This window comes from Aegilops tauschii, chromosome 4 (assembly GCF_002575655.3).
Source record: "Aegilops tauschii subsp. strangulata cultivar AL8/78 chromosome 4, Aet v6.0, whole genome shotgun sequence".
Lineage (NCBI taxonomy): Eukaryota > Viridiplantae > Streptophyta > Magnoliopsida > Poales > Poaceae > Aegilops > Aegilops tauschii.
In genome coordinates, this window is record NC_053038.3 from 311,287,613 (window position 1) to 311,359,701 (window position 72,089).

Here is a 72,089-nt window from a genome sequence, read left to right on the forward strand (position 1 = left end):
TGTCATGTCATGACACATATATGGCGTGGTAAAAACATTGCCAATTTGGGCCAAGCTTTATTACAAACCTCTTACAAACCGGAGCCTGTCGCAAGAACCCTCGTGGTTTCGATAGGGAAACGTGTCCCCTTGTGGGCCAAACGATAATCACTCCCTCTTCTAGCCTCGTATTTTCTTCTACACGCGACACGGAACAACTGGAGATTCGGGCTGAACTTTGAAATTATTCAGGGTTTGTTTGACCTTTTTTATTCATTAATTGAGTTTTCTAGGCATTTAATGTCCAGCATTCAAATCCTAACTACAAATACATGCTACAGTGCACCAAAATGGATAGAAAAAACGTACATGTTTCCTTGGGGTGCATGTTTAGGTCCCATGGAACGAAAGGGAACGAATTCAACCGTCTCGCCATCCTGGCCTGGCCACAAACATTGCGAATCTCGGTTTTTAAATGTCAGTAAATCCAAAACTCACCAGGAAATCATGAAACTTGGTATGGTGTCACTACATGGTATATATAATTGTCCAATTTGGGCGAAGCTATATTACAAGCCTTTTACAAACCGGAGCATGTCGCAACCCTCGTGGTTCCATCAGGGAAACATGCCCCTCTTGTGGGCGAAACGATAATCGATGCCTCTTCTCACCTTGAACTTTGTTTTCTACAGGCAACATAGAATAACAGGAGTGACGAGCTGAAATTTGAAATTGTTCAGGGTTCGTTTGGCCTTTGTATATATATTACTAATTACTAAGTTTTCTATGCATTTAATGCAGTCCATAATTCAAATTTGAACTACAACCACATGCTGCAGTCAATCAAAATGGGTGGGAAATCGTACATGTGTCATTGGGTGCATGTTTAGGTCTCGTTTAAGGAATGAGAATGAATTACAAACTTGTCATCGTCCTGAAACAATGAGAATCTCGGTTTTTAAATCCCAGTAAATAAAAAAGTCACCCAAAAAACATGAAACTTGGCATGGTTTCATGACATGGCACATATATGCCGTGGTAAGATAAATCGTCCAGTTTGAGAAGAGGCGCACACATTAGTAGCCAACGAAGTCCTTTCTGAAAAAAAAACTGACACATTAATATCGCAAACGGTTGTATTATATTTACCGTGTGGAAATTTAACCATACTCGATGGCGTGCGTCCAGCTGTTTGATTAGACGGGACGAGCGCGAGAAGTCCGCCGTGCAGCTTTGACGGGACGCGTGCGAGCAGTCCGCCGCGCAGGCTCAACGGGACGCGTGCATCCTGTCCACCTCGCAGGCTCGACGGGACACGTGCGAGTAGCAAGGCCGCCCTTGCTCACCGGGAAGCGAGCTCTTTGACCTCCATGCACCAGCCGTCGCCCGCCTCGCTCACAACTTCTCCATTAATGGGTTAATTAAAGCACCTGGACGAAGGGTGTTTGCTTGTGATCCCATGGCAGCATTTGCTTTGTTCGTGTTTTCAACTAGTATTCCGCCCTAATTTAAATTGCCACATAGGGCAACGGATAATACGACCACAAATAAATGGCAACGGATAATACAGCGACAAATTTACAATGGCGCACATTGATGTCTACTACGCAACCTTCTTCTTGTAGACGTTGTTGGGGCTCCAAGTGCACAGGTTTGTAGGACAGTAGCAAATTTCCCTCAAGTGGATGACCTAAGGTTTATCAATCCGTGGGAGGCGTAGGATGAAGATGGTCTCTCTCAAACAACCCTGCAACCAAATAACAAAGAGTCTCTTGTGTCCCCAACACACCCAATACAATGGTAAATTGTATAGGTGCACTAGTTCGGCGAAGAGATGGTGATACAAGTGCAATATGGATGGTAGATATAGGTTTTTGTAATCTGAAAATATAAAAACAGCAAGGTAACTAATGATAAAAGTGAGCGTAAACTGTATTGCAATGCTTTGAAACAAGGCCTAGGGTTCATACTTCCACTAGTGCAAGTTCTCTCAACAATAATAACATAATTGGATCATATAACTATCCCTCAACATGCAACAAAGAGTCACTCCAAAGTCACTAATAGCGGAGAACAAACGAAGAGATTATGGTAGGGTACGAAACCACCTCAAAGTTATTCTTTCCAATCAATCCGTTGGGCTATTCCTATAAATGTCACAAACAGCCCTAGAGTTCGTACTAGAATAACACCTTAAGACACAAATCAACCAAAACCCTAATGTCACCTAGATACTCCAATGTCACCTCAAGTATCCGTGGGTATGATAATACGATATGCATCACACAATCTCAGATTCATCTATTCAACCAACACATAGAACCTCAAAGAGTGCCCCAAAGTTTCTACCGGAGAATCAAGACGAAAACGTGTGCCAACCCCTATGCATAAGTTCATGGGCGGAACCCGCAAGTTGATCACCAAAACATACATCAAGTGAATCACGTGATATCCCATTGTCACCACAGATACGCATGGCAAGACATACATCAAGTGTTCTCAAATCATTAAAGACTCAATCCGATAAGATAACTTCAAAGGGGAAACTCAATCCATTACAAGAGAGTAGAGGGGGAGAAGCAACATAAGATCCAACTATAATAGCAAAGCTCGCGATACATCAAGATCGTGCCAAATCAAGAACACGAGAGAGAGAGAGAGATCAAACACATAGCTACTGGTACATACCCTCAGCCCCGAGGGTGAACTACTCCCTCCTCGTCATGGAGAGCGCCGAGATGATGAAGATGGCCACCGGTGAGGGATCCCCCCTCCGGCAGGGTGCCGGAACAGGGTCCCGGTTGGTTTTTGGAGCCTACAGAGGCTTGCGGCGGCGGAACTCCCGATCTATTCTGTTCCTCGATCGTTTTATGGTATATGGATATATATATGCGGAAGAAATACGTCAGGGGAGCCACGAGGGGCCCACGAGGGTGGAGGATGCACCCAGGGGGGGTGGGCGCGCCCCCCTGCCTCGTGCCTCCCTCGTTGCTTTCCGGACGTGCACTCCAAGTCCCCCGGGTTGCTTTCTTTCCAAAAATAACTTCTCCAGAAGGTTTCATTCCGTTTGACTCCGTTTGATATTCCTTTTCTTCGAAACACTGAAACAAGGGAAAAAACAGGAACTGGCACTAGGCTCTAGGTTAGTCCCAAAAATAATATAAAAGTGCATAGTAAAGCCCATAAGACATCCAAGATGGATAATATAATAGCATGAATACTTCATAAATTATAGATACGTTGGAGACATATCAGCATCCCCAAGCTTAATTCCTGCTCGTCCTCGAGTAGGTAAATGATAAAAGAAAGAATTTATGAAGTGTGAATGCTAGCAGGTGCATACGTTTGATCAATGATAATTTCAATCACCTTTTCTAGCATCATTATATGTCATAACAGTAGCTCAACTCATAGAACTTTGCATGATCAAGTAACAAGCTATTCACATGTTAAAGTATAGATCATAAACTTTCTTGAAAACTAACAAACCGTGTTATTAGTCATCAAACAATTACAATTCATCTTATTTTCAGGGAGAGTCTATGTCAGAGCTTTGATTCCGCAAACTTCACATACTCAACTATCATTTAGTCTTCCATGATTGCTACCACTCAAAGCATATTTTTAGAACAAATAGTATTCATCGAACACAGAGAAAGATAGGGGCTTAATGTTTCGCCTCCCAACTTTTTTCCTCAAGGGTAATGTCAACAGTAATAATTCATGATCAAATATATTTGAATGGCCATATATGCTTAGATCTTTCCATCATATGATGCTTGCCAACTAAAGAGTAGGTTGGAATGAGAAGGAATACTACTGACTCTTGCATAAAAGTAAAAGATAGGCCCTTCGCAGAGGGAAGCAGGGATTTGCAGAGGTGCCAGAGCTCGAAGCTTTAAAACAGAGATGAAAATAATTTTGAGAGGTATGCTTTCATTGTCAACATAACGACCAAGAGTTCCCAATATCTTCCATACTACATACATTATAGGCGGTTCCCAAACAGAAAGGTAAAGGTTTTTACTCCCCCTCCACCAACAATCATCAATCCATGGCTTGCCCGAAACAACGGGTGCCTCCAACTAACATCAAACCTGGGGGAGTTTTGTTTGCAATTATTTTTTATTTGATTTTGATCTTTTGATCATGGGACTGGGCATCCCAGTTACCAGCCATTTTCTCGTGAATGATGAGCGGAGTCCACTCATCGTGAGAATAACCCACCTAGCATGGAAGATACTGCTAACCCGTAGTCGCTACATGAGCGATTCGGGCATACAAAATAGATTATTATTTGAAGGTTTAGAGTTTGGCACATGAAAATTTACTTGGAACGGCAGGTAAATACCGCATATAGGTAGATATGGTGGACACTCATGGAAGAAACTTGGTTCAAGGATTTTGGATGCACAAGCAGTATTCTCGCTTAGTACAGCTATTTTGGCTAGCAAAGGATTCTAAATAGCAAGCACCACATGTTAGAGGATCCAAAACAATATAACTTATACAAATATACCCAAGCATAACTCATTATGTTGTCTTCCTTGTCCAACTTCAACTAATTTGCTCGGGTTTGAAAATAATTAATGGGGCTCACAATCATAGAAGATGTCCAAGATAGTATATTTATATGTGAAATATCTCTTCCTTTAATATTCTTTCATGAATTGTTCAAGTGACCAATACAATGTTTGCTAACCTTCAATAAATTACCACCTCTACTTCTTATATGTGAAGGCATTACTCCCAATGGGAAAGGCATATGAAACATATATAATTTCAGATTTATGACATTCAAATCATTCAACCATTTACTCATAAGATATAAGTGAAGCACACGAGTAAATGACAAACTACTCTAAAAAGATATAAGTGAAGATCAATGAGTAGTTAAATAATTACGTAGCTATGTGAAGACTCTCTCTCATTTAAGAATTTCAGATCTTGGGATATTATTCAAATAGCAAGCAAAGCTAAAGAAAATAAAATGACGCTCCAAGCAAAACACATACCATGTGGTGAATAAAAATATAGCTCCAAGTAAAGTTATCGATGAACGAAGACGAAAGAGGGGATGCCATCCGGGGCATCCCCAAGCTTAGGCTCTTGGTTATCCTTGAATATTACCTTGGGGTGCCTTGGGAATCCCCAAGCTTAGGCTCTTGCCACTCCTTATTCCATAGTCCATCTAATCTTACCCAAAACTTGAAAACTTCACAACACAAAACTTAACAGAAAATCTCGTGAGCTCCGTTAGCGAAAGAAAACAAAACACCACTTCAAGGTACTGTAATGAACTCATTATTTATTTATATTGGTTTTAAACCTACTTTATTCCAACTTCTCTATGGTTTATAAACTATTTTACTAGCCATAGAGTCATCAAAATAAGCAAACAACACATGAAAAACAGAATCTGTCAAAAACAGAACAGTCTGTAGTAATCTGTAACTAACGCAAACTTCTGAAACTCCAAAAATTCTAAAATAAATTGGTGGACCTGGGGAATTTGTCTAGTAATCATATGCAAAAAGAATCAACTAAATATCACTCTCCAGTAAAAAGTTTTAGCTAATCTCGTGCGCGCTAAAGTTTCTGGTTTTTACAGCATGATCATAAAGACTTCACCTAAATCTTCCCAAAGGTTCTACTTGGCACAAACACTAATTAAAACATAAAACCACATATAAACAGAAGCTAGATGGATTATTTATTCCTAAACAGAACCAAAAAGCAAGAAATTAAAATAAAATTGAGTTGCCTCCCAACAAGAGCTAACGTTTAACGCCCCTAGCTAGGCATGATGATTTCAATGATGCTCACATAAAAGATAAGAATTGAAACATAAAGAGAGCATCATGAATAATATGACTAGGACATTTAAGTCTAACCCACTTCCTATGCATAGGGATTTTGTGAGCAAACAACTTATGGGAACAACAATCAACTAGCATAGGAAGGTAAAACGAGCAAATCTTCAAGATTTTCAACACATAGAGAGGAAACTTGATATTATTGCAATTCCTACAAGCATACATTCCTCCCTCATAATAATTTGCAGTAGCATCATGAATTAATTCAACAATATAACCAGCACCTAAAGCATTCTTTTCATGATCTACTTGCATAGAAATTTTACTACTCTCCACATAAGCAAAATTCTTCTCATTCGGAATAGTGGGAGTTTCATAAGAGACTTGAATACTATAAATTGTTTCCACATTAAAAGAGTAATGTTCAGAAAAGGGTAATCATAATCATGACAAGTTTTATAAATATAATCATCACTACTTTTTATAGCATAAGTTTCATACAATAATCATCATAAGTAGCAACTTTGTTCTCATCATAATCGATTGAAACCTCTTCCAAAATAGTGGATACATCACTAAATAAAGTCATGACCTCTCCAAATCCACTTTCATAAATATTATAAGATTCAACATCCTCCAAAATAGTGGGATCATTACTTCCTAAAGTTGACACTCTTCCAAACCCACTTTCATCAATATAATCATCATAAGTAGGAGGCATGCTATCATCATTATAAATTTGCATATCAAAACTTGGGAGACTAAAAATATCATCTTCATTAAACGTAGCCTCCCCAAGCTTGGGACAAACATTAATTGCAGCAAATATATTCTCAAAAACATCATCTTCTTCAAACATAGCATCCCTAAGCTTGGGCCTTTTCATATCATAAGCATAATCACTCTCATCATTAATAGTATGGATAGCACCAATAGTATAGCAAACATTATTATCATATTCTTCCAAGCAAGTGCCAAAAAGATTTTCAAGATCATAAGAAGTATCATTATCTTCCCAATCATAATCATCACAACAAGCAATAGGCATAACGAGATCATCATCAAGTGCATCATCTTCCACAATTATTTTTTATTCATTTTAATGAGGCACAACAATAATAGGAGCAACATTATTTGGGAGAGATAACTTTTTACCTCTCTTCCTTTTTCTTTTCTTCTTCTTCACCACATCATGTGTGGGTTCAATCCTCCTTTTTGAGCTCCTTATTAATGAGATTGGTTGAATAGAAGGCTCCTCCTCGTTACCTGATCATCATAAGAAACAATAGGAGAATATTGGGAAGTCTCTTCCCTTTCGTTAATATTCTATTCATCTTCTATTTGTTTTATTTTCTTTGTGTAATTGGCAATATAAGGATTTTCAATGCAATTCACTGCACAATACATATAAATCTTCTCTAGATCAAAACCAAGAAGTTTATAATGGGCAAATTCTGGAAGATGCTTAGTTATACGTTTCATTTCTTCGTACCCATAAGCAAACTAAGTTCATTATAATGTGCAAGGGAAATCAAGTCATCACAATTTTTGGACACGATTAGATCATGAAACAATTTGCATCGGATAGCTAAATGACCCTGTTCATTGCAAAGTCCACAAGTACGGCCAAGAAAATTTAAATCTTCAGCATAAACATCTAGCCTTTCTTGCAACAATTTAGTTTCTAAGTGCTTATGCCTCTTGCAATATCTATCTTCCCTATTTGGTGTGTACTTGCAAACCCAATGCACTCCACAAAAATTAACATGTTTATAGGAGACATTTTCATCATAACTAGTGCAATCATCATTAGTACCATGGATATTCAAGGATTTCATACTAACAACATTGCAATCATGCTCATCATTCAAAGATTTAGTGCCAAACATTTTAATGCATTCTTCTTCTAACACTTTGGCAAAATTTTCCTTTCCATCATACTCACGAAAGATATTAAAAAGATGAAGCGTATGAGACAAACTCAATTCCATTTTTTTTGTAGTTTTCTTTTATAAACTAAACTAGTGATAAAACAAGAAACAAAAAGATACGATTGCAAGATCTAAAGATATACCTTCAAGCACTCACCTCCCGGGCAACGGCGCCAGAAAAGAGCTTAGTTGACGGGATGTGAGCGCCGCTTACCTAGCCTCCCCGGCAACGGCGCCAGAAACTGCTTGAGGTCTACTACGCAACCTTCTTCTTGTAGACGTTGTTGGGGCTCCAAGTGCAGAGGTTTCTAGGACAGTAGAAAATTCCCCTCAAGTGGATGACCTAAGGTTTATCAATCCGTGGGAGGCGTAGGATGAAGATGGTCTCTCTCAAACAACCCTGCAACCAAATAACAAAGAGTCTCTTGTGTCCCCAACACACCCAATACAATGGTAAATTGTATAGGTGCACTAGTTCGGCGAAGAGATGGTGATACAAGTGCAATATGGATGGTAGATATAGGTTTTTGTAATCTGAAAATATAAAAATAGCAAGGTAACTAATGATAAAAGTGAGCGTAAACGGTATTGCAATGCTTTGAAACAAGGCCTAGGGTTCATACTTTCACTAGTGCAAGTTCTCTCAACAATAATAACATAATTGGATCATATAACTATCCCTCAACATGCAACAAAGAGTCACTCCAAAGTCACTAATAGCGGAGAACAAACGAAGAGATTATGGTAGGGTACGAAACCACCTCAAAGTTATTCTTTCCAATCAATCCGTTGGGCTATTCCTATAAGTGTCACAAACAGCCCTAGAGTTCGTACTAGAATAACACCTTAAGACACAAATCAACCAAAACCCTAATGTCACCTAGATAATCCAATGTCACCTCAAGTATCCGTGGGTATGATTATACGATATGCATCACACAATCTCAGATTCATCTATTCAACCAACACATAGAACCTCAAAGAGTGCCCCAAACTTTCTACCGGAGAATCAAGACGAAAATGTGTGCCAACCCCTATGCATAAGTTCATGGGCGCAACCCGCAAGTTGATCACCAAAACATACATCAAGTGAATCACGTGATATCCCATTGTCACCACAGATACGCACGGCAAGACATACATCAAGTGTTCTCAAATCATTAAAGACTCAATCCGATAAGATAACTTCAAAGGGGAAACTCAATCCATTACAAGAGAGTAGAGGGGGAGAAGCAACATAAGATCCAACTATAATAGCAAAGCTCGCGATACATCAAGATCGTGCCAAATCAAGAACACGAGAGAGAGAGATCAAACACATAGCTACTGGTACATACCCTCAGCCCCGAGGGTGAACTACTCCCTCCTCGTCATGGAGAGCGCCGAGATGATGAAGATGGCCACCGGTGAGGGATCCCCCCTCCGGCAGGGTGCTGGAATAGGGTCCCGATTCGTTTTTGGTGGCTACAGAGGCTTGCGGCAGCGGAACTCCTGATCTATTCTGTTCCCCGATCATTTTAGGGTATATGGATATATATATAGGCGGAAGAAATACGTCAGGGGAGCCACGAGGGGCCCACGAGGGGGGAGGACGCGCCCAGGGGGGTGGGCGCGCCCCCTGCCTCGTGCCTCCCTCGTTGCTTTCCTGACGTGCGGGTTGCTTTCTTTCCAAAAATAACTTCTCCAGAAGGTTTCATTCCGTTCTGACTCTGTTTGATATTCCTTTTCTTCGAAACACTGAAACAGGGGAAAAAACAGGAACTGGCACTGGGCTATGGGTCAATAGGTTAGTCCCAAAAATAATATAAAAGTGCATAGTAAAGCCCATAAAACATCCAAGATGGATAATATAATAGCATGAATACTTCATAAATTATAGATACGTTGGAGACGTATCACACATAATAATTGTCTTACATATTCCGGATAATTTAAAATGCCACATGCGGCAAAGCCCGGAAGACACGGGGGCAAGAGAAGAAGGAAATTGCAGACAATGATCTGGGTCGCTACTGTCTCCACTCGTCGATGGATCGCCGGGCGGCGGAATCCTCCAGCTCCTTCTTCAATTCCTCACGACTTTGCTTGAAAGCAGCCACAGATTCCTCCACCTCCTGCTCGCGATCGATCCGGAGTTTCCTCAAGCCACCCATCAGTTCCTCGACGACCGCTTTCAGCGTTATCTCCGAGGCACTGCTCTGCTCATGCAGCATCTTCCATCCGGCGGCCTCCTCCTCCTTCTCGGCGACCAACTTGAGGAGCTTCGCATTGTCATCCATGAGTTGCTCGACAAGGCCGGTCGCCTTGTCAACCGAGGCATCACTGATCTTGAGCAGCTTCATCAAGCCGTCGACCAGCTCCTGCTGCATAGTGACGCCAGCGAGAATGTCGTCGTCGCCAGCGAAGGACTTCAGGAACGCTAGCTCGTCGCGATGGCCGACGCCGCGAATGCGCTTGTGAGAGCCCTCGCGTGCCCGTGAGAGCTCGTTCGAGGGCTCCGCCGGACATCTCTGCTGCGGCTTCGCGGCGGGACCTCTCTAGTGCTTCCGCGGCCTTGGTCTTTGCTGCCTAGTTATATGTCCACCCTAAACTCCTCCTACCGGTCATGGCGGAACGACTTGACAGAGAAAACCAGTTTTGTGGGTGATAAGGAGAGGAACTGTGAAGTAATTTTCGAGTGGGTAATTTTTATAGCCCGGTGCTAAGTGTGAACACATATTAGTTTGAGAGGTGTGAATAGATTTGCAATTACTTATTGCGTTGTAATCAGCAATGTGACGAGAAACAAGGTCAAAATTTATTGATGGCAGAAGGTTGACCACGTGGTTGCTTGCTGTTGAGGCGGCCACGGCACGCTCCGCTCTAGCGTCCCTGCGCGCGCTCTGCTCGCCGTTGAGGCAAAGTTACAATGACAACTGTTAATAATTCTTAATAATTGTCTTACATGTTCAGGATAATTTAAAATGCCAAATGCAACAAGGCCCAGAACACTCACAACCTACATATGCATACAATTATAATAAAATATAAGCTAAAAGGCTGAGCTGGCGGCCTTCCGACGATGGTCTTCTCGGACTCCATGATCAGCATAGCACCCTTGCGGTCGTTCACTCCGAGTGTCCCGACCCGCCTCCGCCTACGGAGCTGCTGGCGCTGATGGGAGGCTCTTGGGGCTGCTGGGCCTCTTCCAGAAGAGCTTGACAGCGTGCAATCGCGTGCATGACAACTCCGCGGAACCGCTCCATTTCCATGTCTCTGGCCTGGTAGCAAATTCTGTTAATCACCTGCATCCTCAAGATATCACGTTGGCTATGTTCTACTTCGTCGGGGACGTCACCTCCACCAAGGATGCGCTCGAGCCTGGCCACCACATCATCGGGATCGAGGTTGACACGGCCGCCGCGGGCAATGATGAAGCCGTAGGCTGCCTTTGTCTTGACTGAATCACAGAGGTCCTGTGCCCATTCCTTGCGGGGCATCAGGCTCTCGATGAGCACTGGTGACGGCGATTCTTTGGGTGGGTCGTCGATCATGTCGCCGAGCAGCTCTGGATCTTTTGCACGATGGATGGCAAACTGCTCATCACACCTCCTCTACAATATGTCAATTGTGCTCCCAAGGACTGTGACGCCGATATCGCTGCCGATGGGCCATGGTGCCTACACCGGCCGATGAAGCTCTTGCTCCCCGACCTGCTCCGGCTCGTTCTCCTTGCCGAAGATGTAACGCAGGTAGGCGTCAACGTTGAAGCTTTGGTCGTTGCCTGGCATGCTTGGAATAACTAATGGTAGATGGGTGAGGACTAGATCTTCGCACAGTGTCGCGGCGGTGCGTTGCCGCCTGGGTTATATGCAGCAAGCCGTTAGCTGGTGGCGGAAAACCGGTGAGGGAATAGGCGTGGATTTTACAGTTCACCCATGTGGAGCGTGGGAAGCATTCGCTGGAGTGCGGGAAGACAAAGTGGAGCACACACACAACCCAAATATCGTAGCCGGTGCCACGTGTTATTTATCACACAAGTGTTAACATAAGGAAATACATGTGTAACTTACTAATCATCGCACACGAATACTCGCAGACGCATCGTGTGTGATACTCCTAGCCACCGCAAGCAACTAGTTTGCATTTTTCAAAGTTTTTTGTACACACAGAATCGCACACGAACTAACTGTATTAACCGTATGTGTTGTAAATTCTCATCGCAAACAGTTCATCCGAGTCGGCTGTTTGCCACGTATGACACACATCTTGTTAAGTTGAACCGTTTCTGTTGCGTTCGCTAATCGAAAACAGTTCGTCCGAGTGAACCGTATGCCCTATATCACACACACCTTGATGTGGCTAACCGTTTATGTTGCACTCCCTAATAGCAAACGGTTCATCGGAGCGAACTGTATGCCGTATACCGCACACACATTGATATGGCTGCCCGTTTCTGTTGTTCTGCCTCATCGCAAACAGTTCGAACGGGTTAACCGTGTGGCCTGAATCGCACACGCAACTAAAATCTGAACCGTGTTTGATGCATCCTCTATCGCAAACATTTTTCACCTTTTTTGACGGTTTTCATACACCACCGTTTGCGATTACTGCATCGCACATAGTTTCTCGAAGGGTCTCTGATCGTAGTGTCGCGTTAGCAGCATCCTGCAGTAGTGCATAATCTCATAGTCAAAGGAATATGTATAAGTCATGAAGAAAGCAATAGCAATAAAATTGAACGATCAATATGCTAAGCTAACGGATGGGTCATGTCCATCACATCATTCTCCTAATGACGTGATCCCGTTTATCAAATGACAACACATATCTATGGTTAGGAAACTTAACCATCTTTGATTAACGAGCTAGTCTAGTAGAGGCTTACTAGGGACACGGTGTTTTGTCCATGTACCCGCACATGTATCAAGTTTCCGGTTAATACAATTCTAGCATGGATAATACATATTTAGCATGATATAAGGAAATATAAAATAACAACTTTATTATTGCCTCTAGGGCATATTTCCTTCAGCCCTCCTATGCGTGCAACTAGTATTTGAAGCTGGAGAAGAGCTTCGTCCTCATGCATTGTTGATTGAAGTTGAGTGCGTAAACCAAGTGACAACTATCCACTTATTTCCGCGAACAGGTTGGACATGGGCGGACATTTAGGGGATGCAGTTGGATGACGAACTCTTGTATCCGTATCCGTGAATGAGTCAGGACCAATCCGTGGATAAATAGTTTGTGTGCTCTAGCGGATGGTGTTGGAGATGCCCTAAAGGCACAAATCAAGCATTGGAGTAACAAACGACTTGCACATATAACGAGTTAGGGTAACTTCAACACGGATCATCAAACCGAACCTCACCAAATGTTTGAGGGATGGACTCCATCCAACCGCACTCACTAGATGTTTATCTCATTTTAAATGGATCTTTTAGAAAATGAAAAAAAATTCATGCTAAATCGGATGATATTTTTTAAATTTTGATATATTACAACTAAAACAAATGGGATTTAACAAAGTTTTAACTAACTGAATCAAATTTTAACTAAACCTAAACTAAATTAAGAGCGGTATCAGACGGGACCTTGTGAGCATGGCCTCCATGGCCACGACACCTCCATTGTCATCGCCGCTGTCGACCAATCCGTCGCCGTCCTTCTAGTGGCGGAAGGCCTGTTAGGGGTTGTGGCAGCCTTGATCTGCTGTCGCAGCGCGCTTACGACACAACCAGTCCGCTGCCTCCGCATAGCGGCGACGATCGGCCATGGAGTCCGGATTGCACCACCCGCCATTGCTTTTGAGTCGGGCCAACCGCTCAGATCTGGGCAACTCCACTTTGTCGAGTTGGTCACTAATCTAGCGACGATAGTGTGTAGAGATCTCCGGATTGGTCCTCGACATATTAATGCCCAGGGCTGCGTGAGCACGGGGTCCGCTAGAACCCAGGGCGGCGCCACGTTCGACCATGCCAATGGTGATAAGCATTGCGTGTTCCGCCGCTCTACCTTGGAGGCTTCTCGGGAGGGCGTGGCCACTATGGAGGACGAGCATCGGTCGTCGAGGTAGTAGGCGAGGCAGTCGCGAGCATTGGCGATTTGTTGGGGAGGACGAGTCCTCCTTCACGCTGGGTGCCACTGGTTCGTGGACTACTGACGGGGCTGTGACAGCGGCGCCACCTCCTTGTGGCGCCGGAGGCAACTATCAGCAGGGACAACGGCTCTTCCTTGATGCGGCGTCCGATTTAAACGTCACGGTTGCGCTGGGACGAGGGCGGCGCAGGACCGCGGTTGTAGCAAGACCGCTCGCGCAACAACTCCATATGTCGTGCGACCTCTAGCATCCTAGATTTTTGTTGGATATGTGGGGTGCCAGACAGTGTGGACGTTTGGGACCGATTTAGGGCGCCTCTGTTTATGTGCTTCGACGGCTTTCATGTTTAGATTTGATTTGGCCAGAGATTTTTTAGGAATGTCGTTGGATGATAGAAATAAAATATAACTCTACCTAAATATTTCGAGATGGTAAAAAAACTCTTATATTTCTTTACGAGTAATGTGGACAACAGTGAAAAAATTAGCTCGTGGTACTGCACCGTCCTTTTTTTTTGAAAGCGTTCGGACTTTTTTTTTTGAAAGACATCAAATGCGTTTGGACTGACATCTGGCAGAAGCGAACGGTTCACGCCTACCGTCCAGAACTTTCGGCTGGCGGACCCCACGTGTCATCGAGTCCTGACATTCACGCCCAGTAGTAGTACAACAATAATTCAACCCGCCTTGGATTCTTTTTACTAGGCAGTGATTGGGCACACCCTTCTATAAACGGGACCCAAGGGACGCAGTTTCTCATCGCCCCGTCCAGAACCTTTCTCCTTCTGTCCCGCAAACCCCCGAGAGATCACACCATGTTCGGCTTCGGTCACCACGGCCACCATGGCCAGAACCCCCCGGCCCACGCTCCGGCCGCCGCCGGCGGCAACCAGCCCACCTTCAAGATCTTCTGCAAGGCTGACGAGGGCTACTGCCTCTCCGTCCGCGACGGCAACGTCGTCCTCGCCCCCTCCAACCCCCGCGACGAGCACCAGCACTGGTTCAAGGACATGCGCTTCAGCAGCCAGATCAAGGACGAGGAGGGCAACCCCGCCTTTGCCATCGTCAACAAGGCCACTGGCCTCGCCGTCAAGCACTCGCTCGGCCAGTCCCACCCGGTTCGTCATCTTCTCTTTCCCCTCTCTGGTTCTCATTTTTCTTTCTCTCTTGAGAAAACATTCCCCTGTCATGGTTCAACTGTTCGTCCGTTCAGTTTCCGAATCTAGATTCGTTTTATTTAGCGCTTATCAGTAATGGAAGCGGAATGATTTGTTTGGGTGTGCAGGTGAAGCTCGTGCCATTCAACCCGGAGTACCTCGACGAGTCCGTGATGTGGACGGAGAGCAGCGACGTCGGCAAGGGCTTCCGCTGCATTCGCATGGTGAACAACATCCGCCTCAACTTCGACGCCCTCAACGGCGACAAGGACCACGGCGGCGTGCACGACGGCACCACCGTCGTCCTCTGGGAGTGGGCCAAGGGCGACAACCAGAGCTGGAAGATCCTCCCCTGGGGCGAAGAGGCCTACGCCGGAGGCAGCGCCAACGCCCCCCGCGGCGGCTCCTCAGAGCCCACCGTGCGCATCTTCTGCAAGGCAGACGACGGCTTCAGCGCCACCGTCCGCAACGGCGCTGTGGTCCTCGCGCCCACCAACCCCCGCGACGAGTACCAGCACTGGTTCAAGGACATGAGGCACAGCAACCGCATCAAGGACGAGGAAGGCTACCCGGCCTTCGCCCTCGTCAACAAGGTGACAGGCGAGGCCATCAAGCACTCCCAAGGCGAGGGCCACCCTGTAAGCAACCATCCAAGCCACTCACATCTTTTTCGTCACTTGCATAGAAATTGTTGGTGTCATTGGGGTAAGATCTGAGAGATTGAGACTAAATGGTTAACAAGAAATGTTTGGTTCGCTGTTGCTGTTGGATCCAACAGGTGAAGCTGGTGCCATACAACGCCAACTACCAGGACGAGTCAGTGTTGTGGACTGAGAGCCGCGACGTGGGCGCCGGCTTCCGGTGCATCCGCATGGTGAATAACATCTACCTCAACTTTGACGCTCTCCACGGCGACAAGGAGCACGGCGGCGTGCGCGACGGCACCTCCCTCGTGCTGTGGAAGTGGTGCGAGGGCGACAACCAGCGCTGGAAGATCCTTCCCTGGTGTAAGTGCCCCCTCACTCGCTCCCATTTGCTTGCTAGTGGAGAACTTAACTGCTCCATCTTCGCCTAACACTGACAACATCTCCATGAACTGGTGGAGTAGTCGGTAGAAGCGGATGGAGTTAGCCTATCTGCCATCTTTTGAATTATTTGCGTTCCCTTTTGGCAAAAATATTAATGTGTTTTTATCGTTGCTTGTGTTTGCAGAAACGTGTCATGCTGCTGAAGCTGAGTTGATCGCCACCGTGACCCGGAGTTGGTAGAGATCGGCCTGTGATCTGTTGCCGTGTCGTTAGAATAAAAGTCGTGTGCGGTTGGTGATGTGTCCGTGAGTGTGTGTTTAGTTTCTGTCCTGTCGTTGTGTCCTGCTATGGCGAGCTATCCGATGTAATAAGCATTTGGCACTTGTGCTTGTTTTTCAAACCATGGATCGTGATGAGAACCTCTGTACTGTGGTGCAATCCTTTCATCTATGCGAATGGTCTTTATTGTCTACTCGTATATCTTAATCGGTGCGGTTTTCTGGAACCTGCCTACACCAGATTAAGCAAAAACAATTAAAAATACTAAAGAAATCTGCAAATATGAAACTTTACCGTAACAAGCAATGTCTACTGTATGTCGAGGTGTGTTTTCGTATCTATACTAAACCTATCCTACAGCGACCCGATCCTAAACCTATCCTACGGCGGCGACGCCCGATGTCCATCGTAGAAGGACTGACCCACATGGAACACAAGGCCTTGTCGCCTTTCATGCCTTGCTCATTCTTGCAGGAGTCCGCGCCGTGAGGTCCATGATGGAAATGGTGTCGCTCGCCCTGTTGTCGTCCCACCTTGCTGCCGGATAGTTCGTCGGCAACGCATAGGAGGCGCAACTGGTGTTGTTCTCCTTCGCGATCCCCTGGAGCTGGGCCTCGATGACGGCCGCTTCCTGGCGAGCGACGGCTTCAGCGCGGACGACATCGTAGATGGCACGCTGCTCCGCGACGAAATTGGGGTTCGCATCGGCCATAGTCGCCACGGCCTCCTCGCTCGCCGCAGATCTGGCCCTCCGTCAGCCGGTGCTGCTCCAGGAGGAACAGGTTATACCGTTGTTCCTCCTGCGCCCGCTGGACGCCGAAAGGCGCTGACGCAAGCTGCATCTCCGTCATGGCGGCATTGTAGTGCTCTTGCGCATGCTCCATGGTGAAGCCGGCGTGCACAGGAGGTGCTGGAGCCGGGGCGGTGTCGTCGGAGCCCGTCTTCATCGTGGTGTCGTCCTCGTCATCGGACACCTCGGGCGAGCTGGCCGGCAAACCGGTCTCGACCCGCCTGGCACGGGGGCAGCAAGGGCGGCCACCACGTGCTTCATCTCAGTGGAAAGGTTCTCCCACAAAGCTTCGCCAAGCTTCGCCGCTTGCAGTCATGGCAGATGCAATGCAAGGGAGTAGGATGTGGAGCGGCTTGTCTTGGCATAGAGTTGGTCGGGTGTGGCCGCCTTTAAATAGCGAATTTCAGTGAGACCAACCGTTCAGGTGCGTCAATGCGCAGTGGCGGAGTGGGTTTCACGGCCGTTAAGCCTATTTAATGGCGGCTTACGGACGAACGGGCCATTCAACGGGCGTGGTAGATATCCGTCCCGTCCCATCCAGTAATGCGTCTTCGGCATTGAACAGGCGCAAACGTGTCGCGGGTTGTGCCCTCGTCCGGCGTGCCGTTTCAATGACGGTGGCAATGAGAGGTCGCGTCCATCCTGAGCCGTTTTTAATGTGGTGTGGTGCGCGCGACAGCGGAATGAATGTGGACAGCTGGCGCCGGACGGGAACACGCATGGCGAGGAAGGAGGGGGTTTGGGTGGACCAGACGGTCAGAAGCGGGTGTGGCAGCGGTCCGAACTCTCGCAAAACTCCCCATGGTTGTCTTCGGTTTGCAGAAAAAAAAACATCTGCAGATCGCTCTACGGATCAATACAGGTCCGCGGTAGCTTCTACGATGAAGATGCAATTGTGCTAGCCTGACCGAGTGATGCACACAATCTTTGACCGATATTGATTTACTATTTAAAAGTTCATGTAAAAACAATAAAGTTCATAAGAAAATGCCATACATGGCTGCCCCAACGGTAAATATAAAAAAACACAGAAATTATTTTTTCATGCATCTTAAATCCTAGTAGGTTGCTAACAATTCGATTGAACAAATTTCGAGAGAGATCATCTCCCGTCGAAAACCGTGGGCGCCTTATCCTCCTCTTTTTGTAGCAATGACTACATATGGGATGCCCTGAAAATAAGTTGTAATTTTTTGGAACAAAATTATTACAAGTGTTTCAAATGGCCCAATGCGTGTAAATTCTCAGAAACTTCAACTTTGGATGCACCCTCACTAATCACTTTTCAAACATATTCATACTACTTGTGGGTGGAGGTAGACTAAAAGCTATATGGACGTATCACCATAATAATTTGGCAAGCGAGCAGAAGGAATAAAAGGCCGGATGAACTCCTCATCCCAACAAAAGCAACACCTAGTGCATTCTTGCCAATTCTTTTTTTCCAGACTAGGTAATTGTCCGTGCGTTGTAATGGGGATAAGAAAAAAAGTATGGATGCACTAATTAAAGGGTCGTCATATTTTTACATAAGCATCACAGTTCTACGATTTCCACCCACCCACCTTGTGCCGAGCACCCTCGTATATACTCATCCTCCTTACCACCCACCATCCCATTCCACACGACAAGTAGACAAGGCATCCCTTTTTCCTCTCTCCCCACCCTTTACTGGACATTATTTTTAATTATCCGACATGCAAAAATCAATAAATCATTCATCTCAAACATGTATTTGTAGGATCTTCGTGCACATCAAACAACACTGTCCACTATTGTTTTACGTTAAATCACTCTTCTTCGAGTAGGCTAAGCAGTCTCAGTGGAGTAACTTCGCCCCTTGTCCCTCCAAAGCAGGTCCATGCAGCTAAGCAACCCTTGACACGCGAAAAAGAAAACACAGAGGAAAACATGCAACCAAACAAGGTCTCGCAGGACAAAATAACCTGGTGACTTGTGTGAGTGCCTACAAAAAAATCATGTGCAGGAAGGAGAGGGGGATGGTGGATAGAAGAACCATCATTATATCAACCTACCATTCAAAGCTCAAAGAAGTTTTTAGGAAGAATACAAAATATAAGTAAATCTCAATAGGTAAAGTTAATGGCAAGGTACATCGTTTTTCTTTCAAAAGGAATATCCACGGCCCATCATTTGTGATGCACACATCCATCTTTTATTGAATAAAATTCAAATGTTCAAGGGATTTAGAATAATAGAAAAGGAAAAAACTACAACCTCTAGCAAAAAAGGATTACATGACACGTTCACATAATTTACTAAAGAAGCTGTGTAATGTTATAACACACACACCGAAGGTAATAAAGAAAACAAAATACCCCCTACTTTCCACCAATTGTAACAATCTTTGAAGTCATTATTAACAAACTAAAAGGCTTTGGCCTATGCATTCAATTGTTCTACATGAATAAAGGGTTGTCATTGCGTACAATTTGATGTGTGCAAATAATATACATTTTATAATCATGACACAATCTAAATCCTAATAGCACTGGTAGCTTCAACTTGAGAATTGATGGGAGTTATAATATGGCTTTGAAGGCAAATACCAGCTCCTTGCTATAGTTCTTCCTTGCAACCTGCACCAAAACCGACATGGCAAACACAACTTTGAAGCCCACAACCATGACACCACTTTTGCAAGTTGCTCAAAACACGAACTCGTTTGCATAGAACATCCATTTCTCTAGTGGACATTTCCTGTACTCAATATTCCACCAACTTCTGTAGATTTGGAACCAAAAAAACCAAGCTATCTTGCTTCTACTAAACCAAGAACGGAGAAACACCTAATCAACATGTTGACTACTTTCCTTGGACTGCTAATATCTTGTTATCTTGTTAGCGTATCAAGATTTTAGATAATATGAACAGAAATATCACTAACAACATAATTTCGGGAGGAACATATATTGTGTTACTATTGATGTGCGTATCCGATGGTGGTGAAAAAACTTGTAGTGAAAGTGTAAAAACACAATAGCAAGCAAGTATTCCCTACCCCTACTAATTAGAAGAGGAATAACAAATCATTAAATATAAATTTTAATGATTAAATAAACAAGAAACTCTATGGGTCATGCCTATGTAAAGTGAATAGTTTTTTTGGAAAGGATCCCACAACCCCTGTCATTATACCTTGACTCTAAAGCTTAAGCCTTGTTTTCAGCATGTCAACTCGACATACCATGCCTTTTCCAAATGCGTCTACAGTCGATATGATGCATCGATTGTTATTTTGCCATGTCTTGAACTAAACAGATATGTTTGCTTACATAAGCATGTTACTGCATAACCACAAAACCCAATGCAAGGCAATAAGCAACAATAACATGAGTAAAAGAACTACGTTCTAGAAAACTTGACATACTGGGAAAGTCACTTCTCAGCCTGAGCTGAAATGAGCTCGGGTGAACAGTCAAATTGAATTTATTTAAAAAAATCTAATTTTCTTATGACGAACATTGAAAAATGTTCTAAGAGCTTGCAAAATTTCATCATGGAATCACATTTGAGGTTGTCGCGACAGTAAAAATTCAGTATTCTAAAATGCTTTCAAACGTAGCATTTTTAGAGTATCGGTTTTATTTTTTGCCACGCCTTCCAGGAATGTGATTCCATGATGAAATTTTGCAAGCCCGTAGAACAATTGTCAAAAATAATTCAGAATTTTTTAATGTGTTTTGATTTTTTTTATTTTACCGTTCACCTGGGCTCATTTGAGCTTGGCTGAGAAACTCCGCGTCCGACATACTGTTCATCTTATAGCACACCCCACCACATAGCATTTTCCATTTGAAGCATTTTGCATTTCTTGTAAATTTTGAAGGCTGAGTTGCACTTAGCTGCACACATGAAGGCGACAATGGTGCCAGGGATGCTATGACCACAAATTCCAGGAATACCAGCAGTAATGTGGTGATGAATTCAAACTCCCATTGATCCATCATTCCATATCAAAAGTCTTAACTTATGTAGTACATAACCATTATGGCATACCTTCCACTAGGAAAAAGTATGAATGTACAAAAAAGTAGATAAAATATTTAGAATTTTCACAACCGCATCTCTTAGTTTTGATCCACACATTGTTGGCTACGCATGTTTTGTGAAAAAAGTATGGATATTGGGATGGAATTCTATATGCATGCTGACATGTGTCTCTTTATACATAAAGTCAATGGCGGAATTCAGAATCTGAAGGAAAGACAATGCTAGATTTTAGGCAGTCATGACAAGATGCAAATTAAGCTCAAAGCAAGTCGTATTCAAACACAAATTAGTTCCTTTCAAGCCTTTTCTCAAAGCAAGAAGGCATGTTTGAGGAACTCCATTTTTATTTTATTTGGGGAAAGAAACTGTTTCCTTGATAATCATCAGAAATCACACATATAACAATTCCATCAACCATTGCAGATCTACTCAATCTCAGAACCGTGCTGATTCTTGCAAGACAAACTAGTTTTTGAAATGCATGAATATATTTGCAATTTCATAATAATTTTTTGACTGAACAAACCTTTTTGAAGCATTGATTTTCGAAATTTGAGAACAATTTCTGAAGTGGTGAACTTTTTTCAAATTTTGGTGAACATATTAAATAAATTCATGCCAACATTTTCAAATTCGCCAACATTTGTTTCAAATTCATGAACATTTTTTGCATATGTTAACTTTTTTTCGAAATTGTGAACATTGTTTGATTTCCCGTTTTTTTAAATCAAAATCATGACTATTTTCTTGAATTCCGAACATTTTATGAGGTTCTGAATATTCTTTTAGTTTTTGAAATTTTTTCAAAAACATCATCTTTTTTTATTTCCCTAATGTGTTTTACAATTAGGAACTTTTTGAATTCCTTAATAAATTTGAACATAAAAATACGAAAAACAAAAACCGGAATGAAGGGAGGAGCTGCGGGTGCGCGCGCTGTGTGTCCAGCCTGTTATGCGGAAAAGAAAACCCTATTTGCCGCTCTTTGCAATAAGTTGTTGCGGTTTCGCATAAACGAGCGAGCGACCTTTCGGGGTGGGCCGACCCGTTTAGAGTTGCAGCGATACCGGTTTTGGGAACATTTTATGATGTTTCTAGCCTATTTTTTCTCGTTTAGGGAACGTTTTATCTTTTTCATTTAATATTTTTCTCTTCTTTTTCGTTTTTTTCATTTTTTCCTTTTCTTGCCTTTTTTCTTTTCTTCCACCTTTTCATTTTTCTTTTTCAAAATTATTTTCAGTTTTTCAACAAATGTTCCGGAATTTAGGAAATGTTTGAATTTTCCTAATTTTGTTCACATTTTAGAAAAATGGTTCTGTTTTCAAATTTTGTTCAGAAATTTAAAAAAAGTTCGGTATTTCAAAAATTATTTGCCTGTTTTCAGAAAATGATTGCATTTTAAAATTTTGTTCACAAACTAAAAACTCAAGGATTTCAAAAGCTTGTTCCCATTATTCAAAATTTGTACGCACATTCATAAAATGTTCATGCTTTTTAATTTGTTCACAAACTCAGAATATGTTTGCATTTTAAAAATATTTGGAAATAAAAATGTTCCCGTTTTTCAAAATTTTCACAAATTAAACAAAATGTTATGTTTTCGAAATTGGTTCACGAATTAAAAAATTGTTCATGTTTGCAATTTTTTTACCAAATCAGAAAATCTCCGGGGGGAATTTTGATGCTTTTTATTTTTGTAAAAATTGTTCATAATTTCGAAGAAAACGTTCATGTTTTCTCTTTTGTTTATTGATTTTCAAAAAATGTTTACAAAAGTTTATGTTGGAAATTTCGCGAACTGGTTTTGAAGTTTTGTCGCCGCTGTTAGGTTCTTTAAGATTCGTGTTGTAGTTCTTTCAGATGGGGACTTGGTCTCGGTGGCTAGCGCAGCGTTTGCATCTTCACGAGATGGTGGGTTCGATCCCTAACTTGAACTGTTTTGCGAAATTTTACCGCGCCAAGCGAATGCACCTCTAATGGGCCGGCCCAGGGTAAGCTGCGCCCTGTGCGAAGCCGCGATGCCCGATGGAGCCCAAAGTGTGCTCTATGGGCCGGCCCCTTTAGCGAATATTTTTTTCGCCCGCTGTTCTCACCTGGTTTTTATGGTTATCTGTAGTGTTGACCACGTTTATAGTTGACTTTTAGCAGACTATTATGTATATGAAAAAAAGTTGTGGATATGAAAAGGTTTATTTTCTAAAATAAAACCTCAAATTTGAAAAAAAATTCATAATTTTGATAAAGTTCATGAATTAAAAAAACACAATTTCGAAAAGAATCATGATTTTGGACAAATTTAATAATTGGTGGGAAGTGATTCTGTTCGGCCGGCTGAAAACGCGTCGCGCGTCCACCACCTTCTCTAAGCTACACGTGTCTATGTTGGCCCATGAACTTTATCTCCTCCCCTTCCCAATCTTATCGCACCTTCTTTCTTCTTCAAAGGTACTACACACCTGCAACGGCCATGGCTAGATGGAGCGCGTGTGTGTGCTACGGGGTGCGGCCGCGGCTGGGTTGCACACGCGCGGCGCAGAGGGCCCGCCCTGAGCTTGTGCTTCTCCATGTACATGGCCATGGTGTCCGGGCTCGAATATAGAGATGCCTTTTTGTTTTGCAACAACGCCTTTTGATGTGGCTTTTTGCAACATCTGCAATGTTACAAATGTCGGCGACGAATGACGGTTGTGGTTTTGCGACATGCATCGACAATGGTAGCAGTGCTTCTGCACATCATTTTCGTTGCAAAAATTTCTACAACATTCCCTATGTAGCTAAAGTTCTTCCGCAACATCAGTGGTGTTGTGAAAAAAAGTGAGGAAAAAAATCCGCAACATGTCCTGTGTTGCAAAAGTTTTGTGCAACATGAGCTATGTTATAAAAGGTTTCTGCAACAAGACTTTTATTGCAAAAGTAGAGGATGACAGTCAGCCGCTAGATTGTTCTATATCTGATGGTGCACGAGGCGGCGAATCTTTATAAAAAAAATCCGCCTAATTAGTAAGAATTTCACAAATTTTGAAAAAGTTCATGGCGCGAACTGTTTTTGCAAAATTTTACCTCACGAATCGAAGACACCGCAAATGGGCCGGTCTAGGGTAAGTTGTCCCCTGTGTGTCACATTCCTAGTTCTGGTATGACCTAGACTAGCTACTCATGTGTGCATCATGTTTAAATTTCAATGAATTTGAAATGGGGACATGTGAAAGCACATCAGAAATCATTTCTGAAAATGACCAAGATAAAAATTGCTTCAAATAGGTCTAAGAAAATGTTCATGTTTCTCTATGAAAATATTGGACAGAGGTAAAATTCAAACCAATATTTTCAGAAGCTCGTCAATATTTATTTTGGACATTTGAGTTAATTCAATAATTGTTTGCATTGGAGTTATATTTGTTATATATTAAATATAACTCCAATAACTCTGAAAGTTGGTAAGTGGCTTTGAATACTTTTTAAATGGCCACATAGTAATTTTCAGAAGTTTATGAAATGATCTGGTATTTAAATAAAATCAAAACCAATTGCAGAAAATAGAAAACATAAATAAATAGAAAACCAGAGAGAGAGAAAACCTACCTGGCGCCTACCTGTGCGGCCTGCTGCTCAAGCCGGCCCAGCCCATCTCCACCTCCCCTGTCGTCTTCCTCCTTTTGCCAGGAGGACGAAGGGCGCGTGCTCGGCCCGCGACACCACACGCCGGCGGGGTTGACCCTCTTTGACCGAGGTTTGACCTGTTGGGGATCGTTGCAGAAATTAAAACATTTCTACGCATCACCAAGATCAATCTATGGAGAGACTAGCAACGAGAGAGAGGGGAGTGCATCTTCATACCCTTGAAGATCGTGATGCGGAAGCGTTACAAGAACGCGGATGAAGGAGTCGTACTCGCAGCGATTCAGATCGCGGTTGATTCCGATCTAAGCGCCGAACAACGGCGCCTCCGCGTTCAACACACGTACAGTCCGGGGACGTCTCTTCCTTCTTGATCCAGCAAGGGAAGAGGAGAAGTTGAGGGAGAGCTCCGGCAGCACGACGGCGTGGTGGTGGAGCTTGCAGTTCTCCGGCAGGGCTTCGCCAAGCACTACGGAGGAGGAGGAGGTGTTGGGGAGGGAGAGGGCTGGGCCAGCGGAAGGGGTGCGGCTCCCATGCGCCTCCCCACTATATATTAGGGTGGAGGGGGCTAGTTACTTGCCCTCCAAGTCCATTGGGGCGTTGGCAAAGGTGGGGGAAAGAAATCTCATCATTTCCCTTCCCCACCGATTGTTATCCCCCTTTTTTAGGGATCTTGATCTTATCCCTTCGGGATATGATCTTATTCTTTCTAAGGGGGGATCTTGGTGCGCCTTGACAAGGGGTGTGGGGCCTTGCCCCCACTACCCACGTTCATGTGGGTCCCCCGTGCAGGTGGGCCCCACTCCGGAACCTTCTAGAACCTTCCCGGTACAATACCGAAAAATCCCGAACAATTTCCGGTGGCCAAAATAGGACTTCTCATATATAAATCTTTACCTCCGGACCATTCCGGAACTCCTCGTGACGTCCGAGATCTCATCCGGGACTCCGAACAACATTCGGTAACTGCACACTAATTCCCATAACAACTCTAGCGTCACCGAACCTTAAGTGTGTAGACCCTACGGGTTCGGGAATCATGCAGACATGACCGAGACAGCTCTCTGGCCAATAACCAACAGCGGGATCTGGATACCCATGTTGGCTCCCACATGTTCCACGATGATCTCATCGGATGAACCACGATGTCAGGGATTCAATCAATCCTGTATACAATTCCTTTGTCAATCGGTACGTTACTTGCCCGAGATTCGATCGTCGGTATCCCAATACCTCGTTCAATCTGGTTACCGGTAATTCACTTTAGTCGTTTTGTAATGCATGATCCCGCGACTAACTACTTAGTCACATTGAGCTCATTACGATGATGCATTACTGAGTGGGCCCAGAGATACCTCTCCGTCATACGGAGCGACAAATCCCAGTCTCAATTCGTGCCAACCCAACAGACACTTTCAGATATACCTGTAGTGTACCTTTATAGCCACCCAGTTACGTTGTGATGTTTGGTACACCCAAAGCATTCCTACGGTATCCAGGAGTTGCACAATCTCATGGTCTAAGGAAATGATACTTGACATTAGAAAAGCTTCTAGCAAACGAACTATACGATCTTGTGCTATGCTTAGGATTGGGTCTTTTCCATCACATCATTCTCCTAATGATGTGATCCCGTTATCAACGACATCCAATGTCCATGATCAGGAAACCGTAACCATCTATTGATCAACGAGCTAGTCGACTAGAGGCTCACTAGGGACATGTTTCGGTCTATGTATTCACACATGTATTATGATTTCCGGATAACACAATTATAGCATGAACAATAGACAATTATCATGAACAAGGAAATACAATAATAACCATTTTATTATTGCCTCTAGGGCATATTTCCAACATGACCTCCCCTGGCTCACTGACGTGTGGGCCCAAGGCCCTGACTAATTAGTGTTAGGATTAAATTAGGGTTAGCTAACTTGGTTAACTAGATGTGACACTCACATGCGGGCCCCATTAGTCAGTTTGACCTGGCCAGCGTCTGTTGAGTTGCTGATGTCACACTAATGTCAGGCTGACGCAGTAAATCATTTTCTGTATTAAAAGTAATTCAGAAATTCCAGAAAATAGTTAAAAAAATTAAAAATCATAGAAAATAATCTATAGCTCAGAATGAAAAGATTTATATATGAAAATTTATCAGAAAAATCCAATCTATCTGTTTATGGCATTTTCATGCATGTTTGAACAACTTATGCCTGCTGATCAGGTCAAATCAATTAAATGGCATTTAAACAATTACATATGGAGTTTGATTTTAAACCTAGGGTTCAAACCAACTTCATTTAAATCGTTGCTAGTTGCATTAGCTCAAAGCAGAGCATGTTGCCATGTCATGATCATGCATCATATTGTTGCATTGCATTGATTGTGTTTATTCTTTGTTTGTCGGTGCTTGTCCCCTCTCAGTAGACGAGGTTCCGACGATGAGTTCGATGACACCGATGAAGAGCTATACTATCTTCAGAAGTGCCAGGCAAGCAAAACCCCCTTGTTCATTCCGATACAAACCCACTCTATCGCTTCTGCTCTCTTTTACTGCATTAGGACAACAACGATTCAACGGTTACATGTTGCAGTAGTTGAACCCCTTTCCTCTGCATGACCTGTCATTGCCACAGTAAATAGGTGAAACCCACTAGCATGAGTAGGAGTTGTTTGAGCCCTGATGTGCCTACTCATTCATGCTTGTTGTGATGCCTGCTACTGCTTAGAGTTGAGTCAGGTCTGATTCATCGGGGATGAATTGGTATGTGGTGAACATGTCCTACTGTTGAGAGCTAAGTGTGTGAACACAATTTGGTAAAGGTAGCGGTGAGATGCCATGTCGGAGTACATGGTGGGTTGTCTCATTGAAACCGTCCTCAGGAACTGAGTTCTGTGTTTGTGATCCATGAACAGCTACTACCACACGTTGGGCCCTGAAATATGACCCCGCTCGACTTATTAACCCCCATGTCCTCTGTCCAGGAGTTGCAAGTAGTTTCTGGTGTTTGTACTATGCTGGAGGTCGTGCGCAGCGCTGACCCGAGGGGTGGGCTGTGATGCGGTAGGCACATGGCACGGTGTACCGGGATGCCCGTTTGGTGCCTCGAGAACCCTGCACACATTGTTCGGGGCTGTAAGTGGAAACCTCGGCCGGACTCCCTTCGGATGGAACCTGAATAGGCGATAAACCTCGAATAGGGACTTGTGTGGTTAGTCAGGTCATGGTCTACACCCACGTCGGCTTTCGCTTGAAGTCCGCCGAGCACATGTCGTGTGTAGACGCTAAGTGGTGGAAACATGCGTGAAGAAGTACACCCCTGCAGGGTTATAAATGATCTATTCGAATAGCCGCGTCTGCGGTAAAGGACCTCTGGGTTGCCTATACAGTTCATAGACAAGTGAAAGTGGATACTCTAAAATGCGCAAGATAAGCGTGAGTACTATGGATGGCGTTCTTGTAGGAAGACGGGAGCGGACCCATAGTGGTGTATTGATTGGTGAATATGTGGAATCGTGTGCGCCACCTCAAAAGAGTTACTTGCAGTCCTAGTTTAGGATAGCTACCGAGTCAAAGCTGGCTTGCTGCAGTTAAACTCCACTACCCCTTTGTTGATACCGATGCATATGTAGTTAGTTCTGATGTAAGTCTTGCTGGATACATTTGTACTCACGTTTGCTTAATTTATATTTTTGCAGAGAGACTTCAGTCTCGCTAGTAGTTCCGTGTGGACTTCGACGTTTAGCTTGTTAACTCAGCTACGATCTTGTGCCCTCGACAAGGTCTTGTAGATAGTCAGGCTTCTCAGCCTTTTCTTTTGTAGTTGTCTGTACTCAGACAAGTTAAGCTTCCGCTTGTGCTTGTTGCTTCTATGACTTGAATGCTGGGTCATCAGACCCATGTTTGTAATACTTGGCTCCTCGAAGCCTAATAAATAAATACTTTGAGTCATAGAGTTATGTTGTGATGCCATGTTGTATTTGCACACATCGAGCATATTATGTATATGATTTGAAATGCTTGGTATGTGTGGGATCCGACAACCTAGTTGTTTATCCTTGGTAACCTCTCTTACTGGGAAATGTCTCCTAGTGCTTCCACTGAGCCATGGTAGCTTGCTACTGCTCCGGAACACTTAGGCTAGCCGGCATGTGTCCTTCTTCGTTCCTGTGCGTGTCCCTTCGGGGAAATGTCACGCGGTGTCTACCGGAGTCCTGTTAGTCTGCTACAACCGGATTCTCCGGAGTCATGTTAGCCTAGCTGCTACAACCCGGATTCACTCGCTGATGACCGACACATTCGTTGCTGGGTCATGTATGCCTGTCCCTGTAAGTTAGTGCCACTTTGAGTTTACGACTAGTCATGTCGGACCGGGTTCTTTGTCATATGGATGCTAGCGACACTATCATATACGTGAGCCAAAAGGCGCAAACGGTCCCGGGCCAGGTAAGATGGCACCCGTGGGAATACCGTGTGTGAGGCCGCAAAGTGATATGATGTGTTACATGCTAGATCGGTGTGATTTAGGACCGGGGTCCTGACACTGTGCGAAGCCGCGATGCCCTATAGAGCCCGAAGGCTGCTGTATGGGTCGGCCCCTGTAGCGAATGTTTTTTTCGCCCACTATTCTCACCTGGGTTTTTATGGTTGATCTGTAGAGTTGACGTTTACAGTGGACTTTTAAGAGAATATTATGGATATCAAAAAAGTTTGCAGATTTGAAAAAATTGTTTTTTAAATAAAACCTTCATAAGTTCGATAAAGTTCATGAATTTGAAAAAATATCACAATTTTGGAAAAAAATACGAATTTGGAAAATTTCAACAATTGTGAAAAATTCACAAAACTTAAATAAGTTCAAAATTTTGAAAAACTTCAGAAATTTGGGAAGGTTTGCGGAGTAAAAAAATTCACTAATTTCAAAACATAATAACCAAATAAAACCGAAGAAAACCCGGTTTTGAAAACAAAAATAAAATAATAGAAAATAGGCCGGAAGCTTCCAAAAGTTTCCCAGAACTAGGAGAGAGCTTCCCCGCTCGAGCGCTCGTGTTACTTATATGGGCTGGCCCATTTGTAGTCTATCAGTGGTTCGGGTTGTGTGTTGTGTACGATTAAGCCTATAACTGATGCTATGGGTGCCAAAGAGGAATTTCCTCTAACCCGCAACAAGCAAGATATAGCTTTTGCGGCCCTGCGATGTTAGGCAGACCAATTATCATGAAATTGTAAAAGGACTTGAAAACACAAAAATGTTCGCCACCCAGAAAGAAAACGCACGAAGAAACTTAGACTAGTTACATAGCACGACCCAAATAACACCAACAAATCTACCCCGTCCTGAATCTCTACACCTTAGATTCTGTGCTCATGGAATTAACTAATATTTAACTAAAGACAACTGTAACGACAGGCGCTTATTGTGTGGACACTAATACAAATAAGATATGAATATTATAAAATTACCTGCCCTCTCTCTCAGGACGGGACACTAATTATAGATGCAACACCGTCGTTCGACCGGTGTATTCGCTGCAAACCTTGTACGGAAAAGGGCAACCATCGTTGACATTAATGCTACATATACCGGCTTTTTGTTTACACAGGATTACAGAGGAGGTGATTTGGACGCGTACTATTAGTTGGTGGATGGGCCCTTCACCAGAAATTCAGAGAGGAGAGACTATTGACAAATCACACACTGTCTGCGGTATAACAACCCCGTAAAGCCATGTACATTTAGGATTACTAGCACCAATGCCCGTGCGTTGCAACGGGAAAAAACAACGATTCGTATAAACCACGTTGCCGAGCTGAGAAACTGTATCGTGGGACAACGATCGCCGATGAGAAAAAGGCGTTGAATCATTTGAGGACGACAACAATCAAACCAACCTAGAATAACAATTGCAACACCAACAACAGCAAGCAAACCAACCTAGATGGAAACTAATTCAGGAAAACTTCCATAATTTAACATATCTACTTGGTCAAATGCAACTTTATCATGCAAACTTAAAAAGTTTAGTAAATAATCAGTCATTGACTTCACATGAAATTAAATTGCATATGTAGGTAAACTGTAATTGCGGCCAATGAATTGCGGACTCTAGATGGAAGTAGCAAAACCCACATGGAAGCAAGCAAAGAAATCATCTAAACAAAGGTGGGAAAAAAAGAGTGTGGATAAAAATCACTGGTGGAAGACTTACCTTTGGTTCGAGGGTTAGTGGATACAGTCAGATATTTTATGTACTTTTTTGTTTTGTAATCCAGTCACATGTAATCGATCGATTTTATTATAACAGCTATGTTTTTGGAGTCTCCTGTGAGAGAACCCGTGTTGCCATATATGCATGCCCCACAAGAATCTGTAGCCATTCATTTAATTAACTCGTCATTATGATTAGCCAATCATAATTATCTGCGTCATGCACGTCTCTCAGAAATTGCCATATACTCTGTTTAATTAGCCCAACATTAATTAGCCAATCATAATTATATGCAGTATGATGTCTCGTCTCTTGGGAATCCCACTCAATTAGCCCACCGTTAATTACCTTAATCTGTTTTATTAGCCCACCATTAATTAACCAATCATAATTATATGCATCATGTATCTCTCTCGGGAATCCCATTCAATTAGCCACCTTTAATTACCTCATTCTCTTCCTTCCTTATCTCTTTTTCTCACGTTTTTTCTTTCCTTATTATCTCTGGGCCACGTTGTTCGAAATCACAAATCCTCTCAATCTTTCCTTATTGAAACCCAACACGTAGGACACGACCGATGAGCGATTACAAAAGAGAACTGTCCGCTTTTCTTTCAGGCAACAGGTGCTAAATTGGTTGGTTAACGCGTGCGGGCCTATATCTCGCCAACCCGGGTTCGATTCCCATCTAGCACAAATGGGCGGTGTGTCAAAAAAAACCACAACGTACGAAAGTGCAAACGACCGACAAAAGGAGGACGGCGTACAAAAACACTAATGGACAAAAAATAGTGGAGAAACAATTCATCCTTTAATACTCCCTCCGTCCCATAATATAGGTAAGATAAAGATAAAGATTTCCTGACTATGGGATCGAAACTACAACTACCAAAGAGTGAAATCTGTTTTAAACCCTGAGGTAGAACTACAACTAGGTAAGATGAAATTGGTACCCTCAACTTGCTGATCCCGGTCAATTTGGACCTTAGATCCGTTTGCTGCACCGGGAAAAAGAAGATCCAGGCCGGGATCAGTCGCTACTCTCACTGAGGCGGGGCAAGTTGGTGCTTGAGGGAAGGGCCAGGATGATGGGCCTCGAGGCGGAGGCGGCGCGGCGACGCGCCTAGGAGGGTCACTTACGCATTGCGATTGCGGCCGCCCGCCGCCGTACGGTGCGAGGTGGCGGCTCCCTGCGTCCACGTGCTCCGGTGGCTCAAGGCGTGCGCGCGCGATGAAAGGAAGATGCCGGACCCTCCCGTGGACGCCGAGGTGCAAGTGCCCATGAGACAACGCCAGTGCGTGACCGCGGCCACCGGGAGGATTCGCTGACTAGCCGTGCTCGGTTCCTACGTGCCTCCCCCACCACCGCGTCGTCCTGACTCGCGCATGGCACAGGACCGTCATCTACAACAATCGGCATTCTAAGGCGCACCCACACCGAGCCAAAGCCATGGACCGACGGACGGGGTTGCAGCTCAGGTGGCTAGCAGCTGGGGTGCGGGTTGGCGTGCACGGCACGCGCGTACAACACGCAGAGAGCGGCTTAACTACAGGGGTTAGTGCACGCAGAGAGAGAAAGAAATTGGAATAGGGGTGGTGAGCGTGCACTGCGTGGCCATCGCGTGCTCAGCGCGGCATGCACTCTGACGGACTACTCCTAGAGAAATCAATCAACCTGTATGTTTGCTTCCGAGCAACTCTAGTTTTGAACATATGTCTATCTACTATCATTAATCGATCTAGAATCCTAAGTTCCTAACAGCAACAACGTCTTGGCGATGGAGGCCGTCCATGAAGCCGATCGAAACGTGCGGCATTCGCCTTGGCCTCCACCGACGGCATGTGCAAGGTCGGGAGCATCGTAGATGGCCACATCCCCGTCGCTTCTGTTGTCGCACGCAGACGAGCGGTTCGCACGAGCTCGTTTCGGGAGCTGGCTATGTGATCGGTAAGAGACAGGGAGGGGAAAGAGATCGAGGAAGGAGTATATGGCAGGTAGGCCCGTGTGGTCAGTGAGACAAACAAGGGATCCCGGACAGGATTGTCCTTCCAAACAGGTCTAGGGGCGGTTTAGGGTTATAATTGATCGGGATCGATGAGGTCAGGGTACCAACTTCAGGGATTTAGAGGTGAAGGTTTGTTTCCGTCGTGGTCTACAATCTCAGGGTTAAAAACAGACTTCACTGGTTGACAATTACCTGGCGCCATCCACTAGCGCCCAATGATGGAGATGGCCAAATACATACCTAATTGACAATTACCAAATATGAGAAAAACATGCACTCCTTTTAATTTATCTATATTCTTATAAATTTTTATTTATTACCACCCCTTAAAAAATATTGAAATGACTCAGACAACACAAACAAGCAAACCCAATGGTTGGGTGCTCTGTTCAGACTGTAGGATTCTACGGCAGGGCGCGTCGACTACAAATTAAAAATTTCTACCCACAGAACATCCAGGAACACGCTACAAGAGATGGATCACGGATCGTTACCACTAGACGTGCAATGCCGTGCAGCAGAAGTAGATTTGGGGCAGCGCGTCTCCGGAGTCGTCTCCGCCTCGATCTCCCAGGTAGCCGATCGGATCGCATGAACAGGTTCGACGGAGCGGCACAAGTGTACCGCCTCTAACGGTATCCGCACGTGCAGGAGGAACACCGTGCGTCGGACTGCTAGTTCCATCTGCTAGTTCCATCAAACAGCCGACAGCGAGTGGAGGTGGCTAGTTGCAACACATGCAAGGCCCTAGTGGAGACGCCACAGCAATCAACTGAAACGGTATGTCGCACCTCCACTATATATAGGTATCCGTCCCGGGCTCAACACTTGGGCCTTCCATGGATTCTAAAGCCCAAAGTTTGTTCGGCATGGATCCTAGTCCGAGTGGGATCACATCTGACTCGTGGAGTCGGATCCAGCCTTACAGGTTCCTTCACTTAAGTGCGCGACCCCTTAGGTTCAAGTCATCTTGGTCGCAGGTTGGATCACCTCCGACTTGCTCGGTTGGTAGCGGCATCTAGCAAGGCGTGACGACCACCAAGTAGACAATGAAGCCGGTTGGCTTACCTGTACAACATGTCACACTTCTATTCTCTTTGCCACACGATATATGTTGTCGGGCTCAAGGCGAGTCGGTCATCTTTGTACTAGCCCGACCTATTTCTCGTTCTAGTGATGCCGACAACGAACCGGATTATCTCATAATCCTTGTCGCATGGCCATGCTTATCCAGGTTGAATCACACGAGGGCCCCAGAGTATATCTCTCCTGATTGGAGGGGCAAATCCCATCTTGCTCGACCATGTCTCGTAGCATGGGTCTGGACAAGTCGAAAATCTACATTTATAACTACCCAGTTATGGAGTAGCGTTTGGTTGGCCAAAGCAGGTCTGTCACCATCCCGAGTACATGCGCCAGCTCAGGTGTTAGGACATAGAATGTATGTTGTACTAGGGACTCACATATGACCTATCGCCGCATATCATAGTCGGGTCTGTACAACTTGGACCTTATCTGGATCGTATGTCGAATCCGACCAGATCTTTGTGAGTCCATACTATCCGGATAGCATCCAATTCTCCATGGCCAATGAGACCAAGCCATCCACCGTGTCATATGCTAGTCTAGTCGGCTGTGCGTGCAGACAACCCTTTCGACTAGGGACTTTTTAAGGCAGTCATCATATAATGCCTAGTCCCACAAACAAGTCATGTGCTTGCTGATACACATCATTGATAATGTCCAAGAACTATCTTTATTCACAAACACATAGGAAGAAGCATCATACATGATTTCCACTAGGGCATATCTCCAATAGTCTCTCACTTACACTAGAGTCAATCAAATAGACATTTAATTCCCATAGCTCTGACGTGCCCCTCATGCTTGGGTTGTGGAAGCGACTTAGTGAACGGTTCCGCAACATTTCCATCCATGTGAATTTTGCATAACTCTATATCACCACTCTTTTACGATCTTCTGCATGAGGTGATATTTTCAATCTATGTGTTTGGTCTTGTGGTGGTTCCTCGGCTCCTTGACTTGTGCGATGGAACCAAAACTATTACAATAAAGGTCCAGTGGTTTTACCATTGCTGGAAAAATACCAAGAACATTCAGAAAGTTCAAGATCCAAGCACCTTCCTTTGCAGCTTCACAAACCACTAACGACCACAACACCCGCGGGGAGAGGGGTCACATATTCGCGGGCACAACCCGGACTGAGCCCACCATCACCTACCCGGAGTGAAAACTCTAACCCGCCTCGGGCCCTAATCAGATCTGCCCGAGCACGGACCCCAAGTCCAGGTCATCTCCGTCGCGCGAGCAGCGGGCGCCACCGACGTGGACCCAAGAGAAGGGAGGAACCACTACCATGCACACCACGCTGTCAACCGCCACCGCCCGAGCCACCATGACCACATCGACGACCGCTGCAACCACGCCCCTGGCCTGCCGCAGCCAGCTGAGGCCGCTAGACCGAGCCACCACGAGCAAGGACTACTACTTCGGAGCCCCCACCATGCAATCATCGTCGCAGCAGAGGCCGACCTGTGCTGCCCATGACCCTCGTTAGAGAGGCAGCTACCTGTCAGATTTCGCCGAGGCCCCACTACCGCCACAACCACCTCCGGGCGCTCCACTACCCACCACGCGGCCTATGCCACAACCGTCGCACAGGCGCCCGCCACTACACCTACACGCCGGCCCCTGCACGCGAGGGGACGAGGAAGCCCCGCTGCCGCCGGCTCCAGTCGAGCTTTGCCCATCCGAGTCCTGTGGCCGCGGCTAGGGAGGAGGGGCGGGGAACCTGGTGGCGGCAGACTAGGGTTACCTCCCGGCTGCCGCGGGAGGCGTTGGAGGAAAGAGAATCTCCGATCATATTACCATTCACCGCCAAATTTGTTTATCATTATCACCCATCTTAAAAAATACTGAAAATGTCTGTATTACCACTTTTGATACAGGCAGAGAAGATGCGCGGGCTGGCGCAGTCAATTTCCGGCAGCCAGTCGAGTCTCATCAGTTGCAAGAAGGTAAATGTTCGAACTATATATGCCGGTAGCGGAAAGAAGCTTTATATAACACCTCACCTATGCTTAGTGCGACGCACGATCATAGTACTGCCACCCCACTAAAGACTGAAAGTACGTGTATGCCACAACCATGCAACAGTCGAGCAACCAAACAGCCAGAGCCTCTCTTTTATGAAATGGCTTCCATCGATGTCTCATTCTACATCTTTTGTGGCAGCCCGTGTGAGGTAACGCAACAAACCAACAGATCAGCCCGTGTAAACTCCGCGTCTTCCCCACGATGACAACCTCGTCTCGATCGTCTCATCGTCCCTCCTGCATGACGCGCCGCCTTCTGACGCCATGCAAGCGAGCCCTCGCGCGGCTCTTCCGCATCCCGGCCTCCGCCGCCCTCTCTATCAGGGCCTTCCGGTTCCGCAATCTCCGCAAGTCCACCGCCAAGATGAGCCCCCGCCACCGGCGCCGTGCCGGCCGAAGCTTCCGCTCGGTCCGCGCGGTGTTCTGGCCGTTAATCCCTCCGTCTTCCACGCCGGCAACCTCGACAGAGAGCCATACCGCGCGCAGGGTAGTTGCTGCGGCGGTGCCAGAGGTGCCGGTGCCGTCGCCAGAGACGCCTGCGTATGTGAAGATGGTGGCGCGGCTGCGGTCGAGGACGACCACGCGAATTGGAGAGGACAAAGAGGAGGCATGCCAGAGTTTTGAGAGCTGCCTGATGGGGATTTTGACGGAGGAAGGCAAAGCGCGGGACCTGCAGGACGTGGAGGAACTCCTACAGTGCTGGGAGCGGCTCAAGTCGCCGGTGTTCGTCGATCTGGTCTGCCGGTTCTACGGCGATCTGTGCAAGGACTTATTCTCCTCCGCCGCCGGGGGTGAGAACGGCGGAAACACTAACCAGGACGTGGGACCAGTTTCCATGTCGGCTGCTTACTAGTGTAACTCGTTACCACATCGTGTTGTAAGTTCGTAACACAAAACACTTAATTTTACAGTTTACGCTATGATGGCCTTCCCTGAAAAAAATATCGTAATGGATGTCTGGATGGCGACGTGCAATGGCCTGAGCTGAGCTCGAGAGCTATGTCTCATTTGAGACGGTAGCTTCGGGAGCAACTCGTTGACGAGCGTTTCTTCGGGAGTCTCCCAACGATAATTTTGGATGGGCTGAGAGCACATCACTTCACGCGTTGTCAGCCGCCGTCACGTGTCACGCTTTGGATGTTTTCTCTAATTTATTTATTTATTTATTTCACGTGTTTTCGGCTTTTTAGACTGTTTATTTTCTGGGTTTTCTCGGCTTTTTCGTTTTTCATCGGTCTTACTTAGCTTTTAGACAAAAAATGATTTTTTATTTTACTTTTCATGGAAAAACTTTTTTCTTCTTTCACGAGAGGCATGATTTTGATTCGGCATGAAGCACGAATTTGCTTTCGCAAGAGGCATGACCGTGCCTCTTCCGAACAAAAAATATATTTTCTTCTTCTTTTCCCTTCCCGAGATTAGATAATGCATGACGAGGACTTGACTCTTGACTTACACAAGAACTTTAAGAAAGAAGAAAAGCTTGAATTATCCGAAATGACAAGCTCCCACGGTTTTGCTTCTGTGAGAGGCACGGTTTTTCTAGCGTGAGAGGCACGGTTTTGCTTCCATGATAGACACATCTGTGCCTCTTGGAAACGAAAAAACATGTTTTCTCTTCTTTTTTTTCCTTCCGTGAGAGGCACGGTTTTATTTTTGCGAGAGGGGCGGCTTTGCTTTCGTGAGAGGCACGGTCATGCCTCTCGGAAACAAAAAAAAAACACGTTATTTATTTATTTTTTCCTTTCACGAGAGGCATGGTTTTTCGTGATTTTTTTTTCGTTAAAACCTACCAACATGGGGATTTAGTTTTGAAGATCTCGATGCGAGGAATCAAACGGTGAAAACAGTTTAAGATTTGGACGCACAGTTTAAAAGATAAAATATTTTGAATAAACGAATTTAGAACTAAAAAGAAAAAACATTCAAGTTGTGACAAATGATACACATTCAACGTATCACTTGTCACAAACTAAAGAAATAATAGTGATCTTTGAAAAAGACTACTCCTCATTGATTTCCGCTAGGTTCTCTTGTCTGACCCAGTCGGCCCATCTTTCTTTCGATTACTGGCACCCGAAGCTCACTCATGAGCGATTGCTTCGCTGTTTTCAATTTTTTTTCTTTTCTTCTCTGCTTTTTTATATTTTTCCCACCAGATTTCTTTGTTACGGTTCTTTTTAATTTTTCTGCTTTCTTTGTTTTTTCGTCGCTTTTTTTCATTTTTTCTCAATTTCCATCGGTTTTTCATTTTTTATTTCTTTCTTTCGCTGCTTTTAATGGTTCTTTTGCTTTTCTTTGTTTCTTTCTTGATTTTCATCGGTTTTCTTTATGTTATTTGTTTCTTTTTCGGTTTTCTTTGTTTCATTCTTTTACATTCATTTCTTCAGTTTTTCTTTTTTTGGTTTTTATTTTTTTTGGTTTTTCTTTGTTTCTTTGTTGATTTTCACCTGTTTCTGTTTTGTTCAGTATGTCTTAACATTTTTCGTACACATTCAACATTTTTTTATACATCAAAAATATTTTTTCATATACATGTTTAACATTTTAAAATACATGGTTAAGATTTTTTATGTCTATCTTTTCTCCAAACACATACATTTTTGGTACTCCCTCCGATCCGTATTATTTGCCTTATATTTTTCTAGATATGAATGTATGTAACACTAAAACATGTCTAAATACATCCGTCTCTACACAAATATAAGACAAGTAATATATATTGGAGGGAGTATATATCAAATACAATTTTTCTGATACACATGTAACATCTTTCAAATACAAGTTTAACATTTTTTTAATACATGATCAATATTTTTTGTACACATATAACACTTTCTTCAAATACTTGATTAACATTTTTTAATACATTGACAACTTTTTTTCTACACATAGTAATCATTTTTCAAATGCTTGATTAACATTTTTCGAATACAAGGTTAACAATATTTTTAATATATGGTCAACTTTTTTTCTCGATACATTTAACATTTTTAAATGCTTGCTTAATTTTTCTGAATACTTATTGAACAGTTTCTCAAATTCTTGATTAAATTTTCTGAAATACAGGATTAATTTTTTCACACACATTGTATAATTTTTTATATATATGAGAAACATTTGCTATATACATATTTAACATTTTTCAAATGCTTTTTTTAATGTTATATGTAAATTGTTTTTTAATATGTTTATTCCAAATATTTTTGAAGTATAGACAAAAGTAGAAAAAGAAAGCAAAAAACAAACACAAAAAATGTGAAAAAGTGAGGTTATGGCTCCCGCGCGCCTAGGCCGGCCCATCTTGCGCTGACCTTCATGTGATAGTTCGCTATGTCGCGCCCTAGGCTGAGTGAGATGAGTGGTGGGAGGATGGACCTGTTGAGGTAAATTCGGTAGAATTAGTGAAATATGTTTTTAGAGGTCATCATCTAACTAACTTTGATAGCCTAAACAATCTTAACTAAATTTGGTTAGTGACCACTAGCAATTGAGATCATTCCCAAAAATAAAACATTCTAAAAAAGTTAGCAACCAAATTATCAAGGACTTAATGGTGATGTACATAACCTTTTGGCCAATTATAAGGCCAATTTGGTATGCAAAAAGCAAGTTCATTCACGAGGACATCCATCATAGCCCCTATCGACTTTTGCTTTTGTACAAAATTTCCTACAAGAACTAGAGATCATGAAGTATCCCAAAATTAGCTCTAAGCCTAGGTTGTCCTCCACACCAAGCATGTGCACTAGCCACCAGGCATTAGGCCGACCCGATCTCCTCTTACCACCGCCTTCCTGACAACCCCTTATCACCTCCTTCCTCCATGCCACCACCATCGTTGACGCCTATCTCGACTTGGACACGAACTCTCCTCGAGCATGCTCCAATGGGGTGCCCTACACAGACTCCTTGGCTAATTCCACCCACCAAAGGCACATAAAAAGGTTTTGAATCCCTCGACCAAAAGCCAAGCTCAACTGTGAGTTCCTGTGCAAAACGTTTCCCATCTGAAGCATCATATCTCACCATTCCACCGTTTTTGCCAGGACTCCCTTCCACCCAAGGTATGTCGTTCAGTGCCTTCAAGTGTTGATACACATAATCCAGTCATCCATCATGTCGGCTTAGTTTTTCTTTAATTACAACATCGCTCTTTATGCATTCATTTGTGTGTGGGGGGGGGCATGCACTTGATGCAGGTGAGATGCTGGTGATTCCCACCATTACTACAAGTAAGTACGTGTAAGGGTAGGGAAGGGTCTTCATTGGCGAGGAGGAGAGGCAACGTGAGTGAATTTTAGACTAGGGGGCAGGAGTGTGGATGATGCATACACCATGTGTAAATGAGATTAGGGTGGCTGCCACCATCATGATGAGCCCATGAAAATACAAGGTGGTGCAGGGAGAAGGTCATGAAGGTAGCTTGCTGTGTAATGATCGAGATAATTGCAATGGTATTAATCACGTTCGTTGTGAAGAGGTGAACAACGTCGCCGCCATCGGCACTGTGACGAAGAGAAGAAAGGGAAACACAAATGGCTCGCTAGGGACATGTTTATCCCGATGAAAAGCACGTGCACATCTCTTAGTGCAATATATATTGCCACGGAAGCGAGCTAAACTAAGCCAGCCCACTGTTGCGTTTGGTTTTCGGAGTACTTTGTTTACTATCGATTCACTTATTTTCGGATCCGGGTTTGGTCGTTTTCCACGGGAATTGGTTTTCCACAATAGCATAAGTATCCGGCTTTCTACATTTTTCTTTGCGTTTTCTTGATTTTTGTTCTTTTTTCTTCTTCTTATTTTTTTGTTTTCATCTGTTTTTACTTTTTGATACATGTCGAAAATTATCTAAATACACATTAAGCATTACGAAATACATGCAAACATTTTTTGAATGCATGCTTGACTTTTTGGTACATGTTGAATATTTTTAAACAAACTATAAATATTTCTCAAATAATGTTGAACATTCTGAAATGAAGGATGAATAATTTTAAATACATCATTTAAAATGAGTAAGCACTTTCTTCCAATTTCAGTGACAAATGTGACATTTTCTAATTTTAATTTGTTAGAAAATAAAAATAAAATGAGAAAATCAGAGAAGACCGGACCAAAAAATCATGTAAAACTGGTAGAAAACTGCATGTAGAAACCAACTAGAAAAATCGCTAGAAATCCATGACTAGGCCGGCACAGGTGGATCACCCGTTGGCGAGTGCTATATATCGCTTGTAGTTTGATGTTGTGACTCAGATAGAAGACACGTTAAGGCCAACGCCATTTATGGAGCTGAGCATGTTCTCTAACCTCGTGATCCTTGTGGGTGTGTGGCGAGGTGAATCCCTCCTATTTGACGCTCATTGGTTCAAAGTGTCAGGGTTTCACACAGGGCCTGGAGTCATGGGCCAAATCCAATACGGTGGTTGGGCAAGCAATGTTTCTCGTATCTTTTTTCAATAGCCTTTTGTTTGTTTTTGATATTTTCGAGTGTGCTCTTTTGCTTTTCTTCTGTAGGTTTGTTCATTTATCTGCCATCATTTTCCTTTGCCGGGTTCCAATTTTTTGCTTTTATTTGTTTAATTTTAATATTTTTTCATTTCTCCTTCTCATTTTGTACATATATTCTATATATCTGAAATTGTTCATGTTTTGAAAATTCACAAAATTGAAAAAAATGTTCATTTCCTAAGGTTAGCTACAAATTTTGAAAATTCCAACTTTAGAAAATATTCATGAACCTAGAAAGTATGGAAAAAGGAAAACTAAAAATTAAAGGAATCGGGAGCAATCCCGAAAAGGAAAGTTTTTCTTTGAAAAACGTTAGAAACCAGCGTTCCATTGTGTTTTTCCCCAACATTCTAATGCACAGTGTCAAATAGGAGGGGATTTCTCGGTGAGATCGTCCTACCATGCGGAATGGGAACACCAACCTGGACGAAAATTGAGAAGGACAAACTCTATTGAAGCCTCAAGTACTAGCCCAATTTGGAGTGTTGTTTGGAAATTGTGTTCTGGCTAAGATCAAGATCCATGTCTGGAGAAGTTTATTGGGTGCAATACCTTGCTACAGTGTTCTGACCAATAGGCACATGGCCACAATTCTCAATGCCCCCTCTGTATGGCGGACTGTGAGAGCATCACACACACGTGGTGGCTACATTCAATGATGACTAAGGTACTGGAGCTTTGGGTGCTATTCTTCGCGACTATAATGGATATTTTTTGGCGATGTCTTGCAGCCATATTCCCTTTGTTGATGACGCTGCATTGGCGGAAGCCCGAGGTCTTCGAGATGGCCTTATCTTGGCAAGTGATATTGGATGCAATAACATAGTGGTCCAAGCTGATTGCATGGAGGTAATTCAGGTGATGCAAGATGGTGGCACTCGTTAGGACCAGCAGCAACAATCTTCGAGGACTACACTTTATTATGTCGTAATTTTAATTCTGTTAGTTGTTATCATTGCCCTAGGGAAGCCAATATGGCGGCAAACTTGTTAACTAGTAGATCGGAGGTTTTCGCAAACCTTGAATTGGCAAGACGAACCACCTGATTTTCTAGTGGATGTACTCCTAACCAATGTATCATTGTTACCGCATGAAATATAAACCGACATGATGTGAGTTGGGCGGGAGTACATGCGTGTGGACGCTATAGTTGGAAACGGCATGGAGATTGTCCAGGAGGGACGAAATGTTGTCCATGAATTGAGCATCTTGTCAGTGATGCGTCGGTGATCCCATGCCTTGCTGACCCGTAGATGTGGGACCCAAACAAATAAATATCGCAACAAAAAGCTCATTTGCCTTGTTCCAAATAAATAACTATGCAACGAATAGCAAGTTAGTGTGACGACGACATATTACTTCTTCTTTTTTATGAGAAATATATTACTTCTGTCATGCGTCAGTGATATGATACTTAAACAGAAGAATAGTAGAATGGTACACACTACTATTCATCAACCCACGAAGGGGTAAATATACAGAGTACATGGTGGTGACAGACACAACTATGTACGGGCATGCACAACGTGCACCAAGTCGTGGGGCGTGGCATGCGGTAGCAGATCAGGTACAAGACGTGGGACTCGGTCCCTGTTACACTAGCAACGGGCATCTTCCAATAGCCCCCGCAGTCGCAACGGGATCATTGAGGACGTTGAGGCTAGACCGGAAGTCGGGGAAGATGGGCGTCGGGAGCCCCTTCATGAAGATGTCGGCGAACTGTGACGTCGAGGGCACGTGGAGGACCCGAACGTCGCCGAAGGTGACACGCTCACGAACAAAGTGAAGGTCGATCTCGATGTGCTTCGTCCGTTGGTGCTGCACAGGGTTGGTGGAGAGGTACATCATGCTCACATTGTCGCAGTAGACGACGGTCGCCGCGGACGGGGGCCGTCGGAGCTCGCGGAGTAGCTGCCGGAGCCAATACGCCTCAGCCACGTCGTTGGCGACGGCCTTGTACTCCGCCTCGGCGCTGGAGAGCGAGATAGTCGGTTGACGCTTCGAGGACCATGAGACAAGGTTGTCGACAACGTAGATGCAGAAGCCTGATGTAGACTTGCGTGTGTCGGGACAGCCGGCCCAGTCGGCGTCCGAGTACGCAATCAACCTGTGGTAGGAGGAGCGCCGAAGATGAAGACTGAGTTGCAAGGTGCCGCGGATGTAGCGTAGGATCCGCTTGAGGACGGTGTAGTGCGGTTCACGCGGGTCGTGCACGAATAGACAGACCTGCTGAACAGCGTAGGCGATGTTCGGACGCGTGAGGGTGAGGTACTGGAGAGCTTCCGCTAAGCTGCAATAGTGAGACGGGTCGGAGAGGGGAGGGCCGTCGGAAGCGGAGAGCTTGGAGCGAGTGTCAATGGGCGTAGTGGCAGGCTTACAGTTGCTCATGTGGGTGCGCTCAAGAACCTCTAAGGCATACTGGTGCTGCGAGAGAAACAACCTGTGTGTGCCATGAGTGACATTGATGCCTAAAAAGTAGTGGAGATCACCAAGGCCAGTCATGGAAAACTCGCGGTGGAGCTGTGCGATGATGTGGCAAAGTACGCCACCGAAGACATCGATGGTATGAATGACGATGTCGGAGATGAACAAGGCCAGGACCCGCCGTTTAGCGGACGTTGGACGGCCACCTCCTGATATGACGTGTATATGGTGGACACATCCAAAGAAGATGACGGCGACGGCAGGAAGGATCCGGTCGAGGACGAGCCTGTTGAGGCACCACCAAAGCGTCGACGTCAGTGGCGCCGTTCCAAATCGCGTCGCGAAAAAGACAGTAATACCGGCACCGGAGACAATAACACTCCGGATAATGCCAAACACCCCGAAGCCCCCATCGAGCCAACATCTGAACATGACAATTGGGAGGAGGGGCAAGTCAACCCTGACGATCCGGTCGGGAACGAGGACTCGGAGGATAGCAACTATCTACCACCCTCCGAAGACGACGTGAGCCTCGGTGACGAGGACTTCATCGTGCCAGAGGAACCACTTGAGCAGGAGCGCTTTAAGCGCTAGCTAATCGCCACGGCGAGAAGCCTAAAAAGAAGCAAAAAAACTCCAAGCCGAATAGGATACACTCAACGACAGATGGACCCAGGTCCTAGCTACCGAAGAGTATGGTTTTGAACGCCCACCAAGAAGTTATCCGAAGCGTCGGTTACTACCACAATTCGACGATGAGGCCCTCAAGCCAATACCGTCAAGACACCACCGCGCTGATGAACCAGACTGGCCACCGCGTGGACGGGACAGAGCGGCTACTCAGGCTGAACACCAGCCCGCACCACCCCACCTTAGAGGCAGAGAGACAGCGGCTCCAGGATATACCTACGACCTACGACAGGACCTGGACAATAGAGTCGGTCAGACCAGATCAATCTATGTATCAAGGGGGCACGCCCCAACGTGAGAGGACGGCCATCAGGCCTGGCGCGATAAGCACAACCTCACCCGGGCCAAAAATCGCATACGGACGTCATCCAAACTCTGTCATGATGTCGCGCGATACAGAGGCGCCGCACACCCCTTATGCTTCACCGATGAGGTAACGGAGCACCAGTTCCCAGAAGGGTTCAAACCGGTAAACATTGAATCATACGATGGAACGATAGATCCCGCAGTATGGATAGAAGATTTTCTTCTCCATATCCACATGGCTCGCGGTGATGATCTCCATGCCATCAAGTACCTCCCCCTGAAGCTCAAGGGACCAGCACGACACTAGTTAAATAGCCTCCCAGAAAACTCTATTGGTAGCTGGGAAGACTTGGAGGATGCCTTTAGAGACTACTTCCAAGGCACCTATGTCCGGCCTTCGGACGCCGACGACCTTAGTCACATAGTCCAGCAACCTGGAGAGTCAGCCCGGAAGCTCTGGACCAGGTTCTTAATCAAAAAGAACCAAATTGTCGATTGTCCGGACGCCGAAGCCCTCGTGGCCTTTAAACACAGCGTCCGAGACGAGTGGCTTGCCCGACACCTCGGCCAAGAAAAGCCAAAGTCTATGGCAGCCCTCACTGCACTCATGACCCGCTTTTGCGCGGGAGAAGATAGCTGGCTAGCTCGTAGAAGCAACAACACCAGCGACCCCGGCACCTCCGAAGCCATGGACGGCAATAGTAGGCCACAACACAACAAAAAAAAGCATCAAAACAACAACGAAAATACCGAAGATACGGCGGTCAACGCCGGATTCAGTGGCTCCAAACCAGGTCTGCAAAAGAAGCCATTCAAATGAAACAAGGATAGCCCATCTAGTTTGGACAGGATATTCGATCGGCCTTGCCAGATTCATGGCTCCCCTGACAAGCCTGCCAATCACACGAACAGAAATTGTTGGGTTTTCAAACAGGCCGGTAAGATAAACACCGAAAATAAGAGGAAAGGGCCACCCAGCGAGGATGACGATGAAGAGCCTCGCCCACCGAACACAGGGGGACCGAAGAAATTCCCCCCCGAGGTAAAAACGGTGAATATGATATACGTTACGCATATCCCAAAGAGGAGCGCAAGCGTGCGCTAAGGGACGTCTACGCCGTAGAGCCGGTCGCACCAAAATTCAACCCCTGGTCGGCCTATCCAATCACCTTCGATCGTAAGGATCACCCGACCAGTACCCATCACGGAGGTTCGGCGGCCTTGGTCCTCGATCCAATCATCAACGGATTCCATCTCACATGAGTCCTTATGGACGGCGGTAGCAGTCTTAATCTGCTCTATCAGGACACGGTCCGCAAAATGGGTATTGATCCGTCAAGAATCAAGCCCACCAAAACCACCTTTAAAGGAGTAATCCCTGGTGTGGAAGCCCGTTGCACAGGCTCCATAACATTGGAAGTGGTCTTCGGCTCGCCGGACAACTTCCGAAGCGAAGACTTGATCTTCGACATCGTCCCCTTCCCAGTGGTTACCACGCACTGCTTGGAAGAACCGCTTTCACCCGCTTCAATGCGGTCCCGCATTATGCTTACTTAAAGCTCAAAATGCCCGGACCTCGCGGCGTCATAGCAGTCAATGGAAATACAGAGCACTCCCTCCATACTGAGGAGCATACCGCGGCCCTCGCAGCTGAAGTACAGGGTGGCCTTATCAAGCCGAACACTACCTCGGCAGTCAAGCCCTCAGACACTGTCAAACGAGTCCGGTCTACCTTGCAGAATGACAGTCCGGCTCATCCAGAGCTCGATTAGCATTTCAGCCTCCGTCAAAATACCAACCCAATTGCGGCATTCATACCGCGTGTACATAACTACGCACTAAAGATACCATGGGCAAGGATGGAGGCACACTAAAAATAAAGTCCGCAATACGGCTCGACCCTATCCGGACCTTCATATATTCTTTCTCTTTTCTTGTTATTTTTTCAGGTTCTTTACAACCCACATCACTTTTCGATGGTACCAAGGGCACCTTTTCCAGGCCCCTTATCTATACCCGATCGTCAAAGGATCTTACACCAAGGCGAAATGCGGCGCAGACGTGCGGCAGAACGTACAAGGGATCCTCAAGATCATCTTTTCCTTTTTAAGGACCTGTATACAGCTTTCCCTTGTCCTTGGCATGTAAAATAGCCTCGATGCCCATGGCACCATCTTTAAAAATACGTTTTGACGTATCACTCAGACTATAATGGAAACAGTTCTGCCCAACCTTGTCCGGTATTGGCTTATTTCTTAAATATGTCTTCCCTCTGTACGTCATATTTACCTACACCTCGGCACGATTTAAAACGCCAGGGGCTCCATTAGGCCACATGTATTTTTCAAACAAAAGAAGTACGAACACTTTTAAAAGTACACTTCGGCATCCCGAACATGGCATTATATGCATTGGCTCCGAATCATGTCTTTGGTCAATAGTTGGGTTGCCCGGCTCCTGTGGTTACCACCTTATGTTCCGCTTGTTCGGCTAAGGTAGTAAAGGGAGAACTACTGCGATTGTGTTTCTGATTCATCCGGTCAAGCACCTCAGTAGAAAAAGCCGAAAACTGACTGTCATGATGCGGCGAGAGCTAGTCAGCAATTTGGCGACTCACTAAATCTTTAGCGATTTTTCTGTATTATACGAAGGACTGGCTTCTGTTCAGTCACGCGCCTCAGGTATCCCAGCTCGGACAGCCACCTGCGCACCAGGGGCTAGTTCCTAACCCCACCGTCAAACTCCTCTGGCTAAGTGAAAGCGCTAAAGCCACATAGTCTGATTGCCTGGTTCGCTACGGAAGTCACCTCCTTTAGAGACCAAGATGTTGGGTCAAGAGTGATTACACGTTATTCCGAACACCCCTGTAGTATCTACTTGGGGGATGAAGCCGACGACTGGCAAACTTTCAGAAATACAAACGGCCGCACAGGAGGAAAAAATTTCAGATAAAATGACAAGTATATTACAAAGCCTTGGTTTATAATACAACGTTCGGGCAGTTCGGATACATTCCCTCGAACATAATATCCTTTGAGCATTGGCCCTCTATCAAACGAGCACCTCCTAGGACGTCTTCAAAATAGCGCCCCGGCCTGCGGTGGTCTTTGCCTCCAGGCGGACCCTCAATTGCCACGTCGGCGGCCTTCATCTTTGCCCAGTGCATCTTGACACAGGCAAAGGCCATCCGCGCACCTTCTATGCACATCGAGCGCTTCAGAGCCTCAATGCGGGGCAGGGCGTCGCCGAGCCGCTTGACCAGGCCGAAGTAGCTGCTAGGAATAGGTCCGGCCGGCCATAGCCGGACTATGATATCCTTCATGGCCAAACCAGACCTCCTATGCAGCTCCACCACCTGCATCATCTGGTTGTTTAGCAGCGCTGGCCGCTCCGGCGCCAGGTACTGCGACCAGAAGAGCTTCTCCGTCGTATTCCCTCCTTGGGCCCGGAAATACTGTGCAGCATCGGCAGCACTCCTCGGGAGATCCGAAAGGTGTCTGGAGCACTCCATAGTCGATTTAGCATAGCATATCTTCGACCTCCAAATATACTCTGTAAAAGAAAAAGGCTTACCAGCCGCTATCTGCCCGGCCTACTTGATCTCCTCGCGGGCCGCCCGGGACTCGCTCCACGCCTCCTTTACCTCTTGCAGAGCCTTGGTGAGTTCGGACGCTTGGGCCTTGTTACTCTCCTCCAAGGCTTCGCACTTGTTGGCAACATCTTGGAGTGCCCGGTCCACTTCGGTCATCCTCTCCTCATGCTGACGGTGGGCGACCTGTTCGGCCTTCAAATTCGTAGCCGCTTTGTCAGCGGCCACTTGGCTCACCCGCGCCCGCTCCTTGGCTTCGGCAAGGGCACCCTTGAGGGTCTCGACCTCGGGTGCGTTGCCTACAACTATATATATATATATATATATATATAGCAACACATGAGCTTAAATTCTAATTTTGCATTACAACTCAGGCTTACAAGGGACCTTTTGAAAGCATACCTTGTTGCTCATTGAACCGCTTGTTAGCGCGGTCGATCTCGTCATCAGCCAGCTTTAGCTTCCGCTTGAGTTCGGAAACTTCAGCGGCCTGGGCAGATGCCGCTAACAATGAAGCATGTGTTGGAAATATGCCCTAGAGGCAATAATAAATGGTTATTATTATATTTCTTTGTTCATGATAATAGTCTATTATTCATGCTATAATTGTATTGTCCGGAAATCGTAATACATGTGTGAATGCATAGACCACAACGTGTCCCTAGTAAGCCTCTAGTTGACTAGCTCATTGATCAACAGATAGTCATGGTTTCCTGAGTATGGACATTGGATGTCATTGATAACGGGATCACATCATTAGGAGAATGATGTGATGGACAAGACCCAATCCTAAGCATAGCATAAAAGATCGTGTAGTTTCGTTTGCTAGAGCTTTTCCAATGTCAAGTATCTTTTCCTTAGACCATGAGATCGTGCAACTCCCGGATACCGTAGGAGTGCTTTGGGTGTGCCAAACGTCACAACGTAACTGGGTGACTATAAAGGTGCACTACGGGTATCTCCGAAAGTGTCTGTTGGGTTGGCACGGATCGAGACTGGGATTTGTCACTCCGTGTGACGGAGAGGTATCTCTGGGCCCACTCGGTAATGCATCATCATAATGAGCTCAATGTGACTAAGGCGTTAGTCACGGGATCATGCATTGCGGTACGAGTAAAGAGACTTGCCGGTAACGAGATTGAACAAGGTATTGGGATACCGACGATCGAATCTCGGGCAAGTAACATACCGATTGACAAAGGGAATTGTATACGGGATTGATTGAATCCTCGACACCGTGGTTCATCCGATGAGATCATCGTGGAACATGTGGGAGCCAACATGGGTATCCAGATCCCGCTGTTGGTTATTGACCGGAGAGGCGTCTCGGTCATGTCTGCATGTCTCCCGAACCCGTAGGGTCTACACACTTAAGGTTCGGTGACGCTAGGGTTGTAGAGATATGTGTATGCGGAAACCCGAAAGTTGTTCGGAGTCCCGGAAGAGATCCCGGACGTCACGAGAGGTTCCGGAATGGTCCGGAGGTGAAGAATTATATATAGGAAGTCAAGTTTCGGCCACCGGGAAAGTTTCGGGGGTTACGGGTATTGTACCGGGACCACCGGAAGGGTCCCGGGGGTCCACCAGGTGGGGCCACCTATCCCGGAGGGCCACGTGGGCTGAAAGTGGAAGGGAACCAGCACTTAGTGGGCTGGGGCGCCCCCCTTGGGCCTCCCCCCATGCGCCTAGGGTTGGGAACCCTAAGGGGGGGAGCTTCCCCCTTGCCTTGGGGGGCAAGGCAACCCCTTCCCCCCTTTGGCCGCCGCCCCCCTTGGAGATCCGATCTCCCAGGGCCGGCGCCCCCTAGGGGGCCTATATAAAGGTGGGGAGGGAGGGCAGCAACACACAGCCTTGGGCGCCTCCCTCCTCCCCTGCAACACCTCTCTCTCTCTCGCAGAAGCTCGGCGAAGCCCTGCCGGAGACCCGCTACATCCACCACCACGCCGTCGTGCTGCTGGATCTCCATGAACCTCTCCTTCCCCCTTGCTGGATCAATAAGGAGGATACGTCGCTGCACCGTACGTGTGTTGAACGCGGAGGTGCCATCCGTTCGGCACTCGGTCATCGGTGATTTGGATCACGGCGAGTACGACTCCGTCATCCACGTTCATTGGAACGCTTCCGCTCGCGATCTACAAGGGTATGTAGATGCACTCCCTTCCCCTCGTTGCTAGTACACTCCATAGATGCATCTTGGTGAGCGTAGGAAAATTTTAAATTATGCTACGATTCCCAACAGTGGCATCATGAGCCAGGCCTATGCGTAGTTACTATGCACGAGTAGAACACAAAGCAGTTGTGGGCGTTGAGTTTGCCAATTCTTCTTGCCGCTACTAGTCTTTTCTTGTTTCGGCGGCACTGTAGGATGAAGCGGCCCGGACCGACCTTACACGTACGCTTACGTGAGACAGGTTCCACCGACTGACATGCACTAGTTGCATAAGGTGGCTAGCGGGTGTCTGTCTCTCCTACTTTAGTCGGAACGGATTCGATGAAAAGGGTCCTTATGAAGGGTAAATAGAAATTGGCAAATCACGTTGTGGTCATACGTAGGTAAGAAACGTTCTTGCTAGAAACCTACAAACCACGTAAAAACTTGCAACAACAATTAGAGGACGTCGAACATGTTTTTGCAGCAAGTGATATATGTGATATGATATGGCCAGAAGATGTGATGAATGATATATGTGATGTATGAGATTGATCATATGCTTGTAATAGGAATCACGATTTGCATGTCGATGAGTATGACAACCGGCAGGAGCCATAGGAGTTGTCTTTATTATTTTGCATGACCTGCGTGTCATTGAATAACGCCATGTAAATTACTTTACTTTGTTGCTAAACGCGTTAGCCATAGAAGTAGAAGTAATCGTTGGCGTGACGACTTCATGAAGACACAATGATGGAGATCATGATGATGGAGATCATGGCGTCATGCCGGTGACGAAGATGATCATGGTGCCCCGAAGATGGAGATCAAAGGAGCATAATGATATTGGCCATATCATGTCACTATTTGATTGCATGTGATGTTTATCATGTTTTTGCATCTTATTTGCTTAGAACGACGGTAGTAAGTAAGATGATCCCTTATAATAATTTCAAGAAAGTGTTCACCCTAAATGTGCACCGTTGCGAAGGTTCGTTGTTTCGAAGCACCACGTGATGATCGGGAGTGATAGATTCTAACGTTCGAATACAACGGGTGTTGACGAGCCTAGCATGTACAGACATGGCCTCGGAACACACGCAATACACTTAGGTTGACTTGACGAGCCTAGCATGTACAGACATGGCCTCGGAACACGGAGGACCGAAAGGTCGAGCATGAGTCGTATAGAAGATACGATCAGCATGGAGATGTTCACCGATCTTGACTAGTCCGTCTCACGTGATGATCGGACACGGCCTAGTTAAACTCGGATCATGTTTCACTTAGATGACGAGAGGGATGTCTATCTGAGTGGGAGTTCATTAAATAATTTGATTAGATGAACTTAATTCTCATGAACTTAGTCTAAAATCTTTACACTATGTCTTGTAGATCAAATGGCCAACGTTGTCCTCAATTTCAACGCGTTCCTAGAGAAAACCAAGCTGAAAGATGATGGTAGCAACTATACGGACTGGGTCCGGAACCTGAGGATCATCCTCATAGTAGCCAAGAAAGATTATGTCTTAGAAGCACCGCTAGGTGATGCACCAATCCCAGAAAACCAAGACGTTATGAACGCTTGGCAGGAGCGTGCTTATGATTACTCCCTCGTTCGGTGCGGCATGCTTTACAGCTTAGAACCGGGTCTCCAAAAGCGTTTTGAGAAACATGGAGCATATGAGATGTTCGAGGAGCTGAAATTGGTTTTCCAAGCTCATGCCCGGGTCGAGAGATATGATGTCTCGGACAAGTTCTTCAGTTGTAAAATGGAGGAGAACAGTTCTGTTAGTGAGCACATACTCAGAATGTCTGGGTTGCACAACCGCTTGACTCAGCTGGGAGTTAATCTCCCGGATGACGCGGTCATTGACAGAATCCTCCAGTCGCTTCCACCAAGCTACAAGAGCTTTGTGATGAACTACAATATGCAGGGGATGGAAAAGACCATTCCCGAGGTATATTCAATGCTGAAATCAGCGGAAGGGGAGATCAGAAAAGAACATCAAGTGTTGATGGTGAATAAAACCACTAAGTTCAAGAAGGGCAAGGGTAAGAAGAACTTCAAGAAGGACGGCAAGGGAGTTGCCGCGCCCGGTAAACCAGTTACCGGGAAGAAGCCAAGAAATGGACCCAAGCCCGAGACTGAGTGCTTTTATTGCAAGGGAAGTGGTCACTGGAAGCGGAACTGCCCCAAATACTTAGCGGACAAGAAGAAGGCCGACAACACCAAATGTATATGTGATATACATGTAATTGATGTGTACCTTACCAGTACTCGTAGTAGCTCCTGGGTATTTGATACCGGTGCGGTTGCTCATATTTGTAACTCAAAACAGGAACTACGGAATAAACGGAGACTGGCGAAGGACGAGGTGACGATGCGCGTCGGGAATGGTTCCAAGGTCGATGTGATCGCCGTCGGCACGCTACCTCTGCATCTCCCTACGGGATTAGTTTTAAACCTCAATAATTGTTATTTAGTGCCAGCTTTGAGCATGAACATTGTATCTGGATCTCGTTTAATTCGAGATGGCGACTCATTTAAATCCGAGAATAATGGTTGTTCTATTTATTTTAGAGATATGTTTTATGGTCATGCCCCGCTGGTCAATGGTTTATTTTTGATGAATCTCGAACGTGATGTTACACATGTTCATAGTGTGAATACCAAAAGATGTAAAGTTGATAACGATAGTCCCACATACTTGTGGCACTGCCGCCTTGGTCACATTGGTGTCAAGCGCATGAAGAAGCTCCATGCAGATGGACTTTTGGAGTCTCTTGATTACGAATCATTTGACACGTGCGAACCATGCCTCATGGGTAAGATGACCAAGACTCCGTTCTCCGGAACAATGGAGCGAGCAACCAACTTATTGGAAATCATACATACCGATGTGTGCGGTCCAATGAGTGTTGAGGCTCGCGGAGGATATCGTTATGTTCTCACTCTCACTGATGACTTAAGTAGATATGGGTATGTCTACCTAATGAAACACAAGTCTGAAACCTTTGAAAAGTTCAAGGAATTTCAGAGTGAAGTCGAGAATCAACGTGACAGGAAAATAAAATTCTTACGATCAGATCGTGGTGGAGAATATTTAAGTCACGAATTTGGTACAAACTTAAGGAAATGTGGAATAGTTTCACAACTCACGCCGCCTGGAACACCTCAGAGAAACGGTGTGTCCGAACGTCGTAATCGCACTCTATTGGATATGGTGCGATCTATGATGTCTCTTACCGATTTACCGCTCTCATTTTGGGGCTATGCTTTAGAGACTGCCGCATTCACTTTAAATAGGGCTCCGTCGAAATCCGTTGAGACGACACCGTATGAATTATGGTTTGGGAAGAAACCTAAGCTGTCATTTCTAAAAGTTTGGGGATGCGATGCTTATGTCAAGAAACGTCAACCTGAAAAGCTCGAACCCAAATCGAAAAAATGCGTCTTCATAGGATACCCTAAGGAAACTATTGGGTATACCTTCTACCTCAGATCCGAAGGCAAGATCTTCGTTGCCAAGAACGGGTCCTTTCTGGAGAAGGAGTCTCTCTCGAAAGAATTGAGTGGGAGGAAAGTGGAACTTGATGAGGTGATAGTCACCCCTTCCGAACCGGAAAGTAGCGCAGCGCGGGAAAATGTTCCTGTGGTGCCTACACCGACTGGGGAGGAAGTTAATGATGATGATCATGAAGCTTCGGATCAAGTTACTGAACTTCGTAGGTCCACAAGGACACGTTCCGCACCAGAGTGGTACGGCAACCCTGTCCTGGAAATCATGTTGTTAGACAACGGTGAACCTTCGAACTATGAAGAAGCGATGGCGGGCCCGGATTCCGACAAATGGCTAGAAGCCATGAAATCTGAGATAGGATCCATGTATGAAAACGAAGTATGGACTTTGACTGACTTGCCCGATGATCGGCGAGCCATAGAAAACAAATGGATCTTTAAGAAGAAGACGGACGCGGATGGTAATGTGACCATCTACAAAGCTCGACTTGTCGCTAAGGGTTATCGACAAGTTCAAGGGGTTGACTACGATGAGACTTTCTCACCCGTAGCGAAGCTGAAGTCCGTCCAAATCATGTTAGCAATTGCCGCATACTATGATTATGAGATATGGCAGATGGACGTCAAAACGGCATTCCTTAACGGCTTCCTTAAGGAAGAGTTGTATATGATGCAGCCGGAAGGTTTTGTCGATCCTAAGAATGCTAACAAAGTATGCAAGCTCCAGCGCTCAATCTATGGGCTGATGCAAGCATCTCGGAGTTGGAACATTCGCTTTGATGAGATGATCAAAGCGTTTGGGTTTACACAGACTTATGGAGAAGCCTGTGTTTACAAGAAAGTGAGTGGGAGCTCTGTAGCATTTCTCATATTATATGTGGATGACATACTATTGATGGGAAATGATATAGAATTCTTGGAAAGTATAAAGGCCTACTTGAATAAGTGTTTTTTAATGAAGGACCTTGGAGAAGCTGCTTATATATTAGGCATCAAGATCTATAGAGATAGATCAAGACGCCTCATTGGTCTTTCACAGAGTACGTACCTTGACAAGATATTGAAGAAGTTCAATATGGATCAGTCCAAGAAGGGGTTCTTGCCTGTATTGCAAGGTGTGCAATTGAGCAAGGCTCAATGCCCGACCACGGCAGAAGATATAGAAAAGATGAGTGTCATCCCCTATGCCTCGGCCATAGGGTCTATTATGTATGCCATGCTGTGTACCAGACCTGATGTAAACCTTGCCGTAAGTTTGGTAGGAAGGTACCAAAGTAATCCCGGCATGGAACACTGGACAGCGGTCAAGAATATCCTGAAGTACCTGAAGAGGACTAAGGATATGTTTCTCGTTTATGGAGGTGACGAAGAGCTCGTCGTAAAGGGTTACGTCGACGCTAGCTTCGACACAGATCTGGATGACTCGAAGTCATAGACCGGATACGTGTATATATTGAATGGAGGAGCAGTAAGCTGGTGCAGTTGCAAGCAAAGCGTCGTGGCGGGATCTACATGTGAAGCGGAGTACATGGCAGCCTCGGAGGCAGCACAGGAAGCAGTCTGGATGAAGGAGTTCATTACCGACCTAGGGGTGATTCCCAATGCGTCGGGCCCGATGACTCTCTTCTGTGACAACACTTGAGCCATTGCCCTTGCGAAGGAGCCCAGGTTTCACAGGAAGACCAGGCATATCAAGCGTCGCTTCAACTCCATTCGTGAAAGTGTTCAAAATGGAGACATAGATATTTGTAAAGTACACACGGACCTGAATGTAGCAGATCCGTTGACTAAACCTCTCCCTAGGGCAAAACATGATCAACACCAGGACGCAATGGGTGTTCGATTCATCACAATGTAACTATATTATTGACTCTAGTGCAAGTGGGAGACTGTTGGAAATATGCCCTAGAGGCAATAATAAATGGTTATTATTATATTTCTTTGTTCATGATAATCGTCTATTGTTCATGCTATAATTGTATTGTCCGGAAATCGTAATACATGTGTGAATACATAGACCACAAAGTGTCCCTAGTAAGCCTCTAGTTGACTAGCTCGTTGATCAACAGATAGTCATGGTTTCCTGACTATGGACATTGGATGTCATTGATAACGGGATCACATCATTAGGAGAATGATGTGATGGACAAGACCCAATCCTAAGCATAACATAAAAGATCGTGTAGTTTCGTTTGCTAGAGCTTTTCCAATGTCAAGTATCTTTTCCTTAGACCATGAGATCGTGCAACTCCCGGATACCGTAGGAGTGCTTTGGGTGTGCCAAACGTCACAACGTAACTGGGTGACTATAAAGGTGCATTACGGGTATCTCCGAAAGTGTCTGTTGGGTTGGCACGGATCGAGACTGGGATTTGTCACTCCGTGTGACGGAGAGGTATCTCTGGGCCCACTCGGTAATGCATCATCATAATGAGCTCAATGTGACTAAGGCGTTAGTCACGGGATCATGCATTGCGGTACGAGTAAAGATACTTGCCGGTAACGAGATTGAACAAGGTATTGGGATACCGACGATCGAATCTCGGGCAAGTAACATACCGATTGACAAAGGGAATTGTATACGGGATTGATTGAATCCTCGACACCGTGGTTCATCCGATGAGATCATCGTGGAACATGTGGGAGCCAACATGGGTATCCAGATCCCGCTGTTGGTTATTGACCGGAGAGGCGTCTCGGTCATGTCTGCATGTCTCCCGAGCCCGTAGGGTCTACACACTTAAGGTTCGGTGACGCTAGGGTTGTAGAGATATGTGTATGCGGAAACCCGAAAGTTGTTCAGAGTCCCGGAAGAGATCCCGGACGTCACGAGAGGTTCCGGAATGGTCCAGAGGTGAAGAATTATATATAGGAAGTCAAGTTTCGGCCACCGGGAAAGTTTCGAGGGTTGCCGGTATTGTACCGGGACCACCGGAAGGGTCCCGGGGGTGCACCGGGTGGGGCCACCTATCCCGGAGGGCCACGTGGGCTGAAAGTGGAAGGGAACCAGCCCTTAGTGGGCTGGGGCGCCCCCCTTGGGCCTCCCCCCATGCGCCTAGGGTTGGGAACCCTAAGGGGGGGAGCTTCCCCCTTGCCTTGGGGGGCAAGGCAACCCCTTCCCCCCTTTGGCCGCCTCCCCCCCTTGGAGATCCTATCTCCCAGGGCTGGCGCCCCCCCAGGGGGCCTATATAAAGGGGGGGAGGGAGGGCAGCAACACACAGCCTTGGGCGCCTCCCTCCTCCCCTGCAACACCTCTCTCTCTCTCGCAGAAGCTCGGCGAAGCCCTGCCGGAGACCCGCTACATCCACCACCACGCCGTCGTGCTGCTGGATCTCCATCAACCTCTCCTTCCCCCTTGCTGGATCAAGAAGGAGGATACGTCGCTGCACCGTACGTGTGTTGAATGCGGAGGTGCCGTCCGTTCGGCACTCGGTCATCGGTGATTTGGATCACGGCGAGTACGACTCCGTCATCCATGTTCATTGGAACGCTTCCGCTCGCGATCTACAAGGGTATGTAGATGCACTCCCTTCCCCTCGTTGCTAGTACACTCCATAGATGCATCTTGGTGAGCGTAGGAAAACTTTAAATTATGCTACGATTCCCAACAGCATGTTCATCAACATAGACAAGTATGTCATCTCCGGCGAATATTCGATCCTCTTTTCGGCCCTTCTTCAAAGAACCGAACAGAGTCTCAGGGGCTGCTATCTATACACAGGCATATATTTTCATATGAAAAAACAGCTAAGAATATTGCACCACATACCTCAAAGCCTGCCAGCAGGCTGGTGAAGGCTTCATTCAGACCGCTTTTGGCGGACTGAACCTTTTCAACCACCGTACCCATCAGGGTATGGTATTCATCCATGATGGAAGCACGACGAAGTGCTTCCCTCAAAGTGTCCGGCGCCTCCGGATTGGTGGAGGTTGCCGGTGGAGTTGACACTCCCCCCTCTTTCGAAGGGGGCTGCTCGCTCGGCTCCGGAACAGTGTGGGTCTCCGGAGCGGTATTCGGCTGGGGGCCGGACTGGTCAAGGCCCCCGCCGTCAATATCCATGAGGATTTTGCCCCCCATGTTTTCGGCAGCCAAGGCGTCACCCTCTGGCGCCGTCTCAGCGGCCTTCCGCACCTCACCCTGGCCCGGAGAGGTCCTTTGGGATAACAACTCGGTTTCATCCATGGCATGTGGCAGGGAGGCTCGCGGAGGCAACTCGCTCTCCATCATCTCCGGCGCCAAAGAATTCCCTGAAGATAGTGATTGTTTGGGGAGATCTCGGGCCGGACTGAAACACATAAATGATATGTTATCCTACAATCTGTGAAAGGATGGATATTTGGTATCTTTTGAATACTTACGATTTGGCCAGGGGCTTCACCTTGGGCGCCACTGGGGGATGGCTTCGGCATTGGAGTCCGAGCCATCCGAGAGGGCCATCTTCCCCTTTTGGACGCCTGCGCCTCTGGGTCAGCAGAGGCTGCCCTCTTCTTCTTCTCCTCCTTGAGGGAGAGTTGCTCTCTTCCTCCTCCTCCTCCTCTTCGTATTCATCTCCCTCATGAGAGGAGAGAACTTCAGTATCTTCAGACGCAGCGTCCGAAGTACATCTGTGGCGGAGGCCACGTTTGGCCTCCTTCCCCTTCTTCTTGGCCTTCTTCTCCGGCGCGTGGTACGGCGCCGGAACTAGCATCCTCGTTAGCAGAGGAATGGCTGGGTCTTCGGGTAGTGGAGCCGGACATTGAATCCGCTCCGCCTTCTTTGTCCAGCCCTGAAGGAAGAATGGAAGCTCAGCATACCCCTCGGATTTACAAGTGGAAGTTATGTTTGGAAATCAGAAAACTTACGGGAGTGGCCGGATGAGTACAGTCGTGGCCGATGTCATCGGTCGTCTCTGGCCACGACTTCTGGGCCTTAAAGAGCAGCTTCCAGGTGTCCTCCTGCGTTGTGCTGAAGAACCCCTGTAGGGTCCGAGGGCCGGCCGGATCGAATTCCCACAGATGGAGAGACCGGCGCTGGCAGGGGAGAATCCGGCGAAAAAGCATCACCTGGACCACACCGACGAGTGTGGTGTTCTTCTCTATCATATTCTTGATGCGCTTCTGCAGCGTCATCACCTCGTCGGACAACACCCAGTCCAGACCCTTGTTAATCCACGATGTGAGCCGCATTGGAGGCCCGGATTTGAACTCAGGAGTGGCAGCCCATTTGGTGTCGCGAGGTTCCGTGATGTAGAACCACTCCTGCTGCCACCCCTTCACGGTCTCCACAAAGGCCGCCTAGGCCAGGTGACATTGGGAAGCTTGCTCACCATGGCGCCGCCGCAGTCTGCATGTTGCTCGTCGACCACTTTCGGCTTCACATTCAAAACCTTGAGCCATAGGCCGAAGTGGGGGGGGGGAATACGGAGGAACACCTCACACACGACGATGAATGCCGAAATGTTGAGGAAGGAATTTGGGGCTAGATCGTGGTAATCAAGCTCGTAGTAGAACATGAGGCCACCGACGGAAGGGTGGAGAGGAAACCCTAGTCCGCGGAGGAAGTGGGGGATGAACACCACCCTCTCATTGGGATCCGGAGTAGGGGTGACCTGCTTTTTGGTAGGAAGCCGGTGCGCGATGTTCGCGGCCAAGTACCCAGCTTCAAAAAGTTCCTTGATGTTCCTCTCTGTGACGGAGGAAGCCATCCACTTGCCCTGCGAACCCGATCCGGCCATGACTGGAGTGTTTGGTGGCTACAGAAAAGATTGAGACTTGGGCGCTGGAGCTCGAGGACGGAAGGGTTGAGGAAGGAGAAAGCGTGGGGAAAAGATGGGTTCTTATCCTCTTAAAAAGGCAGTGAATATCAAGTGCCCCCTCGCAAGCCTTAAAACTCGCCTATTCCCAAGGGGTCGTGCAAATGGCTCGGTTGGATTACCCAAACCCGTATTGATGAGAATCCCGCAATAAGGGGACACAATCTCTGCTTTGACAAGACATGTCAGTAGGGGTCGTGCCTCGAAACCCAGGGCGGAAGGACAAAAAATGGTTCGATATGATGATAAGGCCGGATGTAACGTTTCGTCGAAAAAAGTTGTCAGTGGACATAACTTATTTTGTTCAAGTATTTTGTCCTTGTGGTTTAGGGTTGTAACTGTTTTACAGAGCCGGATATAGTTCCCCTGTTCAACTGCTTTGGTGTATTCGGAGGGGGAACCCGCCTTGCAATGCCGAAGACAATCTGCGCGCCGGATACATCGTCATTGAAGCCTGGTTCAGGGGCTACTGAGGGAGTCCTGGATTATGGGGTCCTCGGGGAGCCGGCCTATGTTACGTGGGACGGATTGATGGGCCGTGAAGATACGAGATAGAAGACCTTCCCCCGTGTCCGGATGGGACTCTCCTTTGCGTGGATGGCAAGCTTGGCGTACGGATGTGTAGTTTCCTTTCTCTGTAAACCGACTCTGTACAACCCTAGGCCCCTCCAGTGTCTATATAAACTGGAAGGGTTTAGTCCATAGGGGAAAAAACAAATCATACAGGCTAGACATCTAGGGTTTAGCCATTACGATCTCGAGGTAGATCGACTCTTGTAACCCCTATACTCATCAAAGTCAATCAAGCAGGAAGTAGGGTATTACCTCCATTAAGAGGGCCCGAACCTGGGTAAAACATCGTGTCCCCTGCCTCCTGTTACCTTCGATCGTCAGATGCACAGTTCGGGACCCCCTACCCGAGATCGGCCGGTTTTGACACCGATAGAGATCCATATGATGTAACTCTTTTTGCGGTGTGTTTGTTGGGATCCGATGAACTTTGAGTTTATGATCAGATCTATCTTTTTATCCACGAAAGTTATTTGAGTCTTCTTTGATCTCTTATATGCATGATTGCTTATAGCCTTATATTTCTTTTCCGATATGTGGGTTTTGTTTGACCAACTTGATCTATTTATCTGCAATGGGAACAGGTGCTTTGTGATGGGTTTGATCTTACGGTGCTTGATCCCAGTGACAGAAGGGGAACCGACACGTATGTATCGTTCCTATTAAGGATAACAAGATGGGGTCTATTTCTACATAAATAGATCTTGTCTACATCATGTCATCGTTCTTATTGCATTACTCCATTTTTCCATGAACTTAATACACTAGATGCATGCTGGATAGCGGTCGATGTGTGGAGTAAGAGTAGTAGATGCAGGCAGGAGTCGGTCTACTAATCTTGGATGTGATGCCTATATAATGATCATTGCCTGGATATCGTCATGATTATTTGAAGTTCTATCAACTTCCCAACAGTAATTTGTTCACCCACCGTTTGCTATTTTTCTCGAGAGAAGCCACTAGTGAAACCTACGGCCCCCGGGTCTCTTCTTCATTATATTTGCCTTTGCGATCTATTTTCCGTTGCTTTTTTTTCAGATCTATTAAACCAAAAAATACAAAAATACCTTGCTGCACTTTATTTTATTTGGCGTTCGATCTATCAATATTACAACTTTCTTCCGTCCACGTGCCAATTTCTGGCGCCGTTACCCGAAAGGGATTGACAACCCCTTTAACACGTCGGGTTGTGAGTATTTGTTATTTGTGTGCAGGGGATGTTTACGTAGTGTTGCTTGGTTCTCCTATTGGTTCGATAACCTTGGTCTCATCACTGAGGTTAATACCTACCGTTGCTGTGCTACATCATCCCTTCCTCTTTGGGAAAATACCGACGTAGTTGAAGCCAACATCAAAAGGAATTTCTGGCGCCGTTGCCGGGGAGACATCCTGAACATCTACCAGGTTCCTAATCACAAATCTCATCTCCTCGCAATTTACATTATTTGCCATTTTCCTCTCCCCCACTTTACAAAAATTTGTCGTTTTATTCGCGCTCATTTTCGTTCGCTGTTTTCTTGCCGGATCTATCTGTGCTCTTGCTTTCTAGCCATAATGGCTAGTGTGACTACTCCTCCTTTGTCACCATATTTTGAAGTTTTATACCTCAAGCAACGTCAAGGAGAAAATATGAAAGATGCTTGGTATAGGAATCTTACCGTGTTTGCAACCTAAAGGGAGATGCAAAGATTTTACTTCGTAATTTTTACATAGGATTGGCTTTGCATCATAGACAACTCTTAGATTTTGCCGCTAAAGGGAATTTTATTGAGCTTGATGCCAATGCTGCCTATGAAATTTTAGAAGAAATTTTGGGGGTTCCACCTCAAAAGAAGGGGTTTTCTTTCACCCCAGAGGGAGTTCAAATGTTGGACAAACTTGGTGATTTGCACAAACATATGGTTGAATTGCAAAAGTATAATGAACCCCTCAAACATCTTAATGGTAGTATCAATCACATGAATACTTTGATTACTCTTTGCAATAAGCGATTGGATATTTTAGATCTCAAGATGGTATCTTTTACTGAGAATTTAGGGGAGCGCAAAGAGCCTCCAAGGTTTGAGAAATCCCTCACAAAATTTGCCAAAACCACGGATGACAAAACTTAGATCATTGCTTTATGACTAGCTAAGGGCATGAAACGATAGCACTTGTTGGGAGGCAACCCAATGAATAAAATTTATTTTTGTCTTTTGCTTTCTGTTTTTGACTGTTAGCACAATTATGCTACTGTTATGATTGTGTTTTTTGTGTTTTAGTTAGTGTTTGTGCCAAGCAAAGCCTTTAGGATCATGTTGGGTGATAGTAGATTTGATCTTGCTGAAAAACAGAAACTTTTGCACTGACGAAAATAATTCTCATTTTTAATAGAAGAGTGCTTTGAGTTGATTCTTTTTGCAGAACATTAATATACAAATTGTTCACGTGGTCCTATTTTTTAGAATTTTTGGAGTTACAGAAGTATTCAAAATATCCAGATTGCTACAAATTGTTCTGTTTTTGACAGATTTTGTTTTCTTTGCATTGTGTGCTTGTTTTGATGATTCTATGGTTTTCTTTGATGAGTTTTTGCCATAGAAAAGTTGGAACACAGTAGATATAATGCAAGAATAAAATATGAATTGGTTTGCTCAGTACTTATAGTAGTGATTTGTTTTCTTATACTAACGGATCTCACGAAGGTTTTGTTGAGTTTTGTGTGATTGAAGTTTTCAAGTTTTGGGTGATGTCACGATGGATGAAGGAATAAGGAGTAAGAAGAGCCTAAGCTTGGGGATGCCCATGGCATCCCAAGATATTATCCAAAGAGAAGCAAGCAACTAAGCTTGGGGATGCCCCGAGTGGCATCCCCTCTTTCTTCTAACGACCATCGGTATTTTACTCGAAGGTATATTTTTATTCGTCACATACTATGATTTTTGCTTGGAGCGTCATGTATGATATGAGTCTTTGCTTGTTTTGCTTTGTGTTCTAAGTCTTGAATCCTTGCTGGACACACCTATTTGAGAGAGCCAAAATTATGCCATGACTTGTTAGAATTGCTCTCTATGCTTCACTTAAATCTTTATGAGCTATGGAATTGCTCTAGTGCTTCACTTATATCTTTTTGAGCACGGTGTGCTTTAGTATTTTTGAATATATGCTCTCTTGCTTCACTTAGATTTGTTTGAGAGTTAGTAATTTTTTAAGAAATTCTCTCTTGCTTCACTTAGATTAATTTGAGAGAAAGAAATATTATGATCATGATCTTCATTTATATTTGTTTGAGCTTATCAAATGCAACACATAAAAATTAGTTCCAAAGTGATAGATATCCAAGAAGGATATAATAAAAACTTTCATGAAGATCATTGGACAAAATAAACTTGGTTCCGTAATAGTTTTGAGATATGATGATGTGATATGTGAGTCATGTTGATGAGTAATTGTGCCTTAGTAAGAATATTGGTGTTAAGGTTTGTGATTCCCTATGCAAGCACGAAAGTCAATAGTCATCCAATGAAATTATATCCTACTTTTGGTGCTTATTCGGTGTTAATTATGCTAAATGCTCTCTTATAAGATTATTTGTTTCTTGGTTGGTCGCTTCTCAATCTTTTGCTAGCCTTCATTTTGCACTAAGTATGATCACTACTTGTGCATCCAAAAACCTTAAAACCAATTTTGCCACATGAGTCCACTATATCTACCTATATGCGGTATTTTTTTGCCGTTCTAAGCAAATTTGTATGTGCCATCTCTAGTTTTCAAAATAAATTACTCTTTTGTGTGCTCATACCGCTCGTGAGGCGGTGAGGGGTGGCCGATATTTTCCATGCTAGATGTGTTATTCTCACGATGAGTGTTTATTCACTTGTCATTGCACGAGAGTAAGGCAAAGGTATTAGGGATGCCCAGTCCCAAAATGAAAAATGAATTTACTTTATGTTGTCAAATAATAAATTCCTTGGAAAGTGTTGGTATGGAGGGCACCCGTGGATACGGTTAGCCATGGAAAGTGAAAGTATGGTGGAAAAGGAATAAACTTTATTTTCTGTTTTGGAACCGCCTATGATATATCTAGCATGGGAAGTGTTGGGAACTCAAAGTCGTTTTCGTTGGTGGGAAAAGCATGCCTCCCAAAATGTTTTTATCTCTATGTTTTTTTGCTTTGAGCTCTGCCACCTCTACAAATCCCTACTTCCCTCTGCGAAGGGCCTTTCTTTTACTTTATGCAATTTTTATTTTTAATTTGAGTCTCCATCTTCTCTTATAAAGCACCAACTAAGGGGCACTATGATCGTACTTGAGGACTGGTGTAGCTAATATGCGAGTGTGTTTCATGAATGGATCAATGTTTGAGCATTATTGGCTAGGGATAGCTTATTTTAGCGTTGATATTTTGAAAGACATGGTTGCTTGTTGATATGCTTGAGTATTTAAGTCTCATGTCAAAACTAGACTATTGCTTTGAACCATACAGAAGTCCAAATGTCCATGCTAAAAAGAAAAGAACATGAGATGACATGTTAGGCAACATTCCACATCAAAAAAACTGTTTTTTATCATTTACCTACTCGAGGACGAGCAGGAATTAAGCTTGGGGATGTTGGGACTTCTCCAACGTATCTATAATTTTTTATTGTTTCATGCTGTTACATTATCATTCTTGGATGTTTTACAATCATTTTATAGTCACTTTATATCATTTTTTGGTACTAACCTATTGACATAGTGCCAAGTGCCAGTTGCTATTTTTGCATGTTTTTTACATCGCAGGAAATCAATATCAAATGGAGTCCAAACGCAGCGAAAGTTTTTGTGGATTTTTTAGACCAAAAGGCATCCAGTGGGCCGGAGAAGCGCTTGGGGGTGCTCTGAGGGGAGCACAACCCACCAGGGCATGCCTGGGGGCCCAGGCGCGCCCTGGTGTGTTGTGCCCACCTCGGGTGCCCCCCGGAGTGCCTCTTTGCTCTATAAATACCCCAATATTCCAGAAACCCTAGGGGAGTCGATGAAAATCAATTCCAGCCGCCGCAAGTTCTAGAACCACCAGATCCAATCTAGACACCATCACGGAGGGGTGCATCATGTCCATTGGTGCCTCTTTGATGATACGTGAGTAGTTCTTTGTAGACCTACGGGTCCGTAGTTAGTAGCTAGATGGCTTCATCTCTCTCGTTTGATTCTCAGTACAATGGTCTTTTGGAGATCCATATGATGTAACTCTTTTTGTGGTGTGTTTGTTGGGATCCGATGAACTTTGAGTTTATGATCAGATCTATCTTTTTATCCATGAAAGTTATTTGAGTCTTCTTTGATCTCTTATATGCATGATTGCTTATAGCCTGGTATTTCTTCTCTGATATTTGGTTTTTTCGCCAACTTGATCTATTTATCTTGCAATGGGAAGAGGTTTTTTGTGATGGGTTCGATCTTACGGTGCTTGATCCCAGTGACAGAAGGGGAACCGACACGTATGTATCGTTGCTATTAAGGATAAGAAGATGGGGTCTATTTCTACATAAATAGATCTTGTCTACATCATGTCATCGTTCTTATTACATTACTCCGTTTTCCATGAACTTAATACACTAGATGCATGCTGGATAGCGGTCGATGTGTGGAGTAATTGTAGTAGATGCATGCAGGAGTCGGTCTGCTAATCTTGGATGTGATGCCTATATAATGATCATTGCCTGGATATCGTCATGATTATTTGAAGTTCTATCAATTGCCCAACAGTAATTTGTTCTCCCACCGTTTGTATTTTTCTCGAGAAAAGCCACTAGTGAAACCTACGGCCCCCGGGTCTCTTCTTCATTATATTTGCCTTTGCGATATATTTTCCTTTGATTTTATTTTCAGATCTATTAAACCCAAAAATACAAAAATACCTTGCTGCACTTTATTTTATTTGGCGTTCGATCTATCAATCTATTACAACTTTCTCCCGTCCATATGCCAATTTCTGGCGCAGTTACCCGAAAGGGATTGACAACCCCTTTAACATGTCGGGTTGCGAGTATTTGTTATTTGTGTGTAGGTGATGTTTACGTAGTGTTGCTTGGTTCTCCTACTGGTTCGATAACCTTGGTCTCATCGCTGAGGGAAATACCTACTGTTGTTGTGCTGCATCATCCCTTCCTCTTTGGGGAAATACCGACGTAGTTCAAGCCAATATCAGGTGTCTATCTAAGTGGGAGTTCTTAAGTAATTTGATTAATTGAACTTAATTTATCAAGAACTGAGTCCTCATACTATTTGCATATTTATGTTGTAGATCAATAGCTCGCGTTGTAGCTCCCCTATGTTTTTTATATGTTCCTAGAGAAAAACTAAGTTGAAAGATGATAGTAGCAATGACGCGGAATGGGTCCGTGATCCGAGGATTATCCTAATTGCTGCACAGAAGAATTATGTCCTTGGTGCACTGCTAGGTGACAGACCTATTGCAGCAGCAGATGCAGACGTTATGAACGTTTGGCAAGCTCGATATGATGACTACTTGATAGTTTAGTGCGGCATGCTTTACAGCTTAGAACCGGGACTTCAAAAATGTTTTGAACGCCACGGAGCATATGAGATGTTCGAAGAGTTGAAATTGGTATTTCAGACTCATGCCCATGTCGAGAGGTATGAGACCTTTGACAAGTACTTTGCCTACAAGATGGAGGAGAATAGCTCAACCAGTGAGCATGTGCTCAGAATGTCTGGGTACTACAATAACTTGAATCAAGTGGGAGTTAATCTTCCAGATAAGATAGTGATTGACAGAGTTCTCTAGTCACTATCACCAAGCTACTAGAACTTCGTGATGAACAATAATGTGCAAGGGATAGGGGAAAAGATTCCCGAGCTCTTCGTGATGCTGAAATCGACGAAGGTAGAAATCAAGAAACAACATCAAGTGTTGATGGTTAACAAGACTACTAGTTTCAAGATAAAGGGCAAAGGAAAAGAAAGGGAACTTCAAGAAGATTGACAAGCAAGTTGCCACTCCCGTGAAGAAGCTCAAAGCTAGACCTAAGCCTGAAACTGAGTGCTTATACTGCAAAGGGAATGGTCACTGGAAGCGGAACTACCCAAATACTTGGCAGATAAGAAGGATGGCAAAGTGAACAAAGGTATATTTGATATACATGTTATTGATGTGTACTTTACTAGTGTTCATAATAACCCCAGGGTATTTGATACCGGTTCAGTTGCTAAGATTAGTAACTCGAAACAGGAGTTGCAAAATGAACAGAGACTAGTTAAGGGCGAGGTGATGATGTGTGTTGGAAGTGATTCCAAGGTTGATAAGATCACCATCGCACACTCCCTCTACCTTCGGGATTAGTGTTGGACCTAAATAAATGTTATTTGATGTTTGCGTTGAGCATGAATATGATTGAATCATGTTTATTGCGATACAATTATTCATTTAAGTTAGAGAATAATTATTTTTCTGTTTACATGAATAAAACCTTCTATGGTCATACACCCAATGTAAATGGTTTATTGAATCTCGATCATAGTGGTACACATATTCATAATATTGATGCCAAAAGATGCAAAGTTGATAATGATAGTGCAACATATTTGTGGCACTGCCATTTAGGTCATATTGGTGTAAAGCGCATGAAGAAACTCCATGCAGATGGGCTTTTGGAATCACTTGATTATGAATCATTTGATACTTGTGAACCATGCCTCATGGGCAAGATGACTAAGACTCCGTTCTCCGGAACAATGGAGCGAGCTAATTACTTATTGGAAATAATACATACCGATGTATGCGGTCCGATGAGTGTTGAAGCTCGCGGCAGGTATCGTTATTTTTTGACCTTCACAGATGATTTGAGCAGATATGGGTATATCTACTTAATGAAACACAAGTCTGAAATATTTGAAAAGTTCAAAGAATTTCAGAGTGAAGTGGAGAATCATCGTAACAAGAAAATAAAGTTTCTACGATCTGATCACGGAGGCAAATATTTGAGTTACGAGTTTGGCCTTCATTTAAAACAATGTGGAATAGTTTCACAACTCACGCCACCTGGAACACCATAGCGTAATGGTGTGTCCGAACGTCGTAACCGTACTTTATTAGATATGGTGCGATCTATGATGTCTCTTACCGATTTACCACTATTGTTTTGGGGTTATGCATTAGAGACAACTGCATTCACGTTAAATAGGCACCATCTAAATCCGTTGAGACGACACCGTATGAACTGTGGTTTGGCAAGAAACCTAAGTTGTCATTTTTTAAAGTTTGGGGTTGCAACACGTATGTTAAAAGGCTTCAGCCTGATAAGCTCGAACCCAAATCGGAGAAGTGTGTCTTCATAGGATACCCTAAGGAAACAATTGGGTACACCCTCTACCACAGATCCAAAGGCAAGATCTTTGTTGCCAAGAATGGAAACTTTCTAGAGAACGAGTTTTCTCTCGAAAGAAGTGAGTGGGAGGAAAGTAGAACTTGATGAGGTAATAATACCTTCTCTCGAATTGGAAAGTAGCTCATCGGAGAAATCTGTTCCCGTGATGCCTACACCAACTAGAGAGGAAGCTAATGATAATGATCATAAAACTTCGGATCAAGTTACTGCTGGACATCGTAGGTCGAATAGAACACATTCCTCACCAGAGTGGTACGGTAATCTTGTCCTAGAAGTCATGTTATTAAACCATGGTGAACCTATGAACTATGAAGTAGCTATGATGAGCCCAGATTTCGACAGATGGCTTGAGGCCATGAAATCTGAGATAGGATCCATATATGAGAACAAAGTGTAGACTTTGGTGGACTTGCCCAATGACCGGCAAGGCATTGAGAATAAATGGATCTTCAAGAGGAAGACGGACACTGATAGTAGTGTTACTATCTACAAATCTCGACTTGTCGCAAAAGGTTTTCGACAAGTTCAAGGTGTTGACTACGATAAGATTATCTCACTCGTAGTGATGCTTAAGTCTGTCCGAATCATGTTAGCAATTGTCGCATTTATAAAATCTGGCAAATGGATGTCAAAACTGCATTCCTTAATGGATATCTTAAAGAAGAGTTATATATGATGCAACCAAAAGATTTTGTCGATCCTAAAGGTGCTAACAAAGTGTGCAAACTCCAGCGGCCCATCAATGGACTGGTGCAAGCATCTCGGAGTTGGAATATATGCTTTGATAAGTTGATCAAAGCATATGGTTTTATACATACTTTTGGAGAAGCCTGTATTTACAAGAAAGTGAGTGGGAGCTCTACATCATTTCTAATATTATATGTGGATGACATATTGTTGATTGGAAATGATATAGAATATCTGGATAGCATAAAAGGATACTTGAATAAAAGTTTTTCAATGATAGACCTCGGTGAAGATGCTTATATATTGGGCATCAAGATCTATAGAGATAGATCATGATGCTTAATAAGACTTTCATAAAGCACATACCTTGATAAAGTTTTGAAGAAGTTCAAAATGGATCAGTCAAAGAAAGGGTTCTTGCCTGTGTTACAAGGTGTGAAGTGTTGGGAATCGTAGCATAATTTTAAAATTTTCCTACGCTCACCAAGATGCATCTATGGAGTGTACTAGCAACGAGGGGAAAGGAGTGCATCTACATACCCTTGTAGATCGCGAGCGGAAGCGTTCCAATGAACGTGGATGACGGAGTCGTACTCGCGGTGATCCAAATCACCGATGACCGAGTGCCGAACGGACGGCACCTCCGCGTTCAACACATGTACGGTGCAGCGACGTATCCTCCTTCTTGATCCAGCAAGGGGGAAGGAGAGGTTGATGGAGATCCAACAGCACGACGGCGTGGTGGTGGATGTAGCGGGTCTCCAGCAGGGCTTCGCCGAGCTTCTGCGAGAGAGAGAGAGAGGTGTTGCAGGGGAGGAGGGAGGCGCCCAAGGCTGTAGGTTGCTGCCCTCCCTCCCCCCCCCTTTATATAGGCCCCCTTGGGAGGGGGGGGCGGCCAAAACCCATCTAGGGTTGGGGGGGCGGCGGCCAAGGGGTGGAAAGGGGTGCCTTGCCCCCCAAGGCAAGGGGGAAGCTCCCCCCCCCCCTAGGGTTCCCAACCCTAGGCGCATGGGGGGAGGCCCAAGGGGGCGCCCCAGCCCACTAAGGGCTGGTTCCCTTCCACTTTCAGCCCACGGGGCCCTCCGGGACAGGTGGCCCCACCCGGTGGACCCCCGGGACCCTTTCGGTGGTCCCGGTACAATACCGGTAACCCCCGAAACTTTCCCGGTGTGCCGAAACTTGACTTCCTATATATAATTCTTCACCTCCGGACCATTCCGGAACCTCGCGTGACGTCCGGGATCTCATACGGGACTCCGAACAACTTTTGGGTTTCCGCATACATATATCTCTACAACCCTAGCGTCACCGGACCTTAAGTGTGTAGACCCTACGGGTTCGGGAGACATGCAGACATGACCGAGACGCCTCTCCGGTCAATAACCAACAGCGGGATCTGGATACCCATGTTGGCTCCCACATGTTCCACGATGATCTCATCAGATGAACCACGGTGTCGAGGATTCAATCAATCCGTATGCAATTCCCTTTGTCAATCGGTATGTTACTTGCCCGAGATTCGATCGTCGGTATCCCAATACCTTGTTCAATCTCGTTACCGGCAAGTCTCTTTACTCGTACCGCAATGCATGATCCCATGACTAACGCCTTAGTCACATTGAGCTCATTATGATGATGCATTACCGAGTGGGCCCAGAGATACCTCTCCGTCACACGGAGTGACAAATCCCAGTCTCGATCCGTGCCAACCCAACAGACACTTTCGGAGATACCCGTAATGCACCTTTATAGTCACCCAGTTACGTTGTGACGTTTGGCACACCCAAAGCACTCCTACGGTATCCGGGAGTTGCACGATCTCATGGTCTAAGGAAAAGATACTTGACATTGGAAAAGCTCTAGCAAACGAAACTACACGATCTTTTATGTTATGCTTAGGATTGGGTCTTGTCCATCACATCATTCTCCTAATGATGTGATCCCGTTATCAATGACATCCAATGTCCATAGTCAGGAAACCATGACTATCTGTTGATCAACGAGCTAGTCAACTAGAGGCTTACTAGGGACACTTTGTGGTCTATGTATTCACACATGTATTACGATTTCCGGACAATACAATTATAGCATGAACAATAGACGATTATCATGAACAAAGAAATATAATAATAACCATTTATTATTGCCTCTAGGGCATATTTCCAACAGTCTCCCACTTGCACTAGAGTCAATAATATAGTTACATTGTGATGAATCGAACACCCATTGCGTCCTGGTGTTGATCATGTTTTGCCCTAGGGAGAGGTTTAGTCAACGGATCTGCTACATTCAGGTCCGTGTGTACTTTACAAATATCTATGTCTCCATTTTGAACACTTTCACGAATGGAGTTGAAGCGACGCTTGATATGCCTGGTCTTCCTGTGAAACCTGGGCTCCTTCGCAAGGGCAATGGCTCAAGTGTTGTCACAGAAGAGAG

At 45.1% G+C, this 72,089-nt stretch overlaps 2 protein-coding genes across 2 annotated transcripts; both read left to right on the forward strand.

The window, feature by feature from the left end:
* Positions 1-14,515: 14,515 nt before the first annotated feature.
* LOC109747912 (ricin B-like lectin R40C1) lies at positions 14,516-16,464 on the forward strand. Its single transcript, XM_020306959.4, has 4 exons — positions 14,516-14,925; positions 15,093-15,602; positions 15,743-15,971; positions 16,177-16,464. Coding segments are annotated over exons 1-4 (1,044 nt in total). The 5' UTR covers positions 14,516-14,622; the 3' UTR covers positions 16,179-16,464.
* A 19,712-nt stretch (positions 16,465-36,176) lies between these two features.
* LOC109747920 (uncharacterized) lies at positions 36,177-36,968 on the forward strand. Its single transcript, XM_020306967.3, has one exon. It carries the CDS (start codon positions 36,234-36,236, stop codon positions 36,882-36,884), a length of 651 nt encoding a protein of 216 aa, XP_020162556.1. The 5' UTR covers positions 36,177-36,233; the 3' UTR covers positions 36,885-36,968.
* Positions 36,969-72,089: the final 35,121 nt, after the last annotated feature.

What these genes read in the sequence shown, in the direction of transcription:
- LOC109747912 (XM_020306959.4), top strand. Translation starts at nt 14,623, where the DNA reads ATGTTCGGCTTCGGTCACCACGGCCACCATGGCCAGAACCCCCCGGCC. An exon ending in CGCTCGGCCAGTCCCACCCG is followed by an intron (nt 14,926 to 15,092) that starts GTTCGTCATCTT and finishes TTGGGTGTGCAG; the next exon opens with GTGAAGCTCGTGCCATTCAA. An exon ending in CCCAAGGCGAGGGCCACCCT is followed by an intron (nt 15,603 to 15,742) that starts GTAAGCAACCAT and finishes TGGATCCAACAG; the next exon opens with GTGAAGCTGGTGCCATACAA.
- LOC109747920 (XM_020306967.3), top strand. Translation starts at nt 36,234, where the DNA reads ATGACAACCTCGTCTCGATCGTCTCATCGTCCCTCCTGCATGACGCGC.